At 33.2% G+C, this 72,089-nt stretch overlaps 4 protein-coding genes and 1 pseudogene across 4 annotated transcripts; 4 read left to right on the top strand and 1 right to left on the bottom strand.

Moving 5' to 3' along the window:
* Positions 1 to 32,857: 32,857 nt before the first annotated feature.
* On the top strand, positions 32,858 to 37,444 carry LOC107636164 (exopolygalacturonase). The gene is made up of 5 exons (XM_088485567.1): positions 32,858 to 33,162; positions 34,887 to 35,210; positions 36,018 to 36,307; positions 36,637 to 36,865; positions 37,030 to 37,444. The coding sequence occupies exons 1-5, from the start codon at positions 32,950 to 32,952 to the stop codon at positions 37,252 to 37,254; spliced, it is 1,281 nt and encodes a 426-aa protein (XP_088341693.1). The 5' UTR covers positions 32,858 to 32,949; the 3' UTR covers positions 37,255 to 37,444.
* Positions 37,445 to 62,074: 24,630 nt separating this feature from the next.
* LOC107636163 (protein FAR-RED IMPAIRED RESPONSE 1-like) lies at positions 62,075 to 62,929 on the top strand. Its single transcript, XM_016339689.1, has 3 exons — positions 62,075 to 62,233; positions 62,420 to 62,575; positions 62,651 to 62,929. Exons 1-3 carry the CDS (start codon positions 62,075 to 62,077, stop codon positions 62,927 to 62,929), a joined length of 594 nt encoding a protein of 197 aa, XP_016195175.1.
* A 261-nt stretch (positions 62,930 to 63,190) lies between these two features.
* On the top strand, positions 63,191 to 63,535 carry LOC148566797 (protein FAR1-RELATED SEQUENCE 5-like). The gene has a single exon (XM_088484435.1). It carries the CDS (start codon positions 63,191 to 63,193, stop codon positions 63,533 to 63,535), a length of 345 nt encoding a protein of 114 aa, XP_088340561.1.
* A 156-nt stretch (positions 63,536 to 63,691) lies between these two features.
* Positions 63,692 to 64,275, top strand: LOC148566796 (protein FAR1-RELATED SEQUENCE 2-like; annotated as a pseudogene).
* A 2,690-nt stretch (positions 64,276 to 66,965) lies between these two features.
* Positions 66,966 to 67,800, bottom strand: LOC107637635 (uncharacterized). Its single transcript, XM_088483644.1, has 4 exons — positions 67,615 to 67,800; positions 67,386 to 67,483; positions 67,235 to 67,281; positions 66,966 to 67,090 (listed from the first exon to the last, which is right to left on the bottom strand). The coding sequence occupies exons 1-4, from the start codon at positions 67,798 to 67,800 to the stop codon at positions 66,966 to 66,968; spliced, it is 456 nt and encodes a 151-aa protein (XP_088339770.1).
* Between the last annotated feature and the right edge of the window lie 4,289 nt (positions 67,801 to 72,089).

Raw genomic sequence — 72,089 nt, 5'->3', positions numbered from 1 at the left:
GGCCAGAATTTAACAAAAGTGCTGGCCCCTAGCACTCCTCATTTGAGTAATATCAAGTGAGAATTAAGAAATAAATCAGAACCATAAATTCAAAAGCTTTCTATCTCTTTTTATATAGTATTTTACTTTAAGTAATTATTTTTTATGGATAGTATTTAAATAACAAACAAAATATTAAGAAGATTCGCATTAGTTATGAAAACTAATATCATCCTTATAATACGATCGCATTATTTCAAAACATACAACATGAAATAATAAAATATAGTTTAATTAATGTGCACAATAAAACAAATGTAAAACTTATATAATAGCAGTCAAATATGAAAAGTAATGACAACTTTCTGTTCTAAAGTACTATATTAAATTGTAATTTAAATTTACAATTATTAGTTTTAGTGACTAAATTTATAATTATTAGTTAAAAACTTAGAATAATATACTATTTTTATTATATTAGTTAAAAATAATATATTTTTATATTATTTTTTAGGGTTACTAACATTAAATTTTGATAATTTGAACAAAAAATTTTAATACTTGTATGTCTTAAATTTTTTTTAATAGAACAATAAGAATTTAGATCCTCTAAATTTTGAATTTTTACATTAGAGGATAAAGTGTGATTTTTTACCATTTATTTCATAGGCAGGACCAAGAGAAAATATGAGAGAGAAACTATTCAAGATTGAGAAATTATACTTTACTCTCTAAAGTGAAATTCAAAATTTAGAGGATCCAAATTCGAACAATAAAATTACTTAACACACACATAAAAAAAATTATTATTTTTATACATTTAGATATTCAAAAGACACAAAAATAAATTCTTTTAGTACCACTTTAATAACTCATAAAAGTTAAAAGAACGAAAGGTTATGGATCAAAGTGATAGACAAGATATAAAATTGTGATCATGGTACTTGGTGATAATTAAAGAGAAGGTGGGAGGAGGGAAAAAAAATATATAAAATTGTGATCGTGGTACTTGGTGATAATTAAAGAGAAGGTGGGAGGAGAAAAAGAAAATGAGAAAAGAGAACAAGGTAATATAATAATTACGGTGAGACAATAGCAAACATATGTATAAAAAATAATTGTAAAAGAAAATAATAGTGTGTGTTACAATAAAGAAATATAATAAAAATATAAATTAATAATTTTAAAAAATTAATAAAATTAAATTAATAAATTGAATATAAATTTATACTTATCTATAAAAATAAAAAATATTTTGAATATAATATTTTATCTGTACTTCAAATTAAATACTATTAAAAAAATAAATAAATAAATATATATAATATTTATAAATATTTATCTTAATTTTGTTACATATAATAATAATCATATAATAAATTTTTTAATATTTTATTTAATTTAAATTTATAAATTTTATACGTTCTAAAATTTAAATAATTTATAAAATTTTTATATTTATTTTTAAATATTTTTTATTTTTAATTTTTAAATTATTTTATAAAATTTATAATTTTAAAAATAAAAATATAAAAATTAATAAATGCCTATTGAGCTGCTACTATAACATAATTAACTAATTATAATTGAATTATTGTTCACTATAATCACAACTTAATGACTTAAGGGCGTCGGCTTTCTAATTAAATTCAAATGAAACGAATTCATTGAAATTCTCAACAAATCATTGTATTCAATATAAGTAGTCTATCAAATGAAATATCTAAACAAAATGCTAAAATAAATCTACGTGTTAAGTATTTTTTTTGTTTTTAAGATTTAAGGTCAAAATTAAAATCGTTTCTGACTTTTTTATGTTATTAAAATCATTCTCAATGTTACAAAACGTTGTAAAATCATCCTTTTGACTATAAACAATATTTTTTAAACAATTTTATCTTTAAACAAAAATGGAAAAACTCTTCCTACTTTCACTACTAACCTCCATCATCATCACCATTGTTACACATCTCTTTCTCCTTATTGCCATCACCACTTCCACCATAACTATCATCACTTCCACCATAACCAGCACGTCTTCTTTCTCTTTATTTCTAATTCAGCATTCTAAATCACTATCACCCACTCACTACTCCCAATCTTTTTTTTTATCACCTGAACCATTTTTTTTGTACAACAATTCAACAACAATAACAATCACAATAAATTTACATAAATTTTAGATTAAGGTAATTTTTTAACAATCACCCCAAACCTGGCCCACACATCACATAAAACTTTCATTTCAACATTCTAAAATAATTAAACTTCAATATAGTGAGTTGAAGAAATTCAAGTTCAAAAACAAAAAACACCACACCTCAGCTGTGGAGGACAAAATTGAAAGGCATCAAACATTGGAGAGGAAATTAATTATCAAAAACATAGACTTAGTGTAGGTCTTGTACTAAGAGAACCCAATCCTAACCTTCACCAAATGATTCAAATTCAAATCGAACTTCTCTGGACACAAAGGGGTTCTCCACATGCGTCGATGTAGATTAATTCCAACATCAATTTTTCGAGAATAGGACACCTTCAGCGAAGGGAGCCCCGAGCTCCGTCGACTAAGTGTCGCACGTTCTCCGGGCCCCTTCACCAGCAACGATGACAACGAACGGAGTTTCGAACACCTCGTTACCCCGCACAACCCAAGCGTCCGACTCAGACCTGTTACCATTCTCATGATGAAGCAACTGCTAACGTCTCCTCGCCGTAGAAGGTTGCCCTCTTCTCCACCGTCACCTCCCTCTTCTTCGTTTTCTTTTCTTTTTTCTCTCTCTTTTGTTCTTTTTTTTTTCCGTTTCGGTTTGTCTGTCTTAGGTGCAGTGGGAAGGGGTGGGGTAATAGGTGGGTGGGACTGGGCTAATTAGTAATAATAAGAAAAGGGCATTTGTGTCATTTTAAAAATTATTATGTTCAAAATAACGATTTTATAACGTTTTGTAACGTTGAGGATGATTTTAATAACAAAAAAAGGTCGGAGACAATTTTAATTTTGGGCTCAAACTTTAGGGACGAAAAAAATACTTAACCCTAAATCTAATTAGCAAAATAAGTCTAATTAACAAAATCATTAACTTAGGAAGAAAGAAAAAAAATCAATTAAACAACTTTAGTATTTCCATCAAATCAAAGTAAAGGATAGTCTTTTTTTTATCAGTTCTGCCCTTATGGTGTATACTAGTGGCTATTTTCTTGTATAAATCCCAGAATCTTAAAGTATAATCAATTCACAACACACAACAAAAGTTATGTAAGTTTAATTTAAATTTTAATACAGCTCACCTCCCATTCTATTTGAATATATATAGAGGCATTCACAAAGAATATATATGGTGCAAGTACGATTCAATTAGTTATTGTAATTAATTTTTCCACATGTGTCTTGATCGTTAATTTTTAACTTCTTTTCCAAACCAACTCATCTACTCTCCCCAGAAACCGAACCGATCGAAAGGGGAAGAAAACATTGTCTATATTAATCATTAGTCATCATCTATATATATCTTAGGTAGAATGACTTTGGAATATATTCATCATTCCATTTGATAATTAACTAAACTTCAGAGCCTAATTAATCTTAGGTATATTCAGTGTGCATGCCTAGAGAAAATAATTTTCTTCTATGTGGAGGGCGGGTCCGATCCAATATTCCTACAAATCTGAATGCTTTCCAAACTAAATATTCCATTAGTCTCACTTGTAATGGTATGCATGAAGGCCAACATGTTAGGTAACCAACATTTGGAGGGGAAGAGTGAAATCAAATACTTAGAGAAGTTCATTGATGATCAAGTTCAACCATGGAATGTAATAGCCTTTATGCAGCGATTCCCAATCAAAGAGATCATTGATCCAACCCTCGGGAAAGATTGCACCAGAGTGCTGGGAAGTGTTCATGAATGTTACACAAAGATACTTGAAGCATGAACCTGATGGCCTTATTTTCAACTCCCAAATTATTTTTGGAATAAATTAGAATACAACTACAGATGGTGTAGGTTCTTATTTTTATTACACTGAGAAAAGCTCAGTATTTGATTAATGGCGTGAGTCAATACACTTTGTTGATGTATGGTTACTTATTATTATAGTTGATGTATCAATACATTTTGTTTGTATTTTGAATTATATTGACTTGTTTGTTTATAGTATTTTTCTTTTAGTTTGATAACACGATAAATTTGTTTATTTTTTGAAATATTATAAATATTTAAATACAAATTAGATAAAAATTTGTATTAAATTTATATTTATTTTATATGAAAACAAGTTTATTTTGCAATGAAAAAATCTAAAAAAAAATCTATTTACCTTACTGAAGGATTTATAGACGGCGGGTTTTCTGTCTGTATTCAGAGTTTGGGATGGTTTTCTAAGGTTCCAATTACAGACAAAAAATCTGTCGGAAAATCTGTTGCCAGTTACCGATGGAAGATCTGTCGGAAAATCTGTCTCTAATTACCGACAAAAAATCCGTCAGAAAATCTGTCTCTAGTTACCGACGGAATATCCGTCGAAAAGTTCGACGTTCCAGAGAAATGGAGGGGAGCATTTACCGAGGGAAAATCTGTCGATAACTGATAAAAATCTGTCGGTAAATAATTTTCGACGAGGCTTTTATAGAGGGACAAAATCCATCGGTAATTTCATCGGTAACCAAAAATCCGTCTGTAATAAAAATCAAATCTCGATTTAAATCTGTCTGTATTAAGCAATTTTCTAGTTGTGAAGTTGTTTAATTCTTTCTTTTTGTTTTTTTCTTTGTATTTTTTTATTATTCTTTTTAGAGGGTGAAATAATAAGAATTATGAGAGTGTAAAACAAAAAAAAATTATGAAAACATAAAGAAGAAGGAGGAGGAGGTGTTATTTGAAAAAAAATATATAAAAAAATAATACCAAAATTTTTTAATCGTGATATAGAAATTTTTTAATTTTGATACCGAAACTTTTTAAATGTAACATATAAAATAGAATGCTACAATTTTTTCTTATTCTTTTTTAATTTGGAAGAAAAAGATCGACGACAACGTTAAAGAATAATTGCACAAAAGTATAAAATAGAATGCTACGGTTTTTTTTTATTTTATTCTTTTCTGAAAAAGAAGACAACAATAATGATGTTGAAGAAGGATAATAATGATGATGAAAGAGGAAAAGAAGAAAAAAAAATCTACAAAAAAATATGTACATAAATTTTGACTCGATTAAACTTAGTTGAAAAAAATCTTATCTAGTATTTCTAAATTAAAAAATAACAAAATAGCAAATATGGAAATTATAAAGATAAAAAATAATGAATAAAAAATAAATGTTAGAATTAATTTCATCTAATATTTCAAACTCTACTCTAATAACTATTTATTCCTCTTTTTCTTATATAACGTCTATTATATATCTCTAATTTTAAGGCTAAAATGGGTCATATGTCACTCTTTTATTACAATTGAAATCAAATCTTTTCCTCCAAAATTAAAGAATTCTCCCCTATTCTCTCTTTCTTTCTCTATCTCTCTTATATATCATTATCAATGACTAATTACGAATTTGACAATCAAAATATACAACATAACATTCTCTATTTGTATTTAAATTAAATTAAAATTAAAATCTATTATATCTATTATATATCTCTAATTTTAAGGCCAAAATGTGCCACATGTCACTCTCTAATTGCAATTGAAATCAAATCTTTCCCTCCAAAATTAAGGAACTCTCCCCTCTTCTCTCTTCCTTTCTCTATCTCTCTCATTTGTTCACTCACTCTATCTCTCTTATATATCATTGTCAAGACTAATTACGAATTTGACAATCAAAATATACAACATAACATTCTCTATTTGTATTTAAATTAAATTAAAATTAAAATTAAAATACTAAAATTGAAATATAGTTATATTATATATTATATTTATATATTACTAACTAATTTAATAACTAAAATGTGTCACATAACACCCTCTTATTAAAATTTAAAAAAAAATATTTTCCTCTAAAATTAGTAAACATCCTTCTTATATTTTCTTATCTATCTCTCTCTTTTTTTTTTCTATTTCTCTTTATCCTTCCCACTCTATATATAATTTATAATTCATATTTTATATTAGTAATTTGACAAATCAAAATGTGTTACCAGATATTTTCATTATAATTAAAATAAAAAATTTTCTTAACTTCCAAAATTAACAAATTCCCTCTCTCATTCTTCTTCTTTATCTTTCTCTCTCATTTCTCTCATTCTTTATTTTTCTCTACCTTTATGTTCTATAAAAAAATAAAATTAACAACATAATATAATTTAAATAAAAATATTATTATATACATATTTTTTATTTAATTTTAAACTTTTATTGCTTATCTTTTTAATATATATTTTCACTTTTTTTCTTTTAAATATTTATTACATATAATTTTAAAAAAATACTAATGTTGTGATTAAAAGTTAAAATTAAGATTCAATTGTTTTAAAAAAATAAGTTAATTTTATGACTATCAATATAAATTTTTTTTATGTTAATATCTAATTATATTTTTATATATATAAAAAAATATTATTTTTAAATAGCAAGCATAAAAATTAATTATTTCTATTTGTACAATAAACTTAATATCTAATTAAATATAAAAATATACACGTTAAATTCTTTAAAATTTTAGATAACGAATGTTAAAATTAAGTAAAAAAATTAAACTCTTTCGTTTGAAAATAATAACTAAAAAAACTTATTATTTAATTTTGTTTAAAACTCTGGTCTTCTTAGCCGACGGGAACTTTTATCCCTTACGACTATTTTATAAAAATAGTTTAATGCTATAAATTTTTTGTGTCATAATCTATAATACCAAGATCGACGTAATTTTAAAAGATTTATATTTCCGTAATAATATTACAGATAAAAATACTAGTAATTGATTAATTGTGATTGAATTATTCTTCACTATAATCACAGCTTAATGACTTAAGGGCGTCGGCCTTTCTAATTAAATTCAAATGAAACAAATTCATTGAAATTCTCTAACAAATCATTGTATTCAATATAAGTAGTCTATCAAACGAAATATCTAAACAAAATGCTAAAATAAATCTAATTAGCAAAATAAGTCTAATTAACAATATAATTAACTTAGGAAGAAAGAAAAAAAAATCAATTAAACAACTTTAGTATTTCCATCAAATCAAAGTAAAGGATAGTCTTTTTTATCAGTTCTGCCCTTATGGTATACTAGTGGCTATTTTAATTTCTTGTATAAATCTCAGAATCTTAAAGTATAATCAATTCACAACACACAACAAAAGTTATGTAAGTTTAATTTAAATTTTAATACAGCTCACCTCCCATTCTATTTATATATATATATATATATATATATATATATACAAAGAGTATATGGTGCATGTACGATTCAATTAGCTATTGTTAATTAATTTTTCCACATGTGTCTTGATCGTTAATTTTTAACTTCTTGTCCAGACCAACTCATCTACTCTCCCCAGAAACTAAACCGAAAGGGGAAGAGGAAGAAAACATTGTTTATATTAATTATTAATCATTAGTCATCATCTATATATATATATATATCTTAGGTAGAATGACTTTGGAATATATTCATCATTCCATTTGATAATTAACTAAGCTTCAGAGCCTAATTAATCTTAGGTATATTGAGTGTGCATGCCTAGAGAAAATAATTTTCTTCTATGTGGAGGGCGGGTCCGATCCAATATTCCTACAAATCTGAATGCTTTCCAAACTAAACTAAAGCAATTAATTAGCTAAATGTATGTAATTAATTAAGTACGTATCACATCATTAAATCCAATTGTTTTTTGTTTGAGTTTTCAAAATAGTAAAAATATATTTTTTATAAATTATATAATAAAAAATATTTAAAAAAAGAAATTTGTGTACCAAATTTTTCTATATCCTCGATTTTTATATATCTTAATAGATATAATAGATTAAGTAAACCAAAAGAAAAAAGTGCATATCTTTTGCTTTATGCCTTCGTGAACTTCTCAAAAGTCACATTATACAAATTATATAAGCTAAAGACACTGTATCAAAAATATCAATCTCTTAAACAATACATATATAACTCAATTATATTAGCCATATCATGCATTTAAGAATATTTTATTCTGTCACCATTTATATATATATATATATGATTACACCGAATACGAATATGCATCTATCATGTACCTCAAATCTCATAGATATTAATTATAATGTTAGGTACAAAATCATATTGCTGCGTGTATATATATAAATGAGACTCGAGCAGTTGCTACTTAATTTCAACCAAGAAACCGCAAAACCAAAATATTGATTTGCTTAATTGCTCTAAGCTATTATTTAGTGTGTGACACAAAAATTTCCATGGCACATCATCATCAACAAGATCTTGTTCAAATAGGGTTAGAAGGGTTTGATATCATAGACACATACTATCCCCCAAATAGGGTTAGAAGGTCCTCCCCTAACGGTGGATTCATGGCTACCTCGACAAGGCAGAGGCCGCCGGCGGCGCGTTGGCTGGTTCAGGCCACTCATGAACACCATCACAACAAGGAAGAGCGAGTGATTAATAGCAAAGATGCAGCTTCTAAATATGGTGGAATTATGGTTGTGAATTATCCCAATAATAAGACTAAATCAAAGAGCTTTTGGGGTAAGATCTTCAACCTTTGAAGATAATAAGTGCAAAAGAAGAGCTATTTATTTTGATAATATAAGTTTAGAATAATCTATGAGCTTTTGTGTTTAGAGTTAAAATACCTAATTATTGAGGTCTATATATTAAGATATATATGTATCTAATTAGAATCTACTTAACATCAAAATATATAGGTGATGGAGTGATATCAATAATATAAAGTGTTTATACTGCTAAAATGTATACTTATGTATCTCTCTGCTCATGTGTAACAGTTATCTATACTATATACTGTGTTTTGTGGCTAAATTACGTGCATATGTACTTTAATATTTCCCCGCTTCTGTTTGTGGCTTTATTCACTTGGTAAGTGTGCCCAATATATAAATGGCTCTCCTAACAGAATGCTGAATCAGCAATAACTGAAACAGAAATTAGAGTCTAACTAACTAACGGAATGGTTAATTAACTAGCTAATATAGTGCTCTAATATGGATCAATATTTTATTTGTGTAAGGTTTAGTATATAATTGTATAAAAAATATTTGGTAACAAAAAAAAATCAACCAAAAATAGCAATAACTTGCCTTATTTAGCATTTATTAATTATTATAATAATTAATTAATATTAAATAAAGCAAATTCTGACTATTTTTTTGCTACCATCCCTAATTCTACATAGTGCATGCGTTTCATGCGAAAACTGTTGCTACAGTAGCTTCTATATTATAATGTAGTCCGAGCACCGCACTTTAAAAATAATAACGTTTTGAGATATAATAAAAAAATAATTTAAATAATTTAAAATTATTTTATTTAATATTTATTAATTATTATTAAAATAATTATATAATTTTAGATATAATAAATATATAATTATAAATATTATATTATATAAAATAACTTTAAATATTGTGTTTTTACTTTTTAGTATTATAGCAATAAAAGTTAGTGTGCGCTATATAAATTCTAGCTATTGGTAAAGCAACGATCAAAAGCTTTTCATTTAAATCAAAATACCATTAATTAAAATACTTATTGGACAGACCTTTATAACTAAACTCATGAACATAAAACTACACAATTTTACGTGTGTACGTGTTATCTTGGGCGATTAGAATCAAATAGATCAATTATACATTTAAGTAATATTGTCATTTAAATTTAACTAAATAGATTCAATACTAACAAAAATTATTATCATTAAAAAAGTAATTACACAGGTACATATCATTCTTCCAATCAAGTCATTTATCTTAATAAGGCTTTACATTATCGTCGTTGTCGTTGTCTTCTTTTTCTTCACATTCCTCCTCCTCTTTCGCGTGTTTTTTTTTTCATTGTCATTCTTTTGTTGCTGCTGTTATTGCAATATAAAGTGAGGAGAAAGAGTTTTGAATTGAGCAGGACAACGAATCTAAATACAGCTTAATTCACTCAGAAATGAATCGACATCACATAATTGATTACGACACAATTAACTCAGAAATGAACTAAAATTACATAACAATAATGAACCGAAATTACATAATAATTGCGACATAATTAACTCAGAAAGAAAGAAAGTGGGGAACAATGGTAAAGAATATGCAAAACTCATAAATTGTGTTAAATTTGAGTAAATCAAGAAAAATTTTAAGAAAATAAAATAAGAAGAAGAAAATGAAGAAGAAAAAGATGAAAAAGAAAAAGAAGAAATAGTAGAAGATGAGGAGAAAGATGAGGAAGAGTTTTGAATTGTGTAGGACAATGAGTCCAAATACACCTTAATTCACTTAAAATGAACCGAAATTATATAATAATTGTGACAAAATTAATTCAGAAATGAACCAAAATTACATAATGGATTGCGACACAATTAACTCAGAAATGAACCGAAATTTACCATAATGATTGCGACACATAAACCCAATTCGAAAACAAGCACACAAACAAGACTGAATCATAAATAAAAACACATCCAAAATCAATTTTGGATCAGACAACGTCATTAATATGTTTCTTCTTCTTTTTTGTTTGATATTTTCTTCTCTTTTTCTTGGTTTTTTCCTCTCAAGAGAGTAAATCAATAAAAATTTTGAAAAAATGGAATAAGAAGGTGAAGATGAAGAAGAAAAAGATGAAAAAGAAGAAGAAGAAGAAGTAGAAGATGAGGAGAAAGAGAAGAAAGAGTTTTGAATTGTGAAGAACGAGTCCAAATACACATTAATTTACTCAGAAATTAACTGAAATTATATAATGATTACGACATAATTAACTTAGAAATGAATTGAAATTACATAATGGATTATGATACAATTAACTTAGAAATGAATCGAAATTACATAACAATTGCGACATAATTAACTCAGTTCGAAAACAATCACACAAACAAGACTAAATCATGAACAAAAACACATCAAAAATCAATTTTGGATCAGACAACATCATCAACATGGCAAAAATTTAACAATAACAATAACAACACCGACAATAACGATAACGGTGGTATGTATAAGAAGAAGAAAATGATAACGATAACGATGATGATCATGATGATGGAAGAGGAGAAGAAGAAAAAGGAAGAAGAATGAGAAATTCAAATGAGAAAAGGAGGATGAGTTGGTGGTGTTGTTGGTGATGACGACGAAGAAGAAAGCGAGGAAAAGAAGCGCGTGACTCTAAATTACTTGAATGTGAAGAATAATTCAGAATCAAGAAGCGCTGCGAGGGGAGAAGAAAGCAAGGAAAAGAAGCGCGTGACTCTAAATTACTTGAATGTTGAAATTGCTTAGATATAGAGAATAATTCATGATCAAAACCATATCTAATAATTTTTTACTCTCCTTAATATCTTGATTCTTGACCGGTATACTTTTTAATTTTAGGTGATAAATACATGCATGTTTACACATTATTAATTATTATTATTATTATTATTATTATTATTATTCTAACGAAAATTATAGGAAACTAACATTTTTAGTTAAAAAAACGAATCATTAATATTAACTCAAATACAAAGTGGCCACGGATGTAATATAATAGAATTATGGAATAGTAGATCGCAAAATAATGGTCATCAAATATTTTATGACTTGGGCGACGTACATACTGAGGCCCAAAGGCTAAAGCCCAAGGAAATATTTAGGTTTTTCATATCAAACTTTAAAACATTTCCACAATCCTAGTCCGAAAAAAATTTTTTTCCACAATCCACAAAAATAATAACCAAATCAAAACGGGTTTCGACTAAATAGTAAAATGAACTCGTCCATCGAATAACTAATTCACTTATAAACCACAAAAAAAAAAAAAAAACAATTCACTTATATTAATACCCCAAAAAATGATATATATTAGTAGAAACTTTGATGTAAACCATCACCCGGCAACAAAAAAAAAAAAAAAAATTGATGTAATGACCTCCTAAGATTGGAGTGTCTCTCTGTAGTTTTGTTAATACTTAATAGTACAATACCTTTTTTTTGAGAGCCACTGTATACTCAATGCATATGAAGTCATTTAGATTTGTCACCAAATTCTAAATAATGTTTAAGTTAGTCCTCACGACCAAAAAAAGTTGGTCCTTAACTCATCTTCGATCTTTATAATTGTTAGCCCATGTTAATTTGGTTTCTATTAAGTTACACTAAATTTTAAATATCAAATTTTAAACTGCTACATTTTAAATTTTAAATTCTAAATTTTAATAATATAAAAGTAAAATATTGATTAACATTAATAAAAAAAATACTAGTCATCCAATATTTTTTAATGTTAAAGTAGTATTAATTTGATTTCATAGAAATTTGATATATCTAATAATTATCTGTTTAAAAAAATATATAAAAGGCCAATCACACTCATGACCCAATAAGAGGGAGGATTGAACTCATTCCATTAGATATTATTGAGCTTTTTTGACAATCCATAAATAATAAGGAAAAATTGTTTGGACTTCAATCAAATTTTAAGTGCACAAATTATTGCTTTTCGATCAAGTTTCAAGTATAGATTGAAATTAACTTTAAAAACAATTACAGTTATGCACTCTCTCATTAAACTTAAAATTGTCCAAGGTGTCTATGGGACTATGTCTTTAACAAAAAACTAACAAAGAAAATTTCAACAAAGTGATCTTGGTACTCTCTCGTTGAAATTATAATTGTCCAAGGTGTCTACGGGATAGGTCTTCAACAAAAAGACTAATAAAAAAAATTTCAACAAGGGATCTTAGTAAGTTATTAGATATAAAAATTATAATTTCTTAATTATTAAATTTTCTATAAATAAGAGTTTTAAAGTTAGTATAAAAAAATTAAAATTATTTGACAAAGCATTCTAAACCTCCTAACATATAAATAAATTTATAGAAAAAAACTAAATATTTCTTTTCCGCTTTCTTTCAATTTTATTTACGTCTTTTACCTTTTCTTTTATTATGACCCTTTAGTTTCAAAATTTTATGAAGTTTATTATTTATTTATATTTTAATTTCTTCTTCTTCTTCTTTTTTTTAGTTATTTTTATTTTTCTATTGATATATTCTTTCACTTAACAATTCATAACGTTGATGATAGTCATCAAAATAAACAGATATACTTAAAAGGTGAAGATGAAACAGATATTTTAGCCAAAACCATAAGTTTACTCAAGAACATAATCTTAATAAATGAGTTTGTGTAAATATTTTTTCTTTTTGATAATTTTGTGGCTCAAGACATTCTAGTAATAAATTATAGAAAATGAAATCACCCATTTATCATATATATTTCTCCTATTAACACACAGTACCACTTGATGATGAGGAATATATAGCTGTAAAGAAATAAATAAAGTAAATAGGGACAGATTCCCCAATGGAAAGTAACTGAATCTCATATATATATATATATATATATATATATATATATATATATTCTTCATCTTTATCATCTGATTCCTTTCAACACTTTGGAAATAAAAAGAGAATAACCCAAAAGAAAAAAAAGAAAAATACAATGATGAAACTAGTTAGAGACTAAGGAGAAAGAACCTGAATAAATACAAACCGGTCAACAGTTTTTTGGTGAGTAAGGATAAGTAGTCAACAGTTAGTTTTTTAAATTGTTCACAGAAAATATCCTATTCTTAATTATGAGGAATGAAGAGATAGATATATATGATATGATATTATGATTGATGGATAGGCATAAAATTAAAGTTAGAGATAAAAAGATTATTCTACCACATGAAAGTGCAAAGCTATTAAAAATTTTGGTGACTCACGCATTCTACATGGCATGAATGTTATTGTGAAGTTGTGAACCTCCAATGAACTTTCTGGCCGGTCATGGCACTGAATTTGTAACTTTATTTTATTTTTGCATATCCTTTCAAATGTATATTTTGTTCCTAATTAATTAAAGTGGTTTAATTCCATTTTATGCTGACACTAGTTTCAAGTTTCAACAATATACTGCCATACTTAGTTGGAATAAAGGTCATTTTCTGAAATTTGGGTTGGGTTTTAAATGGCCTACAAAATTCCAATTATTTCGATTCGGATTCTAATTTTGATTTTATGATTTATTATTAATCTCTAGGTTCATCTCATTAATCTTCAGAAGTAATGTGTCAAATTGGCATATTAAATTATCATAGTGAACTAACTAAACATTAGACTCATATATTTAATTTAATAGTTTAAATTAGTTACTATCACAATTAGTTAGTTACAGTCACAGTTAGTAATTTTTAGAAGTAGTTAAAGCTATTCTCTTGTATATAAGTAGGCCAAGTATCTGGTGGCCAAGATATTGATGTCTAAAAATGGCTATTCTTTGACTATCCAATACCATGTTGACATGTGGAATAGTAGTTTGAAATAATTAGTGTTGTGTTTAAGAGAGGAAAGTGTCCTAACCCTTAATGATGTAAAGTATGATAAAAAAAAAAAAAAAAAATTCTTTTTACCGTATGTCTATTTATGGACATTGATAATACATGAGGAGTGTGAGTATAATTTGACAGTATAGGTGTCATCGGAAAGATGGTGTTGCCGTGGCCCATCGGAGATGACGAAGGGAGGCTGGGAACTATGGAACCTCACCAAACAGGGATGATACTACTAGTAATGCACAAATGAATCATTCACAACTGATTCTTTCTCCAACATTGATATCTCCAACTGAGGGAGCCACTGCCAATAGGTAGCAGCAGCGATGCCGCCAACGTTCCAACAGCGCAGCTATGGACCAAAGAGAGGCGTGCAGCAGCATTTTCCTCTCATTGAGCTCCATTACGCAAATCGCCATTGAGGTTGAAGAAGGAGGCTGTTCTGCCATAGGTCCTCCAATCATTGCCGCTGCTAGGAGAGGTTCTGCTCCTACCAACGAAAGCCGCCGCCACCTCACTCCAATTCTAAGAATCGAAGAGCAATGTACCCTGTGACCAAATCTCCATCTCCTTGTCTTCAAGCTAACGACCAGCCGAGAATACCGTGAAATCACCGCCGAGAGGACTGCAACGCCGTTCGATTTCTGATTGATGTCTCTTGCCTAACTCAGACCATCATCTTATCTATGTCTCTCTGTGCTTGCCTTGCCCAATAGATCAATTTGCACAGTAGCTGTATCGCAGGCACAATTCTTCAGGTGATGCAACAGCTATGGCATGGGTTCAGCACAAATGGATTGTTTGTGAATCGGGTTGTATTCAGTTCTCTTCTCTTGGTGTGGGTCGGGTCACCCAGCTAATGTCATGCACAAAAAATAAAACACTCACATAAACAATTATCATTCTTGATTATTATATTTACCATCTCTTCACCTTAGTCAAAAGATTCTTCACATGCAAGTCAACAATTATCATTCTTGATTATTATATTTACCATCTCTTCACCTTAGTCAAAAGCTTCTTCACATACAAGTCAATCCATTATGTGTCTCCTTTTTATTGGTCCAAAACTTATAGCTATTATAGGCACACTAAAAACAAAGCCACCAGAGACAGCACCATATAAGTATGTACTCTTTTTATACTTTTAACATTCATTCTCAATTGAATCCTTCTTTTTCCATCTCCAAAATCTCTAAACTAATTATAAACAACACTATTTTGTAAGGAAATAAATGACATTGCAATGAAAAGTGTGTTCTCGATTTTGGCATTGCATGTATATATGAGGTTTTTTTTTATTAGATAGTAATGGCACTTAGGGCTTACGGTTATTTTTTCAGTGCTTTATGAGTAGATGATAATGTGGGTTGATCAATCAAATGGATGTGTTGTTAACATTGCTTATTTGTGGTTGTATATGTTGTTGAGATTTCTCCTTTCTTCTCAAATTTACATGTTTAGGTAGCATTTGTCCGGTTATATATATCAGCATATCGACTTGTCATGAATGATAAATTAACAGAAATAACACTAAAGACTAATGTGAATCATAAATTAAAATTTAATAGTACAGATAGATCAGATTAATTGAAATTTTAAAGTCTATCTTAAAATGTGTGGACAATAGAGCTCATTCACCAGCATTAGAAGAGATAGAGTGATGCACTACATTACTCACTGATGTACATATACAGAGGCAGTTATGTTGCTACTGCTATTTAAGTACTAAATAACTTAACTAGATTTAGATGTTAATCTGAGTTTGTTAGCTATAGTTAGAAGTTAGTTATATTTAGTTGTGTATATAAACACCATTGTACAACTAAATTGAGTGTGTGATTCATCATGAATTCCATTCTCTCATTTCTAATTCTGCGTGTTCTAAGTACTCTCTCTCAACTCTTCTTACTTACCTTCACAAACTCTGCACTCAGAGCATGAGTTTTCACATGGTGCAGTGAGCGCGGAAAGTGTAAAGATCGAGAATTTCAGAACTTCTCAACAGTGCAAGAATCATGAGAGTTGGCTCTCTAGTGCGAAGGGTCATCAATGGCAACCATGGCACAGGAAGAAGCAATGGATCCAAGTTCAAACCAGAATTTTACAGCTAGTGATTTTCAAAATTTTGCTCAAATGATGAAACAATTTTCCACGTTCCAAGCACAGATGAACAAATTGAACATGAATCTGATTCAAGATCCTTCGAGCCATTTCTTCTTACATGCAAGCGAGAATCTAGGTATATCTCTGGCGCCATCTCTTCTCACTACCTATAACTACCATGCTTGGGCATGATCTGTTTGGCTTTCACTCGAGTCCAAGAATAAAATCAAATTTATTGATGGAACCCCAGCTAGACCTAATGAGACTGATCCAACCTTTGATGCTTGGAAAAGAAACAACACGATTGTCCTGTCTTGGTTGCATACTTCAATTAGTCCTGAGATATTACAAAGTGTGTTGTGGTGCAACGATGCATGTGAATTGTGGAAAGACCTTAGGCATAGGTTCTATGAAGGGGATTTATTCAGAATTGGAAAATTAGAGGAAGAAATGTTTAAATTGCGGCAAGAGAAGCTCACAATTACAGTTTATTTCACCAAACTCAAAGTGATTTGGGAGGAATTAGATGAGTTTAGATCCTATTCCAGTATGTTCTTGTGGAGAGACTTGTTCTTGTGGTCTTGCTATGATGAGGAGGTACAGACTTGAATCCTATAGTGTTAAGCTACTCTGAAGACTTAATGATCAATATGCCACTGTGCGATCTCAAGTAATGTTGATGAAGCATTTCCCTAACATCAATACAATCTATTCCTTGCTTCTCCAGCAAGAACGACAGATTCATCATGGTGACCCTGACCCGAGAATGCTGATCAATGCAGTGATAAATGACTACAAAGAAAGGGATGGCGGAACAAGCTCAAATTATCAAGGGAGAGGGCACTCAGGCCGTGGCAGAGGCAGAGGAGTCTCAAAACTCTATTTTTATTGTGGCTAGCACGGACACACGGTGGATACTTGCTATGCCAAACATGGATATCCCCCAAATATGCAATGCAAGACAGTCAATGCTTTTAGTGTGAACAGCTCAATTACTGAAGAAAATGTAGAACTCAGCAACACTACCACTCCTAAGGGTGAAAATGGAATCAGTATTGATGGTTTATTTTCAGACAAACAAAAGGAGGCTTTAATTGTTCTTTTTCAACATGACCAACAACCTGCTCATAGTGGAAACTTGGCATCACCTGTACTTGCTCCATATGCATGTATATTCCAAATACTCTCAACTACGAATTATAAATTGAAAAACCATGATTGGATCCTAGACTCATGTGCTACTATGCATGTGTCTTCTTCACTGACACTCTTTCAATAATATAATCACATTAATCCAGTAACAATTAAGATGCCAAATGGTTCAAAGACTGTTGCAACCATCTGTGGAACAGTCTTCTTTTTAGCTAATTTGTATTTGACAAATGTTCTTTATGTTCCGACCTTCTCTTTCAATCTTATTTCTGTTTCACGTGCCACTAAATCCTTACTTTGTGTTTTTTTCTTTGATAAAAATTCATATAAGATCCAGGAACTCCTTTTCTCAAGAATGATTGGAGCTGCTAAACAGTTAGGAGGTTTATACATCATGAATAAAGAGACTATTTTCACACATGACATCAACCATAACATTCACACTACACATGAATCTCAGCACAACATAAACAGCATCACACATTCCATTGGAGACAGTAGCATTTGACATCAAAGATTAGGACACTTAGCTTTAGATAGGCTTAGTTCTATGAAAAAGAAATATCCCTTTCTGATTTGTCCTAGTGCTGGTGTGCCTTGTGACTCTTGTCACTTTGCCAAACAAAAGAAAATTTCATTTGGCACTAGCATCACTCAATCAGAGAGAAATTTTTTCCTCATTCATGTAGACATTTAGGGCCGCATTAACATTCCTTCAATTGTCGGTCACAAGTATTTTTTTACTATAGTTGAGGACAAAACAAGATTTATTTGGTTGTACTTCATGCAAAATAAATTTGAGACATCCTCTTGTTTGAAACAATTTGTTCAATTCATAAAAACGCAATTCAATTACAATGCATAAGGCCAGACAATGGCGAGAAATTTCTCTTAGGTGATTTCTTTCAAAAAGAAGGCATTATTCACCATACCTCTTGTGTTGAGACACCTCAACAAAATAGTGTGGTGGAACATAACCACCAAGAAATTTTAAATATGATAAGAGCATTGCTTTTTCACACGAATTTACCTAAAATTTTTTGGCATTATGCAGCTGCATATGCTGTACACATTATGAACCGGGTACCAAGCTCCGTTCTTAATGATTGCAGTTCATATGAAAAACTCTTCAATAAACTGCCTGATCAATCATTTTAAAATTATTGGGTGCTTAGCGTATGCCTCCACTTTAGTTTCCCATCGAAAGAAACTAGATAAACGAGCTCAAAAATGTATTTTTTTAGGTTTTAGAACTGGTACCAAGGGCTATGTACTTATGGATGCTCAAACCAGAGAGGTTTTAATCTCAAGATATATCCAATTCTATGAGCATTGATTTCCCTTTCATAACATTGAACCTTCACCATCATCCAATAAAAGGGTTGATTTTACTATAAACAACACTCCTTCTTTGTATTTCATGAATGATGTTGATGATTCCACTCACCTTTCCTCTAATGCCATAATGCCTACTTCCTCACATTCTCATACTTATTCATGTTTGCCCTCTAATTCAACTCATGCATCCTTAGGCAGCACTAATACCACAGTCTCACCTGCATCTCATAATTCTAGTGTCCCATGTACTTCTCCTATAGTACCATATGCACCTAGTACAGTACATACACCAGCACCGCATGCATTAAGAAGATCCACTAGGGATAAACACAAACCAGCTTATCTCCACGACTATCATTGTTTTCAAACTTCTTCTAACTCTGCTCCTACACCCTCACCTAAATACCCCTTTTCAATTATCTGGACTATGCATCTTTATCACTTGAGCACAAAGCATTTTCTATAGCACTCACTAACACCATAGAACCTACTGTAAATCATGTTGCTTGTATGCGAAGTTTGTATTCGTAGGTTTTGATGAATGACAAACCAACAAACGACATGAAAGACAAACCAACAAACAACTTGAATGAACAAGCATGTTGAAAGATCAACCAACATTCAACGTTGAGGAATGAAGAGTTGAAAGCAACACAACAACAACAAGAAACTCAAGTCCACAACATTTGAAGACAAGTATAGTGTCTTAGGACTTAGGTAAATTCTTGTTAAGAACCAATTGCTAAATCTCTCAACACACACTCACAAAATGTTTTGATGCACATCTTGCAATTCGATGCTAGCCAAATGGTTTAAAAACCTGTTTTCAAAGGTACAAAAGCATAGGAATTGACTCCAACAAGTTTGAGATCAATCCTAAGCATTTTGAAGTGATTTTAAGCCATTCTTTAAGGTTTGCATCGATGCACACTCATCTTGCATCGATGCAAAACATGCAACGACTTGTTGCATCGATGCAAAGATGTTTGCATCGATGCAACCTAGCTGAAAATTCAAATTTCAGCTTCAAAGACACATTTGCATCGATGCAAAGTGTTATGCATCGATGCAAATGATTCAAAAACATAAAAAACGGCTAGTTTTAACAAAACGGCTCCATCCCATTAACTCCCCAACGTTTCTAAGGTTTGGGAAGTCTATAAATAGATGGATTAAAGCCTTATTTCAAATATGTGAGTATTTGCAAACTATCTTGTTCATATTCTTTCATTCTACACATTTTTAAGGTGTTATAATACACAATTTGAGAGAGCAATATCAATTGGTTCAATAGTACTAAACTTGTAATCATACACTCTTCTAGAGAGTACTCATTTCATCTCAACAATTCTTTGAGAATTGTTTTCTTGTAACACTTTGTAAATTGGAGTGTGATCTCCAAGGTTGAGTCAAGAGTTATAAACACTATAGTCGGTGAGGATACCAAAGAAGTATACTAAGTACTCAAGGCAAATCTTAGAGAAGGAGTCTCTAAGTGGAGTGGGTTAGTATACGAGTGGTGATCATATACCGTGAGGTGTTAGAAACTAAGGACTCGGATTGTAAAAGGTTTTGCGCGAGCACCTTGAAGCTTGGCAATAGTGGAACTTCTCAATAGCGATTGAGAAAGAAAGTGGACGTAGGACAAGGATTGTGCCGAACCACTCTAAATAGCGTTTGCATCTCTCCAAACTCATCTCTTCTATATTATTGTCTTTTACCTTTGAGCAAATAAATTGTGATTGAAAAGTAGCTTCGTAAGTACTTAAGAAATAGCTTAAGTCCGATTGGTGAAAAGCTTGATCAATTTATTTGAGTTGGTGTCTATTGGAAAGTAAAAGCTCCTTATAAATGCTTAGCAATTGAGTTAAGCTCTTGGAAAAATACTAGTACAATAACACTTTTGTATATTGTCTTTAACTTTCGCAAAAAGATTCATTGTTGTTGCAATACTCAATTCACCCCCCCTCTTGAGTAATTGTGCATAGGTTCTACAAGTGGCATCAGAGCTTAACCCTTTGAAAGACTTAACCGTTTAAGGGAAAAGATCATGGCAAGCACAAGCTTTAACAACAACAACACTAGTGAAGGTAACTCAACCGCTAGACCTCCTCTTTTTAGCGGAACAAATTACTCTTATTGGAAAAATAAGATGAGAATTTGGATCCGTTCTCAAGATGTGAGAATTTGGAAAGTGATTGAGAATGGAAATCACATTCCAACAAAGACAACAAGCGCTAAAGAAGGAGAAGTCTCCGTCTTAAAGCAAGTACCGAAAGGAGAAAGTGAATATAATGACGATGATTGGAAGAAAGTGGCAATGAATGATAAAGCCATCAACTTCATTCATTGTGCACTTAACGAGCATGATTATATGAAGATCTCTACATGTGAAACCGCTAAAGAGATTTGGGATAAACTCCAAATCACTTACGAAGGAACCGACCACGTTAAAGAATCAAAGGTATTTATGTTGGTTCATGAATGGGAAAATTTTAAAATGAAAGATGAAGAGAGCATTGAAGAAGCTCTTGAAAGACTCTCCAAGATCTTCAACAACCTAAGCATGCTTGGCACAAAATACAATGATAAACAAATTGTGACCAAGGTGCTTACAAGCCTTACACCAAAATGGAACTCCAAAGTGAACGCCATTGTGGAAGGAAGGCTCTATGATCAACTTACATTTGATCAACTACGAGGTAATCTTCTCACCTATGAGATGACTATGCTAAATAGACAAAAAGGTGAAGAAAGCAAGAAGAAAAGTCTCGCCCTTAAAACAACATCACTACAAGAAGAGAGTGATGATAATGAAGAAGAAGGAGATGAAGAATTTGCACTCTTATTAAAAAGATTCAATAAGTTTGCAATGAAGAAAAACTTCAAGAGCAAAACAAAGGTACCAAAATGCTATGAGTGTGGAGAAGTTGGACACATTAAACCCAATTGTCCAAAACTTCAAAAGGAGGACAAAAACAAGAAATTTAAGAAGAAGGAGAAAGCATACATATCATGGGAGAACGAGGATGAATCCGACTCCGATGACGACGAGGTTGCAAATCTTTGCTTAATGGCAAGCGAAGAAAAGGTTAGTAATGACAACTCCACTTCTTTTAATTTACAAGATGAATATGATGCCTTACTTGAGGTGTACACAAAACTTACCCAAGATTATTCTCTCCTAAAGAAAAAGAATATGGATCTTTTAAAACAAAATGAGATGTTGAAAAATGAGAATATCAATCTTGGAAAAGATAAGTGTAGCACAAGTAGTGATCCATACAAATCTTGTAAAATGCATGAAAATGAAATTACAAATCTTAAGAACACTTTAGCTAAGTTCAATGAATCTTCAAAGAACTTAGATAAAATGTTGAAAAATCAAAAGCATGTTCATAATAAGGAAGGTTTAGGTTTTGAAAAAGGAAAATTTAAAAATACTAAAACTCCTATTAGGCAACCGCAAGCCCAAAAGGCAAGCATGCCTAAAAGGAATGAAGCCTTTAAACATCCTCCTCAACATGCTTCATTTAGAAATTATAATCACAATGCATATAGATCAAAAGATGTTGCACATTTAGGAAACAATCTAGGCAACCATTTAGAAACATGCATAGGATGCATAATCCAAATGTCATATGTCATTATTGCAATAAAGTAGGTCATATAGCACCCGTATGCTTTACTAGAATTAAACATATAAACTTTCGTAGTCAAGATACGAGAAGGGCACCTTATGGGCATTATGCTCATACTAACCATCAAGGACCCAAATTCACTTGGGTACCTAAATCCCAATTTTAATTGTTTTGTAGGTACGTGTTGGAGCTAAGGATACAAATTGGTATGTTGATAGTGGATGCTCCAAACACATGACCGGCGATGAATCAAAGTTCACCGCAATAGAGCCTACAAACGGAGGAAATGTGATCTATGGAGACAACAACACCGGCAAAGTAATCGGCGTTGGAAAAGTTGGTAAAAATTCTTCTACCTCCATAGATAATGTTATACTTGTCAAAGGTCTCAAACATAATCTCATTAGTGTTAGCCAACTTTGTGACAAAGAAAACTTAGTTACCTTTGACTCAAAATGTTGTTTAATAAAAAGGCAAGACACTAATGAAATTGTGCTAATTGGACACCGTGTTGACAATGTATACATGATTAATATAGATGAAGTTTCCTCAAATGATGTGAAATGCCTTGTTAGTAAAAATGATGAAACTTGGTTATGGCATCGTAGAGTAGCTCATGCTAACATGGACCATCTTAGCAAGTTGGTCTCTAAAGAGTTAGTAATTGGCTTACCAAAGCTACGTTTTGAAAAAGACATCCTTTGCGACGCATGTCAAAAGGGAAAACAAGTAAAGGCCTCTTTTAAATCTAAAAACATTGTTTCAACAACAAGGCCATTACAACTTTTGCACATGGATTTATTTGGTCCTTCCAGGACTATGAGCTTTGGTGGCAATTACTATGCTTTAGTTATTGTTGATGATTACTCTCGATTTACATGGACCTTGTTTCTAGCAAACAAGAGTGATGCATTTCGAGCATTCAAAAGATTAGCCAAAGTTATTCAAAATGAAAAGAATTTGCATATATCATCTATTAGAAGTGATCATGGTGGAGAATTTGAAAACAATCTTTTTGAAACTTTTTGTGAAGAAAATGGCATTGAGCATAATTTTTCCTCTCCTAGAACACCACAACAAAATGGTGTGGTTGAAAGGAAAAATCGTCATTTAGAAGAAATGGCGAGAACTATGCTCAATGAGGCTAATATTCCTAAGTACTTTTGGGCGGATGCGGTTAGTACCGCGTGTTATGTTATGAATAGGATTATCATTCGACCTATTCTTAAGAAAACACCGTACGAATTGTACAAAGGAAGAAAGCCAAATATTTCCCACCTTCACGTCTTTGGCTGTAAATGCTTTATTCTAAATAATGGAAAAGATAACTTAGGCAAATTTGATGCTAAGGCTGATGAAGGAATCTTCTTAGGTTACTCTTTAACTAGCAAAGCTTTTAGAGTATATAATAAACACATCATGACTATGGAAGAAAGTATTCATGATGAAACTAACCGTTGTTGTGCTAGAAAAGATTTTGATGAAAATGTAGAAAACTTTGATTCACTAAATTTGAATGGTGAAGACAAAGAAAAATATTTAAATGAAGCCTCTACAAGCTCAACAAAGGATAGTGTTCAAGTTGAAGAAATTGAACCATCACAAGTCACTTTTTATTGCTTTATGTTTATTTGATTATATGAACTGTTAAACTAACTCCTAGTAAGCTAAGGATTTCTATTATGGTTTAAATACTTTGATACTTCCTTCATAATTTTGTTTAATGATTAATGCTTGTATGCTTATTTGGTGAATAACTCAAAATAGGCTTGGTACCCCTATTTTAAGTTAATGTGCATGCTTTAATATATTTCACTTCTTTAGGGGGAATTATGCATGCTTGTTATATATATAAAAAGAGGAAATCAAATTCTTTTTGAAAGGGGGAATATCTCATCCTTGAAATTAATAGAGAAATTGAACTTAAAAAAAAAAATTCATTGTTTTATGCATGCTTCTATGACACATTTCAAACTCCTTTCTTTTTGATAATGTCAAAAGGGGGAAGAGAAGTTTGAGGATATTTGAAATTTTGAACTCTTGAAAAAGAAGAAGTTTGAGGATTTGAAAAGAAGAAATAAGTTTGCGAAACAATGATTTCAAAAAGACTTCCGCTAAGCAAAAACTTTGATATCTAAATCGTTTTCTTTGATAAACGCCCTTTAAGGGAACAAATGCACATATTTAGGGGGAACTCCTGCAAAATTTTTTTTGTGAAGTCTTCTCCAAAGCTTTCTATAAAACAAAGTGCATTATTGTTGCTTTCAAAATCATTTATAAATGCATATCCTCAAAATTGGTTTGTCATTATCAAAAAGGGGGAAATTGTAAATCATGTTGCTTGTATGCGAAGTTTGTATTCGTAGGTTTTGATGAATGACAAACCAACAAACGACATGAAAGACAAACCAACAAACAACTTGAATGAACAAGCATGTTGAAAGATCAACCAACATTCAACGTTGAGGAATGAAGAGTTGAAAGCAACACAACAACAACAAGAAACTCAAGTCCACAACATTTGAAGACAAGTATAGTGTCTTAGGACTTAGGTAAATTCTTGTTAAGAACCAATTGCTAAATCTCTCAACACACACTCACAAAATGTTTTGATGCACATCTTGCAATTCGATGCTAGCCAAATGGTTTAAAAACCTGTTTTCAAAGGTACAAAAGCATAGGAATTGACTCCAACAAGTTTGAGATCAATCCTAAGCATTTTGAAGTGATTTTAAGCCATTCTTTAAGGTTTGCATCGATGCACACTCATCTTGCATCGATGCAAAACATGCAACGACTTGTTGCATCGATGCAAAGATGTTTGCATCGATGCAACCTAGCTGAAAATTCAAATTTCAGCTTCAAAGACACATTTGCATCGATGCAAAGTGTTATGCATCGATGCAAATGATTCAAAAACATAAAAAACGGCTAGTTTTAACAAAACGGCTCCATCCCATTAACTCCCCAACGTTTCTAAGGTTTGGGAAGTCTATAAATAGATGGATTAAAGCCTTATTTCAAATATGTGAGTATTTGCAAACTATCTTGTTCATATTCTTTCATTCTACACATTTTTAAGGTGTTATAATACACAATTTGAGAGAGCAATATCAATTGGTTCAATAGTACTAAACTTGTAATCATACACTCTTCTAGAGAGTACTCATTTCATCTCAACAATTCTTTGAGAATTGTTTTCTTGTAACACTTTGTAAATTGGAGTGTGATCTCCAAGGTTGAGTCAAGAGTTATAAACACTATAGTCGGTGAGGATACCAAAGAAGTATACTAAGTACTCAAGGCAAATCTTAGAGAAGGAGTCTCTAAGTGGAGTGGGTTAGTATACGAGTGGTGATCATATACCGTGAGGTGTTAGAAACTAAGGACTCGGATTGTAAAAGGTTTTGCGCGAGCACCTTGAAGCTTGGCAATAGTGGAACTTCTCAATAGCGATTGAGAAAGAAAGTGGACGTAGGACAAGGATTGTGCCGAACCACTCTAAATAGCGTTTGCATCTCTCCAAACTCATCTCTTCTATATTATTGTCTTTTACCTTTGAGCAAATAAATTGTGATTGAAAAGTAGCTTCGTAAGTACTTAAGAAATAGCTTAAGTCCGATTGGTGAAAAGCTTGATCAATTTATTTGAGTTGGTGTCTATTGGAAAGTAAAAGCTCCTTATAAATGCTTAGCAATTGAGTTAAGCTCTTGGAAAAATACTAGTACAATAACACTTTTGTATATTGTCTTTAACTTTCGCAAAAAGATTCATTGTTGTTGCAATACTCAATTCACCCCCCCTCTTGAGTAATTGTGCATAGGTTCTACACCTACAAGATATGAGCAAGCTGTTCTTGATGACTGTTGAAAACAAGCTATTAAAGCTAAACTTGATACTTTAAATGAAAATAAGACATGAATTCTGACCAAACTGCCCAAGGAAAAGAAGGCCATTGGGTGCAAATGGGTGCTCAAAGTGAAGCTCAAGCAAGATCATTCCATCGAAAGGTATAAGGCTCGTTTGGTGGCCAAGGGTTTTACCCAAATTCTTGGTTTTGCCCAAGTGACTATATTTCGTTTGTTACTTGCCATTGCTGCCTTCAAAGATTGGTACGTGCACCAATTGGATGTGAACATGACATTTCTCCATGGCGATTTGTCAGAAGAAGTCTTCATGAAGCCTCCACCAGGCCTGGCTGCACCTCCGGAGATGGTGTGTAGACTCCAAAAATCCCTCTATGGGTTAAAATAAGTGAGTCGTTAATGGAACACCAAACTTTGCTTTGTTATGTCAGAATCAGGTTATTTGCAATCCAAGGCTGATCCGTGTTTGTTCACAAGGCTGTCCCCCCGAGGCTTCACTTGTATTCTCATTTATGTTGATGACTTAGTGGTACCTGGAGACTGTTTGGTAGATATTTAATATATAAAGAAACTCTTTGATGATTGGTTCAAAATTAAGGACTTGGATAATCTCAAATTCTTCTTGGGTATGGAGATAGCTAGAAGCACTCAAGGTTTTGCTCTTTATCAACGCAAGTATACTATGGAGCTCTTGAAGGAGTTTCATCTCGAGTATGCCAAACCCGCATCAACTTCGATTGATTACACAGTGAAACTTTCAAGAACTACTGGTACGAAGGAGGAGGACTTTACTGCCTATCGTAGAATAATTAGAAGACTCATTTACCTCACCAACACTAGGCCAGATATTACCTTTGTGGTAAGCAAACTCAGTCAATATCTTGATTGTGCTACTGATTCTCATTTCAAGGCGGCCTTGCATATCCTTCATTATCTCAAGCAATCACCCGCCAATGCTGTTCTCTTCCCTCCTTCTCCAAATCTTTCTCTCACAGCATTTACAGATTCATATTGAGGCAGCTGCTCAGACTCAAGGCGTTCTGTTTCTGGTTTTTGTTTCTTCTTTGAAAAGTTCCTAATTTCTTGGAAGAGTAAAAAACAGACCACTGTTGCTAGATCCTCTACCGAGGCTAAGTATCGCACCCTAGCCTTGGCCACATGTGAAGGTCTTTGGCTCTCTTATGTGCTCGCTGACTTTAGACTTCCATTGTCTAAGCCCATTCGTATGTTTTGTGACAATGAATCGGCTTTGCATATTGCTACAAATTCCGTCTTCCATGAATGTACCAAACATATAGAAATTGACTGTCATATTGTGCATGACCAGGCTTAATGTGGGATGATCAAACTTCTTCCCGTTACTTCAGCTAATCAATTAGCCGACGTCTTTACCAAAGCGCTGACTCCTGGACCCTTTAGCACCTTTCACTCCAAGATAAGAATGTTGAATTTCCATGCTCCTAGCTTGCAGGGGATGTAGACAATAGAGCTCATTCACAAGCAATAGAAGAGATAGAATGATGCACTACATAACTCACATTGATGTACATATATAGAGGCAGTTATGCTGCAGCTACTATTTAAGTACTGAATAATTTAATTAGAGTTAGATGTTAATCTGAGTTTGTTAGCTATAATTAGAAATTAGTTATATTTTTAGTTGTGTATATAAACACCATTGTACAGCTGAATTGGATGTGATTCATCATTAATTCCATTCTTTTATTTCTGATTCCGCATGTTCTAAGTACTCTCTCTCAACTCTTCTCACTCACCTTCACAAACTCTACACTCAGTATGAGTTTTCACAAAATGTGATGCAAATTTTGTGCATTATAAAGTAGAGTAATAAAATTTTCTACTTTACTAACAGTCTTACATTTTTAAGTCTTAAAAGCATTTTTCCTTATTATAAGATCTCAATGTTCATATAATTATAGTATATAAAAAGGTGAATTCTAATATACCTATAAATATAGTGGCTATGATGGTTATGCAAATATTTTTAAAATTAAAATCATATTTTAATTTTTGTATTTTATAACACAAATTTAGTGACACTTTAAAAAGACTTGCTAAATAATAAAAAAAAGTGTTACTCTAATCTTAGCAATACCTTTCAAAATACTGAAACCACACTAGCATAAACATATTAAAATAACCCATCGAAAAACTATACTATCAAATTCATGTGTATTAGTTTTGGTACATGTAACAATACATAAATGAATAAATAAATGAGCCAAACTTATTATGCTTTTAAAACATAGGATTTATAACACAAGTAATTAAGTATATACATATGCGCCATAATAGTAACTAAGATATAAAGGCTTGAAGAAGATTTCAATATATCACGAGTATGAACTTTGAACATGGAACTTTGAAAAAGTCATGAAGAAGATGAAACCTTCAAAGAATATCCTATGTTTACTATTATTATGCCATCCATATATATTCTACCCTAAATCATCATGTTTAACTTAGCTTGAAGCCTATCTACTTCAGAATTCCGTCACAAATTCATGTGTGTGTTCTCATCAAATTTATTTGGAAAGGCACATAACACACACCACCAATAACGTGAACACATAGATATACACACACTTTTATTCTAAATTACCTTATTGCATTCGATACTATACCAAAAAAAATATCCCCTGGCCTTATCCTGAGAAATTGTGGAGCCCAATTTGTTCTCCTTTTTCTAAAAGAAAGAATTAATTAAAGAGAACAATTCCTTTGTAGGAAGATCGATCAAATCATCAAAGATTACAACCTTGTAAATCAAGCTTGGTCCACCACAACACTTGCGTGTTTTTGTGAATTATATATGATCAGATGAACCTAAGATAATAAGGTCTTCTTCCATCAACACATTTGATTATATTCCCATAACCATTGAACTCAAACATTAAGTAATTGTCTTCCATCTTTATAGAATGTAATTAGTATTAGATCCTCGAATTGATGATGAATTGAGATTATTGCTATATGAATTGAGATTTCACAAGTATACAGGGGACACAAGTGATTCAATTTCCCAATTGATACACTAAAATCGCGGTCACAAAAATGTTATGTGCATGTAAAATATATCAGTCACAAATTAGTCAACATTAATTATTATTTATATATAAATATATGTATTATTTAACTATTTTTCAGTATATTAAGTATTAACAAATAGTAATAAATATTTGAATATTATAAAAAATGTTTGATAACTAAAGAAAATTAACAAACAATAGCCATAATTTATCTTATTTAGTATTATTAATTATCATAATAATTAATAATACTAAATAAGATAAATTCTAGTTTTTTTTTTGTTTCTCTGATATTACCGGAATATTACTAAGTAAAACTAATAATACAAGAATATAATTTTTAAGGCAATCTGGTGTCTTTAAAAGCTACAAGATGATAAAAGTGTAACAGACTCCAAAATTTGAATGGCGATTGCAAATGTGGGTAGATATTGCAAACTATAACTATTTGAGATATGACATTTTACATGCAGCAAAACATAACAAACACACTGCAAGAGAAAACGTGAAGACAAATTGATGAAGAACATAACCAACATCCACAAATAATAGTAATAAGGAAAATGCTAGGGATTATTAGTACTACTTTTACTAAAAAAAATTAATTAATCTTAATCATAATAATTAAAATTTCAACCGATTTAATTATCAAAAAAATTGATATTACAATTTTAAATTGGTAAATTGATTCTAATAAATTTTTGATGGGTTAGACAATTTATATTTTACATATTAATTTATTCTTCTAATTTTATATAAGATCTCAATGTTTTCTATTTTAACATTAACTTAAATATAAAATAAATATAGAAAATGTTAATCATATGTAATAATACTCGGCATATATCCAACACAGCAGTCCATCACAAATCATCTCTGTTGTTGGAGTAGCCACGTCAGCTCTATTTGCCGACCTTATTCAGTGCTCTAACAATTATTTTTAAAAGATTCGGTCCCACACAAAGCAGAAAATTAATAATGAGATCAGGTCATACCTTATGTGGACCTATATATATCCCTTTTGCATTCAATTTTTCTACCAAGTAAACAAAAAACATCACACACAAAAGAAAAAGAAAAAGGCAATATTATTCCTCAATTATTTTGAGAAATAATACTAATGGCACCCCATGCAGAACTTGCAAAGATTGGTTATGAAATAGAGAAACTCTTTGGAAGGCAGAAGAGTTTTGGAAGCAGCAACAACAACAACCCTAATACTTCTCCATCAGCAACTCATCAAAATCTATGCCAATACAAATTCTACCCAGCATACGGAAGCAAAGTTGTGCACATGCATGTTGAAGACATCACGTGCAATGAAGCTGCTTCAAGATTTATTGCTGATAATAGAACAGAACTTCACAGGAAAGGTTTGGTTGGCCAGTAACACATTAAATATGTTTTAACAACATACAAGTTTTTCGGCCGATTTGCTGTAGAAGTAGTCTTTTTTGTTTTCTCTTTTGTTTTTTAAAATTTAGCCTAAAGTTTTAGAAGCCTAGTAGTTCATGAATCATGTAGCTAGCTTATATATGTATGTGACTAGAAATGTTCATGTGCTATATATGTATATGAATCGGTTGTAGCTCAAAACACAAGAAAAAGTGTGTTCTGCTTTCTTCAAGGGGTTCAAGGTTCATCATGTTATTAGGCTTCTCTTATTTAGTTCCCTTCAAGATATATATGTACAGAGCAAACATGTTACTATCTATCAACCAGTTTTGCTCTCATTATCATATTACTAGCTATATGTCTCTTTTATGTCGCTTTTTTTCTTCTTTGGCATAGGAAAAACAGTTTTGGAAATCATTGATTAACTGTGCTATGAACTAGTTAATTTTGTTTGTCAGAACATGTTAGGGCTTGAGGTAAGCTACGAATTCTTATATATTTTTTGAACATATCATTCTAACACATGTTATAGAAATATATGAAATTTATAATCTCTAGAAATTTTGTAAAGAGGAATGGTACAGAGGATCATTGGAATTTATTATTTTTGGTCATCAGTTAACTATTAATGTTTAAAAGTATAAGATAAAGTATGTTGTTGAATTATTAGATTAAAAAAATTATGCTAAAGAAATTGATGATCAAAAAATAATAAATTTTGATGACTTCTTAGTATATTGTTCTTCTGTAAAAACATAAAGAAAAAGCTTAAATGAGTGTTATTTGTGTTTCTAGGGCACTTTGTGCTTGTTTTCTATATATGTAATTAATTGATTTACCCAGGCAATCATATATATAGAGGAAAAAAGTGTAGCTGCTAGAAATTACAAAATAGATAAACAAATTTTATATAGTAGATCAAATTCCAGAATTTAATTATTTTTTAATTAAAATATAAAATAATTTTGTTAAGTAGATAATGACTTTTGTAAATAATGTGAACAATTGGATATTGAATTGATCCAATAAAATAAAAAAATACTTCATCCTCAAATTACCTTCTAAACCTTAACATTAGGATAACCATCTGCACACCTAATAAATTAAACATTCAGCCATTGTTAACTGTGAATGAGTAAATCGAATAAAAAAAATAACCATACAATTAAAAATAATCAACATAATCATCTACATATCTATTAAATTGAACATCCCACATATCCATTATTCACATTATTTAATATTCCCATTGTCTCTCTATACTTTTCTAACGTAAAACTCATGTTATAAATTCAATAATGATTTTTTTTTTTTCAGATTAATGGGTTGTGAATTTGAATATATAAAGATAAAGAATATGAGAATCAAAGAGACGGATAAAATATGGAAATATTCTTTGTTAGTTTGAGTGGCCGCTGAAAGCATATTTTAAGGGATTGTGGTGGCAGCATAAGCATATATATATATTTTCCCACGCAAACAGTGAATGAATGGACTAAAGTTATATTTTATTTTAGTGTGGGGTTCTATAAGAATCTAATATGTATAGTTAGAGAAAATATATAGCCAACTTTGGAACGGAAATCCAGAATTCAATCTAGGAGCTCAATGCCCATGCATGAAGCACAAAATTTTTATTTAGATTAACCAATTTAAGAAGAAAATCTAACATTCCCCGTTGATATAGATGCTACAAAATAGAAATAAAATAGTAACCATATATTCTCTGTGAAATACTGAGGCAAAAGAAAAAGGGATAAATTTTTTTTCACATTTTCTTCTCCTATAGCCTCCCTTGGAGGCCTCTATCTGGAAAATCTAAAAAAAAAAAATAAAAAATAAAAAAAATCATTTTTAAAAACATTTTTAGAATTAGTTGTGATTAGTGAATTGAGGCACAATGGTGATTGCAAAGAGAGTTGGTGTTGATGTTATTTTGTGGTTGGTAGTGGCTTGTTTTGTGGTAGAAGGTAATGAAAGAGCAAGGCCAATTGCTGGGCCTGATATCTATGAGGGTCGCAATGTAGCTAAGGATGTTCTTGCTCCTGGTGAGATTATTAATAATGTCATGAGCTTTGGTGCCAAACCTGATGGAAAGTTTGATTGCACTCAGGTATATATATATGTTTTTTTTTTTTTGTTATAATATTTGACCTTTTTGCTGAAAATTTCTTCAATATAATGAAAATAAGCATATATTTTAAGCATGTGCTAATATATGATAAAAGTGTAACGTTTAGGAATTTGTGTTAAATAGCACGCAGCATTATTTCGAACGTCTTGTTAAACGCAACAAGAATATCGCATAATTCGCATTTTACAACAAACAAAATTTTATAGAACATGAAAGGAAATATGTAGTGTTCCAAACTTCCAATTCATAAAAGTTAATACAAAATAAAGAGTAAAACACACTATTCACACCGAATCTAAAGTTAGGACTAGCAGTATCACTAAAAAAGTAAAAAATATAGATATTAGAATAAAAATTCATGAGGCTAACTATTTTTTATCAACACACTACTGTATTTTTAATTAGGTTTATACTCATATTTATCCACTTTTGGCATGGAAAAATATTAGCGTAATTTTAATATACTGAAATTTTACGCAATTAAATTTATGAATTTAAATAACTTTTTAAATATTTAATTTTAACGTACTAAAATTTAAAACGATTATTCAATTAAATTTATGTTTTAAATAATTTTTTAGATAACAAAATTGAAAATTAGTTGTATTTAATGATATGATAATACATGATTACATATTTTCGTAAAACTATTTTGTATTATTATATTTTTTTATAGTATTATTTTTTAACCTAAAAGATTAAGGATTAATCCATTATAAATTTAAAAGTAGATAAAATTTGAATTTATATACTTGATTAAATGAACGAATGAATTGATTACTAGTCCAACCTAATTTAAATAACACATAAATTAATATATTTTACACATACAAAAATCTTTAAAAAACCATTTTCCAAACCATATCATAATTTTCATGTGTATGTGCTATTATTTGCCCTATATATACATGTATGGCTGCATGCCTTAAAGGTTCTATCCTAAAAATTTCAATATAATTTCTGACGCATTTGACAAAATAATTTTGGAATAATACATGCTATAGGAACAGGTGGCATCCTATTTTAGAGGTACCAATTCCACTTTTTTGCATTGAAACTCCACTAAATATCCAGCAAGTGTCATATATTCCACTAATAGCATTAGTACGTAATGTGACGTAAAGAAATTAGAATAAATTAGTTTATTAATAGTTATTAATTTAACTATTAATCTATTTTTTACAAATTAAATATGAATAATAATACTAAATTGATATTTGCTAAGATAGTAAATATATTTTACTAAAATAAAAAAATCATGAATTTAATTCTTAAAACAAAAAATATTATAAATTATATATAATAAATGATATTTTATGAAAAAATTATATAATATTTTGATAATATTATATATATGATCAAATTATTTTAATAATTAAATTCAATCAAATTATTTTAATAATTTATTGGTATAATAAAAATCAATTAAAAATAAAAAATATATATAAAAATTAATTAAATATAATTACAAAAATAATTTATTTATTTTTAACAATTGTATTTTATATTTTTATTACATATAAAATAAAAAAAAGCATATATAGTTATCTTAATTTATTAATTGATAATTATTAAATAATTTGATTAAATTATTATTTTATGATTTTTATCTATCAATTTTACGGAAAAAAAAAAACAATACAACTAAATGAAAAATAAATCCATAATGCACATTTGATAAAGATTGCATTGTAATAATGAAGGCGTTCATGGACGCATGGAGAGCAACATGCAAGTCGAAAGTGCAAGCAAGGGTTCTGGTCCCTCTAGGAAGGTTCGTGGTTTCGGCAATGTACTTCGCCGGGCCGTGCACCACTCCGGGGCCCGTCACGGTCCAAGTTGAAGGCACCGTCGTTGCAACAACCGACATCAGCGAGTATGTTGACGGCGAATGGCTCATGTTCCAAGACCTCTCCGGTATCAAACTCATTGGTGGTGGCACCTTTGATGGACAAGGAAAAGATTCATGGTCCCAAACTGAGAATTGTGAAACCGACTCCGATAGCGCCTGTGTTAGAGCTCCTAGTGTAAGTTCATCAATCCACTTATGTTAATCCATACTACTTTTTCTTTAAATATATATAAAAAAAAATTAAAAATATTATTTGTATACTAAAATTAGCCACTAAAATCAGTCACCAATGCATTTGTGCATAAATACACGTGTGATTTAATTTATTTTCAATGTGTATTTATATTTCAATATATATTTTATACTGGTAACAGATTTTAGTAGTTAATTTTAATGTATACGTAGCATAATTCTAAAAAAATAACTAATCCTTGATATCTCTGTATATGATATACCAACATATGATTTAATTTAAAATAATAATATAAAATTGTTTAATTTAATTTAATATCTATAATTATATATACATATATAATATTTATAATTATATATTTATAATATTTAAAATTACTTATTTATTTTAGCAACAATTAAAAAATTGTGAAAACTGATGTGCAGTCGATTTCACGTGAAGTTGATAGTTGAGAGGCGTTAGATGAAAATTTAGTCAAATCAGTCAAACCATTTAACGGCACTCAACTATTAACTTTACATGAAGTTAACTGCACCTGAGTTTCCACCTTAAAAAATATAAAGTAAAAAACAAATACATTAAAAAAAAGAAAAAAAAAACAAGCTATAGCTCCTTATGGTTCCTAAACAATCTTCATTTAATTAAAGTGCGACATTCACATGAAAAATATATTTATATATATTTTAACGGTTGACTAACACTAAATTTAAAAGGACAAATATTTCATATATTTTTAGCATTAGGCAATAATTAATGTTTGAGGTTTTATGGATGTGTTTGGCGATGCAGAGCATTTTCTTCAGCAGGGTGAACAATGGAATCATACAGAACATAAAAACCTTGAACCCCAAAGGCTTTCACATATTTGTCACAAACTGTGCCAACATTAGACTTAGGTTGCTTAAGCTCACAGCACCAGGTACCAGCCCCAATACCGATGGAATCCACATTAGCCACTCCATCAATGTCAAAATATCAAAATCCAACATTGAAACTGGTGATGATTGTGTCTCTATGATTCAAGGGGTCAACAATGTTACCATTAAGAGACTAAAGTGTGGCCCCGGACATGGTATTAGGTAATAACATAACTATACTTATTATTCATTCTGTTTATTGACTCAAAAGTGTAATGATCCTGTTTTTCACAAAAGTTTAAGCTTCTAAAAGTCTAAAGTTTAATTTTTATTATTTCTTAAAAAAAATAACATAATACAAATAAAAAGAGAAAAAAAATTATGCAAAAATTTATGTAAATCTAAAAAAATTGTGTAAAGAAACATTTTAGAGATATAATCATTCATTCATGTATTTCTTTCTATGTGCTTAAACTTTTGAAAAAAGTGATTTCATAACAAAAAATTATATAAATTTTGTATTGGTTGAATAACAATATAAAATATGACAGTATTGGTAGTCTTGGAAAATATCAAGATGAGCTAGAAGTGAGAGGAATTAGGGTGGAGAATTGCACATTGGTTGGCACAACCAATGGCCTAAGAATAAAGTCATGGCCAGAGAAGTATTCAGGTTTAGCAACAGATATAAGCTATAGTGATATTACCATGGAAAATGTTAAAAACCCTATCATCATTGATCAAGAATATCAATGTTCTCCAGGCATCTGCCAAAAGAAGGTTCGCTACTTGTTTCTTTATTATTATTATTATTATTATTATTATTATTATTATTATTATTATTATTATTATTATTATTATTATTATTATTATTATTATTTCCTTTCTCTCTTTTATGATTAATTGATCCAAGTAATTAGCTCATATTATACATTTCCATGCAGCCATCACTTGTAAAGATAGCAAATGTTGGTTTTATAAATGTAAAAGGAACAACAATTTCACCAATTGCAGTGGATTTAAGGTGTAGTAAGCAATTCCCATGCGAAAATATTCAACTTCACAACATAGACCTCAAGCTTCTTGGACCTATCCTTCCTTCTGGCGCAAGATGTGCCAATGTTAAACCTGTCTATGGAGGCATTCAAATGCCACCAGCATGTCCATAGAACAAAATTATGAACCAATTAGACTCAACTTCTTCGTTAATTGTATATAAATTAAATTAAATTGTACAGAAAGGCAGAAATTAAATTAAGTGAACTAAGTTCTTTCTAGTTTTGAAAGGCTTAGTATATGACATATGCATCTTAATTAGAAGTATATCTTAAAGTTATGTCAGTACGTATATATGTAATTCTAAACACGTAATTAAATAGAAATTGTAGTTAATATCGTTTTAAATTATGTCCCATTATTGTTGTTTTGGGTTTGATATATACAGGTTAATGTCAATTGTATTCCAATAATGCATTTTTTTGGTACCTAAGATTCATTTCAGGTTATTATTTAGTCTTTGAAATTGTTTTTCAGGGTTACTATGTTATTTCTACATCTATAGTTGAATTAAGTCTATTAGTGCCAAATGGCAGTGACTAAATAATATTTAGTCTTTAATCATGACTGATGTAGTTTGTTCTTCATGATTCTTGCCTCACTAATCGAGATTGTTTGGGGTTATTTGTATGTATTGTCTTCTATGTCACTAAATGTTAATCCTTACTAATCAAGAGTGCTATTCATGATAATTCTTGGTTCTTGGCATCTTGAAGTATAAATCAATGGCACCATATGCAATTGAGTATGCTTTAGTAGCCCTTCCATGGATCATGCGTGCATGATCCAATCCTTGGCCAATTAAGTTTAATCCTCACTTAAAAGACTAAATAATTAAAAGAGATATAAAAAATATTAAATACAATTCATGAGTGGGTAATAACTGAAAAACTATTTTTAGATTTTTTTTTTTTTTACCATCATCATTTTGAAATTTCAATATTTTTTTTAGGGTTTACCAAAAATCGAACTCTTAACCTTTTAGACATAAAGTTCTAATACCATATTATGAAACCACTCATCCCAAAAGCTTAAGTTGATGGAAAAAGATAACATTAATGATTATATCTCTAACAGTAGTAAATAATAATAATAATATTTATTTGTTTTTATTATATTATTTAATTTCATTTCATTATATTAAATTATTTTAAAATTTACTTTATTATCATATTATATATATTTTGCTCGACGGTAAAAAAAATTTAGATTTGTCACTGCCCACTCTTTTCTCCTCATGAGTTATATATAACTACTTAGAATACGAATTCGATGCACTTTTCAAATAAAACATGGAATTGTCTATAATCGAAAAAGTATAATTGGATCTTAAAACATCAAATAATAAGATTTTATTCTAGTAAATGAGAATGTTGCTGTACAAATGATGATTTATTTTTAAAAATGGCCCTAAACTATTTTTAATATCAATTGTTATTAGGTGTGAATGTTTTCTTTTAAAAAAAATTGCAATTGTTTAATATAGTTCGATAAATATAGGTTGACAAATTTTTATTAATAAGAGAAAATAAATTTTTAAATAAATAAATTAAATCAATTATTTGTTTATATTTTTTTAAAATATTTAGATTTTTTTAAAATATTTATATTTTTTCTTTTATTAATAAACATATCTTTTAAAATTTAAAATATTTTAAAATTATATATCAATAAATTATTTATTTATTTATTACAATAATTTGAATCGGAGTGGATTAAAAAATAAATTTAAATTGATGTAATATAAATTCTATTATTTTGAACAAAATTAAATTAAATTAAAAATAAAAATCAAACAGATATTATCCAAATTATAATAAATTATATTAATTTTATTTTATAAATCGATTTAGATCATACTATATATATAGTTTGATGTCATCGTCAATGTAAACGAGATATTAATACACATATTTCATTGTCACTACTAAAAAGATACATTGAATTAGGGGTGTACATGGGTTGGGCCACATTGGGTTTGGCTTAATCCAGACCCGACTCGAAATATAGATCAGACCTAATTTTTAGACTCTAACCCGATCATAGACCCGATGAAACCTACGCACATTCGGGTCGGGTGAAAATCGGATAAAAACCGGGTGAAAATCGGGTCTTTAGCATGTAAAAATCACCTAATCTCCAACCATTATTTCACAATTCACATAGTAAAATTCACTTAAAAAAATATAACAAGAACCAATCCTTCTCTAAAATTAAAGCATAACTATAATTAATACTAATATTGTCTAATAATACCAAATATTTAAATCAATACAAATAACACAATATTATGCATGTCTTATGCATTTTAAACATAAAACATTAACTTATAGTCTTATAATGACTAATAACATAAAATATTAAGGTTTACAATATTTAAATTCCACATAAGAATAGTCATCATCCATCACTAATAACACAAAATATTAATTGTGTATGATGATCGGGCCACCGGGCCGAGTTCGGGTGACCCGTGCTATGGCTCGAATCCGACCCGAGATAATGACTGGGTCTATTTTTGAGATCCTTACCCGGCCCTATACCCGATGAAATCACACTAAATTAGCCCCTAAAGTGTTCGGGGCTGGGCCGAGTCTTCGGACCGGACCGGACCATGTACACCCCTACATTAATCTAATTTTTGAAGGTAACTCATTTGCAACAAGATAAATGTAATATTTTTTTATGGTGCTGCTACTATATGACCAAGTTATTTTAGTAACCACGTTAACCTAATAGAGAAGAAAGAAATGACATATAAAAAAAATACTTAATTACAAAAATAACTTGCTCATCTAATGTTTTTTATATTTTATTACTTATTCAATTGGTAATGGTAATAATATAAATAATAAAAAATATAAATATTTTTTTAAAAATATATATCCATAAATAAATAATAATTTATTTATTTAAAAATATCTAAAATAAAAAAAGTTTGAATCCAATGAAAATAAAAAATGAAAAGAACACATGACAAATTTGCAGGTGTTCTATGCTAAATTTTATATTTGCAATTTCACCCTAAATTTATCTAAATTCTTCTAAGCAAGGTTATGAAAAATCGGACCGGACTGATCAATTCGACCAAGTTAATTGGAAAGCGATCATTTGGGTGGTTCGATTGATCTTAAAAACCGTCCTATAAAAAATCGATTAAAAATTCGACCGAATTGACAGTTAACCTGTGAACCAGATGAACCAATCAGGTTTTCTGAAGGTCCGGTTCGTTGCCCCCACCCCTCAAAATGGCATCGTTTTCCTGAAAAAAAAATACCTGAAGCAGAACATGAATATCTCCTGTAATACCCTACCACACAGAACTTTACGCTATAGTCATAAATTAGAGGTGGTGAGGTATTACGACCTCTAAATGAAAAAGTACATACATATCGTCGAAGAAAATATAGTTTAACTATGAGCCTTGAAGAAAAGAATAAGCAAAAACAAAATAGAAATCACCTCATACTCGAAACAATAAAGGTAGAAAGCATAGATAATAGAAAACAGAAGACACAATATATATATATATATATATATATATATATATATATATATATATATATATATATATATATATATATATATATATTCTCGACCTGTGAAGCAGAGGCTGGCTAGAGTACATATATAACCCAAAAGACAACCGAAACATAAATTTTGTTTCTCTAAAAATCAACTTCTAAAGGTAGAAAGCATAGATAATAGAAAACAGAAGACACAATATATATAATCTAAAAGTTTTTATTAGGTTTAATAAAAACAATGATTTCCAAGACTCCCTTATCGGAACAGTTGAAACAAGTCTTGGACATGGTCCAGTTTATTTCAACTGTTTTCCAAACAAAACGGTCAGCCTGTTAGATACCAACATCCTTGATTCTCTCTTCCTAAACATCCGAATTCATGGTCTTAACATGACGGAAGGATCCATTCCAGCCGCTTTAATCTATAGGATTCAATACAAGGTCATGAACACTTGTAATTCTAGGGTCCTTCTTAAATCCCAAGATCGTGAAACTACTTTGTTTGTCACCGACATGACAAAGGCCAACGTCATGATTCCAAGGCTCATAAGGTGGGATGAAATTGATCTCCCCCAGTCATGGTCTATTGATAGAGCTATCCCTACACAACCTAGACAAGCACCTCTCCTAAGAGAAATAAAACAGGATGAATCTGGGAAAGTAGAAATTTTTTTCGACAGAAGAAACTCTTTTTCCTCCAGATCTGAAGCAGGGACATCTAATGATTTTGCTTCAGCAAGAAGGTCTTTTTCTGTAACTTCTCAATCACAGTTTTCAAAATTTTCAAAACCCGTACATTCTGAAATCAATATTTCAGGATTACAAAATAATTCAAACATTTCTCAACCAGTTTATCAAACCGATGATAAGCATTCAGATGATGATATTGAGATAGAATCTTCCATTCAATCTCCAACATACTCATCTATGCATGGTGCTCAATATTCTTCTGTGAATAATGCCCAATGAGTAGCACAGAATTTATTATAGATAGGGAAGCATTACGTAAAAACCTTGAATCTGAGGAATATGACCTCCATAGAGAATGGTATTTACGTACGCACACAGCTACTCAAATTGCATCATTCAAAGAAAAATATTACAGTTTTCTAAAAGAGGTTGAGATGCATATTCCTTTCTTTGAATGGTTTCATGCTTATTCCATCAAAAACAATCTGGTTTATCCTTTCAAAAACAAAGAAAACTTGCTTTCAGCAAATGTTATTTCAACTTGGAAAGTTAAAGATGGGAATTTAGTTAGATCTGAGTTTCCTCCAAAAGGACCTTTTGTTATTTCAAATACAGAAGGACATAACCCTGTTATGGCTTCTCCTTTTAAAACAAAAAATATTGATGAAGCTGTCGCCCCAAAAGATATTAAAAACCTTATTGAACAATCAAATTACACCAATAGGTTTTTACAATGTCTGGGTGACAACCTTTCATCTTCGGGATCTACTTTTTCTTTCAAAAATGCTTCTGACGCCACTACTTCTAAAAGTATTGAAAAACCCATTTTTAAACCTTTTAAAATGAGTAGTAAAGCGAAGCAAAGTCTTAAAACTTCCATTTTAAAACAACAATCCGGTGATTCAGAAGTTATTCAAAAAATTGACCAACTTTTAAACCGTTTCTCTACCGTCCCTGAAACTCCAAACTCTAGTGAGTCTACTTCTCGTGTTCAAACACGCTCATCCAAAGCCGTTAATGCCCTTTGTCATGAGTCTAACGACTCCTCCTCCGAAGAAAGTGATGGTTCCCACAAATCATCCCTCAAAATCAGCCCTATTTTGACAAACTCCCTAACCAAGTGGAAGGGTTTAACCAAACCCTCTGCGTATGGTTACAATCGTGTTTCCGCTCCCGACCTAGCTCTCGAAGAAAGAGAACTAGGTTTTGTCAGCTTCAATGCCAATAATGTCTATGAATGGAACATAGATGGTAAAACTGAATATAACATCATGAGTATGCTTCAGCATATGACTATGGTAGGCACAGCCTATCAAGCTGCCCATGAAACTTCTGAAGAAGCAATAGCCAATGTTATTGTTTCTGGTTTCAGTGGCCAACTCAAAGGATGGTGGGATAACTACCTTTCGGATAGCCAAAAACACTCAATCTTCTCTGCCATAAAAGTCAATGATCAGAACGAACCGATCATTGGTGATGACGGGGAATCCATCCCCGATGCTGTTAATACCCTAATCTTTACCATAGCAAGCCATTTCATTGGTGATCCATCTCTCTGGAAAGATCGTTCGGCTGAACTACTTTCCAATCTCAGATGCAAAACTTTGTCTGATTTCCGGTGGTATAAAGACACCTTTCTTACCAGGGTTTACACCAGAGAAGATAGTCAACAACCTTTTTGGAAAGAAAAGTTCCTTGCTGGACTCCCAAAATCTCTTGGAGATAAAGTAAGGGACAAAATACGTAGCTTAACCCCGGATGGGATAATACCCTATGACGAGTTAAGTTATGGTCAATTAGTTTCTTTTATCCAGAAGGTTGCTCTAAAGATTTGTCAAGATGACAAAATCCAAAGGCAACTTGCTCGGGAAAAAACCCAAAATCGTATTGATCTGGGAACTTTCTGTGAACAATTCGGTCTCCCTGCTTGTCATCCAAGAAAATCCAAAAGACCATCCAATCGAAAAGTTTTTATTAAACCTAATCCTGAAAAGAATTTCAGAAGGTCTAGAAAAGGTTTTCAAAACCCTAAAAATGAAAAGAATTTCCAAAAGAATTTCCAAAATTACCCACAAAAGAACCCCATTATTTGCTATACATGTAAAAAACCTGGACATATTAGCAAATACTGCCGGTTAAAAAGAAAGATTAATAATCTAAACCTTGATCCTCTGATTGAGGAACAGATTAATAATCTGATGTTAGAAAGTTCAGAAAATGATTCTGACCGAGAATCTTCGGATGATATCAATAACATCGAAATCGATGACATTGAATCATCCTCAGATTCAGATGTCAAGCAAATTGGTGTTTTATCCAAAGATCAAGATCTCCTATTTGATGCTATTGAGGCTATTGACAATCCTGAACAAAAGAAAGACTTTCTTTTGAAACTAAAAAAATCTTTACAAAAGGAGAAAAAACCCAAAAATCTGGTCCTTAGCAATAAATATGATGTTAAACCTATTTTCAAAAAATTAGAAAAACAAGTTATTCGTCCCATAACTATTCAGGACCTCCAGTCTGAGGTCAACAATCTCAAAAGAGAAATCCAGGAAATCAGGAGACATCAAGACAATCATCAACTTATTCTCTCCCAATTAATGCAAGTGGGAGAATCTGGTGACGAACTTGATCAAACAGAGTGTACTAAGGAACAAGAAAATAAAATCTCTGACGACAACGAGGGAAAAGAAATTCTGAGAATAATCAATGTATTCTCTTTTATGAAACATCGTGTTCATATCCAAATTGTCGTTAAAGATTTTGTTTTTGACACCATTGCACTCTTTGACTCAGGTGCAGATTCAAACTGTATTAAGGAAGGTCTGATCCCCACAAAATATTTTGAAAAGTCTACTGAACGCCTTAGCTCAATAACGGGCGAAAGGCTAAGTATCAATTTCAAACTAACAGGTGTTTTTGTTGAAAAAGGAAATCTCAGAATTCCCACCGAATTTATTATTGCAAAAGATATAAAAAATGATGTAGTCTTGGGGACACCTTTCATAATCCTTTTGTTTCCTTACCTAACAGATTTTCCAGGTCTTACCTCTTTTGTGGGAGGACAGGTAACCTTTTTTGAGTTCCTAGATTCACCAAAACAAAAATCTTTAAACCTAATTGAATCCAAGACAAAACAGATTTGTTTTTTTGAAAGAAGAAATCTCTTTTAAAACCCTTGAATCTCAACTCTCTCAACCAAAGATTCAAGACAAAATCAAAACCCATTTTAACCAAATTGAGAAGTCTATTTGTTCAGATTTGCCTCATGCTTTCTGGAATAGGAAAGAACACGTCGTTGATCTTCCTTATGAAAAGAATTTCAAAGAATAAAAAATCCCTACAAAAGCCCGCCCAATTCAAATGAATGAGCAGCTTTTGCAGCATTGTCAAAAGGAAATAAAAGATCTTTTGGATAAAGGATTAATTCGTCCTAGCAAGAGTCCTTGGTCTTGCTCTGCTTTTTATGTTAATAAGCAAGCTGAAATAGAACGAGGAACTCCTAGGCTTGTCATCAATTACAAACCACTGAATGAAGCCTTACAATGGATTCGTTATCCTATCCCAAACAAAAAAGATTTGCTTAGTAGGTTAAATTCTGCAAACATTTTCTCAAAATTTGATATGAAATCCAGTTTTTGGCAGATTCAAATCACCAAATCAGACCGATACAAAACAGCATTTACAGTTCCATTTGGACAGTATGAATGGAATGTAATGCCTTTTGGTCTGAAAAATGCCCCATCTGAATTTCAAAAAATTATGAATGATATTTTCAATCCATATTCAGATTTTGCAATCGTTTACATTGATGATGTTCTAATTTTTTCCCAAACTTTACATGAACATTTCAAGCATGTTAAAACTTTCATGTACATCATCCAAAAAAATGGTCTTGCTGTCTCTAAGTCAAAAATTGTTCTCTTTCAAACAAAAATCCGTTTTCTTGGTCATATAATCTTCCAAGGCACTATAACTCCAATTGAAAGATCAATTTTGTTTGCAGAAAAGTTTCCAGATTATATCCTTGATAAACCTCAGCTCCAGAGGTTCCTAGGTTGTCTCAATTATATTTCGGATTTCATCCCAAATCTTAACAACCTCATTAAGCCTCTCCATGATAGGCTTAAGAAAAATCCTCCACCTTGGACAGAAAAACATTCTGATATTATCAGGTTCCTTAAAACCAAAGTCCGCAATCTTCCTTGTCTTTACTTACCGGTTCCTCATGCATTCAAAATAGTGGAAACAGATGCATCAGATTTAGGATATGGCGGTATCCTAAAACAAAAACTGCATGATAAAGAATGTATCATTGCATTTACATCCAAACATTGGAATAGTACTCAACAAAAATATTCCACTATCAAAAAAGAAATTTTAGCCATTGTTTTATGCATCACAAAATTTCAATCTGACTTACTCAATCAAAAATTTTTAGTCCGAGTTGATTGTAAATCAGCCAAAGATGTTTTACAAAATGATGTTAAAAATCTTGCATCAAAACAAGTTTTTGCCAAGTGGCAAGCTATTTTAAGCGTCTTTGATTTTGATATTGAGCATATCAAGGGCAAATCAAACTCTCTCCCTGACTTTCTCACACATGAATATTTGCAGGGAGATAAACAGAAAGAAGATGCCTAAAAAGGCAGCCTTGGCCTCAGCAAGAGGCAGAGGCATTCGCCTAGCCCTACCAGGGCCAATCAGAAGATCTGGGTCTAGTACCCCAACAGAGTCATCTACCCAACAACCTACTCAACAATCTGGGTCATCTATCCAACAACTCACCCAAACCCAACAAGCTGGGCCATCTACCCAACAACCCACCCAAAAATCTTTTGAACCACAAAACAATCAAGCCAAACAATCCAAAGCAGACTATGCCATCCCAATCGAAACCCTCCTAGCCTTACAGGACCAGGGTCTCACTAAACTCAACAAAAAATCTTGGGCTGACCTTTGCAGTGAGTCCGATGAAGAAATTGACCTATCTCAATTGATATCTCAGGTAGCCAATCGTAGAACAGTCATCCAAATAGGAAAACAAAAGTCTGTCGTCTCGACACCCCAAACATCCTCAACTACTACCAAAACTCAAAAAACCCAAACCAATTACATATCTACAAACAAAACCGCAAATATTATCCACATAGAGCCTGAATTCTGGGACAGTTCTCCAAACAAAGTCATCCCAAAGATTTTCCCTACTGGATTCCACTTCAGACCCTTAGCACCTAATAAAACTCGCCATTTCTACGAATTCATCCTAATAGATACTGACTCAGTATCTATTAAACATTACAAGGATAAAACCAATCCCGAATTTATAACCCATTCAACCATTCAAATTCTCAAAATTTTATCCCCAAAGCAATTTGGAAACAACCTAAACAAAATTCAAAAATTTTTTCAAAATTATTACCCAATAGGTTTTAATTATTGGGACTACATGGAAGCCTGGACTAAAGTATTTTGGTTTTAAAATACTCAGTTCAGACATTCATGGTTAATTTATTTTAAAAGAAAAATCAATTATGTTTTTCCAAATTGGTTCTACCAATGGTGGGACTTCTTTGGACCAATCCAAGAAATTTTACCATCACCAACAGATGAAGGGTATAAACTTTTTCAATCAAACTTTAACAATCAGGAAACATGTGTTCCTGTAATGTTAAAATTTTTCTCAACATTTTCATTGGCATGGGTATTCTCATGGCAATACAAGTATGCAAAACCAAACCACCCCAAATCATTTCCAATCCTTCAAAGGCATGGTTATGTCAAATGGTGGTCTCAATTTGATGCTTCAATGGCCTACCCAGAGAAGGTCAGAGAATGGTTCAAATCCAATCCTGAAAGTCAAAAGATTTCAGATCCAGAAACTGCCCTGTTCCTCAATCAAAAAGCCCAAATTGCTGCAGCCCTTGCAGGAGCTCAATCGAAAGAAACTCTAGCAAAACATCTTCAGCAAATCATGCAGATGATTGAAGAAGACAAAAAACACAAGGATGATCCCACTTCCTCAGCAGAATCCTCAAGCAATTATAACCAGAATGAAGACGACTGCTTTGGAATCGATCTAGGAGAGGATTAGTCTTTAATCTTCAAAATCCATGTAATAAAAAAATCCATTGTTAACCTGTACTGTAGAAATAGTACCAGTAATGTGCACCTGTACTGTAGAAACAGTAGAATATCCAATTATAAAAGGAAGCCTTGCATTCATTGAGAGGCACCCTTCAGTTTTACATATCATAGAGAGAAGTTAGAGAGAGAGGCTCTGAGAGAGAGTTCCCTTGTAAGCTCTCCAGCTCTTCTTCTTCCCTCTTCTTTTATTTTCAATCATTCAATAAAAGAAGAGGGAAGAAGAAGAGCTGGAGAGCTTACAAGGGAACTCTCTCTCAGAGCCTCTCTCTCTAACTTCTCTCTATGATATGTAAAACTGAAGGGTGCCTCTCAATGAATGCAAGGCTTCCTTTTATAATTGGATATTCTACTGTTTCTACAGTACAGGTGCACATTACCGGTACTATTTCTACAGTACAGGTTAACAATGGATTTTTTGATTACATGGATTTTGAAGATTAAAGACTAATCCTCTCCTAGATCGATTCCAAAGCAGTCGTCTTCATTCTGGTTATAACTGCTTGAGGATTCTGCTGAGGAAGTGGGATCATCCTTGTGTTTTTTGTCTTCTTCAATCATCTGCATGATTTGCTGAAGATGTTTTGCTAGAGTTTCTTTCGATTGAGCTCCTGCAAGGGCTGCAGCAATTTGGGCTTTTTGATTGAGGAACAGGGCAGTTTCTGGATCTGAAATCTTTTGACTTTCAGGATTGGATTTGAACCATTCTCTGACCTTCTCTGGGTAGGCCATTGAAGCATCAAATTGAGACCACCATTTGACATAACCATGCCTTTGAAGGATTGGAAATGATTTGGGGTGGTTTGGTTTTGCATACTTGTATTGCCATGAGAATACCCATGCCAATGAAAATGTTGAGAAAAATTTTAACATTACAGGAACACATGTTTCCTGATTGTTAAAGTTTGATTGAAAAAGTTTATACCCTTCATCTGTTGGTGAGGGTAAAATTTCTTGGATTGGTCCAAAGAAGTCCCACCATTGGTAGAACCAATTTGGAAAAACATAATTGATTTTTCTTTTAAAATAAATTAACCATGAATGTCTGAACTGAGTATTTTAAAACCAAAATACTTTAGTCCAGGCTTCCATGTAGTCCCAATAATTAAAACCTATTGGGTAATAATTTTGAAAAAATTTTTGAATTTTGTTTAGGTTGTTTCCAAATTGCTTTGGGGATAAAATTTTGAGAATTTGAATGGTTGAATGGGTTATAAATTCGGGATTGGTTTTATCCTTGTAATGTTTAATAGATACTGAGTCAGTATCTATTAGGATGAATTCGTAGAAATGGCGAGTTTTATTAGGTGCTAAGGGTCTGAAGTGGAATCCAGTAGGGAAAATCTTTGGGATGACTTTGTTTGGAGAACTGTCCCAGAATTCAGGCTCTATGTGGATAATATTTGCGGTTTTGTTTGTAGATATGTAATTGGTTTGGGTTTTTTGAGTTTTGGTAGTAGTTGAGGATGTTTGGGGTGTCGAGACGACAAACTTTTGTTTTCCTATTTGGATGACTGTTCTACGATTGGCTACCTGAGATATCAATTGAGATAGGTCAATTTCTTCATCGGACTCACTGCAAAGGTCAGCCCAAGATTTTTTGTTGAGTTTAGTGAGACCCTGGTCCTGTAAGGCTAGGAGGGTTTCGATTGGGATGGCATAGTCTGCTTTGGATTGTTTGGCTTGATTGTTTTGTGGTTCAAAAGATTTTTGGGTGGGTTGTTGGGTAGATGGCCCAGCTTGTTGGGTTTGGGTGAGTTGTTGGATAGATGACCCAGATTGTTGAGTAGGTTGTTGGGTAGATGACTCTGTTGGGGTACTAGACCCAGATCTTCTGATTGGCCCTGGTAGGGCTAGGCGAATGCCTCTGCCTCTTGCTGAGGCCAAGGCTGCCTTTTTAGGCATCTTCTTTCTGTTTATCTCCCTGCAAATATTCACGTGTGAGAAAGTCAGGGAGAGAGTTTGAGTTGCCCTTGATATGCTCAATATCAAAATCAAAGACGCTTAAAATAGCTTGCCACCTGGCAAAAACTTGTTTTGATGCAAGATTTTTAACATCATTTTGTAAAACATCTTTGGCTGATTTACAATCAACTCGGACTAAAAATTTTTGATTGAGTAAGTCAGATTGAAATTTTGTGATGCATAAAACAATGGCTAAAATTTCTTTTTTGATAGTGGAATATTTTTGTTGAGTACTATTCCAATGTTTGGATGTAAATGCAATGATACATTCTTTATCATGCAGTTTTTGTTTTAGAATACCGCCATATCCTAAATCTGATGCATCTGTTTCCACTATTTTGAATGCATGAGGAACCGGTAAGTAAAGACAAGGAAGATTGCGGACTTTGGTTTTAAGGAACCTGATAATATCAGAATGTTTTTCTGTCCAAGTTGGAGGATTTTTCTTAAGCCTATCATGGAGAGGCTTAATGAGGTTGTTAAGATTTGGGATGAAATCCGAAACATAATTGAGACAACCTAGGAACCTCTGGAGCTGAGGTTTATCAAGGATATAATCTGGAAACTTTTTTGCAAACAAAATTGATCTTTCAATTGGAGTTATAGTGCCTTGGAAGATTATATGACCAAGAAAACGGATTTTTGTTTGAAAGAGAACAATTTTTGACTTAGAGACAGCAAGACCATTTTTTTGGATGATGTACATGAAAGTTTTAACATGCTTGAAATGTTCATGTAAAGTTTGGGAAAAAATTAGAACATCATCAATGTAAACGATTGCAAAATCTGAATATGGATTGAAAATATCATTCATAATTTTTTGAAATTCAGATGGGGCATTTTTCAGACCAAAAGGCATTACATTCCATTCATACTGTCCAAATGGAACTGTAAATGCTGTTTTGTATCGGTCTGATTCGGTGATTTGAATCTGCCAAAAACCGGATTTCATATCAAATTTTGAGAAAATGTTTGCAGAATTTAACCTACTAAGCAAATCTTTTTTGTTTGGGATAGGATAACGAATCCATTGTAAGGCTTCATTCAGTGGTTTGTAATTGATGACAAGCCTAGGAGTTCCTCGTTCTATTTCAGCTTGCTTATTAACATAAAAAGCAGAGCAAGACCAAGGACTCTTGCTAGGACGAATTAATCCTTTATCCAAAAGATCTTTTATTTCCTTTTGACAATGCTGCAAAAGCTGCTCATTCATTTGAATTGGGCGGGCTTTTGTAGGGATTTTTGATTCTTTGAAATTCTTTTCATAAGGAAGATCAACGACGTGTTCTTTCCTATTCCAGAAAGCATGAGGCAAATCTGAACAAATAGACTTCTCAATTTGGTTAAAAAGGGTTTTGATTTTGTCTTGAATCTTTGGTTGAGAGAGTTGAGATTCAAGGGTTTTAAAAGAGATTTCTTCTTTCAAAAAACAAATCTGTTTTGTCTTGGATTCAATTAGGTTTAAAGATTTTTGTTTTGGTGAATCTAGGAACTCAAAAAAGGTTACCTGTCCTCCCACAAAAGAGGTAAGACCTGGAAAATCTGCTAGGTAAGGAAACAAAAGGATTATGAAAGGTGTCCCCAAGACTACATCATTTTTGATATCTTTTGCAATAATAAATTCGGTGGGAATTCTGAGATTTCCTTTTTCAACAAAAATACCTGTTAGTTTGAAATTGATACTTGGCCTTTCGCCCGTTATTGAGCTAAGGCGTTCAGTAGACTTTTCAAAATATTTTGTGGGGATCAGACCTTCCTTAATACAGTTTGAATCTGCACCTGAGTCAAAGAGTGCAATGGTGTCAAAAACAAAATCTTTAACGACAATTCGGATATGAACACGATGTTTCATAAAAGAGAATACATTGATTATTCTCAGAATTTCTTTTCCCTCGTTGTCGTCAGAGATTTTATTTTCTTGTTCCTTAGTACACTCTGTTTGATCAAGTTCGTCACCAGATTCTCCCACTTGCATTAATTGGGAGAGAATAAGTTGATGATTGTCTTGATGTCTCCTGATTTCCTGGATTTCTCTTTTGAGATTGTTGACCTCAGACTGGAGGTCCTGAATAGTTATGGGACGAATAACTTGTTTTTCTAATTTTTTGAAAATAGGTTTAACATCATATTTATTGCTAAGGACCAGATTTTTGGGTTTTTTCTCCTTTTGTAAAGATTTTTTTAGTTTCAAAAGAAAGTCTTTCTTTTGTTCAGGATTGTCAATAGCCTCAATAGCATCAAATAGGAGATCTTGATCTTTGGATAAAACACCAATTTGCTTGACATCTGAATCTGAGGATGATTCAATGTCATCGATTTCGATGTTATTGATATCATCCGAAGATTCTCGGTCAGAATCATTTTCTGAACTTTCTAACATCAGATTATTAATCTGTTCCTCAATCAGAGGATCAAGGTTTAGATTATTAATCTTTCTTTTTAACCGGCAGTATTTGCTAATATGTCCAGGTTCTTTACATGTATAGCAAATAATGGGGTTCTTTTGTGGGTAATTTTGGAAATTCTTTTGGAAATTCTTTTCATTTTTAGGGTTTTGAAAACCTTTTCTAGACCTTCTGAAATTCTTTTCAGGATTAGGTTTAATAAAAACTTTTCGATTGGATGGTCTTTTGGATTTTCTTGGATGACAAGCAGGGAGACCGAATTGTTCACAGAAAGTTCCCAGATCAATACGATTTTGGATTTTTTCCCGAGCAAGTTGCCTTTGGATTTTGTCATCTTGACAAATCTTTAGAGCAACCTTCTGGATAAAAGAAACTAATTGACCATAACTTAACTCGTCATAGGGTATTATCCCATCCGGGGTTAAGCTACGTATTTTGTCCCTTACTTTATCTCCAAGAGATTTTGGGAGTCCAGCAAGGAACTTTTCTTTCCAAAAAGGTTGTTGACTATCTTCTCTGGTGTAAACCCTGGTAAGAAAGGTGTCTTTATACCACCGGAAATCAGACAAAGTTTTGCATCTGAGATTGGAAAGTAGTTCAGCCGAACGATCTTTCCAGAGAGATGGATCACCAATGAAATGGCTTGCTATGGTAAAGATTAGGGTATTAACAGCATCGGGGATGGATTCCCCGTCATCACCAATGATCGGTTCGTTCTGATCATTGACTTTTATGGCAGAGAAGATTGAGTGTTTTTGGCTATCCGAAAGGTAGTTATCCCACCATCCTTTGAGTTGGCCACTGAAACCAGAAACAATAACATTGGCTATTGCTTCTTCAGAAGTTTCATGGGCAGCTTGATAGGCTGTGCCTACCATAGTCATATGCGGAAGCATACTCATGATGTTATATTCAGTTTTACCATCTATGTTCCATTCATAGACATTATTGGCATTGAAGCTGACAAAACCTAGTTCTCTTTCTTCGAGAGCTAGGTCGGGAGCGGAAACACGATTGTAACCATACGCAGAGGGTTTGGTTAAACCCTTCCACTTGGTTAGGGAGTTTGTCAAAATAGGGCTGATTTTGAGGGATGATTTGTGGGAACCATCACTTTCTTCGGAGGAGGAGTCGTTAGACTCATGACAAAGGGCATTAACGGCTTTGGATGAGCGTGTTTGAACACGAGAAGTAGACTCACCAGAGTTTGGAGTTTCAGGGACGGTAGAGAAACTGTTTAAAAGTTGGTCAATTTTTTGAATAACTTCTGAATCACCGGATTGTTGTTTTAAAATGGAAGTTTTAAGACTTTGCTTCGCTTTACTACTCATTTTAAAAGGTTTAAAAATGGGTTTTTCAATACTTTTAGAAGTAGTGGCGTCAGAAGCATTTTTGAAAGAAAAAGTAGATCCCGAAGATGAAAGGTTGTCACCCAGACATTGTAAAAACCTATTGGTGTAATTAGATTGTTCAATAAGGGTTTTAATATCTTTTGGGGCGACAGCTTCATCAATATTTTTTGTTTTAAAAGGAGAAGCCATAACAGGGTTATGTCCTTCTGTATTTGAAATAACAAAAGGTCCTTTTGGAGGAAACTCAGATCTAACTAAATTCCCATCTTTAACTTTCCAAGTTGAAATAACATTTGCTGAAAGCAAGTTTTCTTTGTTTTTGAAAGGATAAACCAGATTGTTTTTGATGGAATAAGCATGAAACCATTCAAAGAAAGGAATATGCATCTCAACCTCTTTTAGAAAATTGTAATATTTTTCTTTGAATGATGCAATTTGAGTAGCTGTGTGCGTACGTAAATACCATTCTCTATGGAGGTCATATTCCTCAGATTCAAGATTTTTACGTAATGCTTCCCTATCTATAATAAATTCTGTGCTACTCATTGGGCATTATTCACAGAAGAATATTGAGCACCATGCATAGATGAGTATGTTGGAGATTGAATGGAAGATTCTATCTCAATATCATCATCTGAATGCTTATCATCGGTTTGATAAACTGGTTGAGAAATGTTTGAATTATTTTGTAATCCTGAAATATTGATTTCAGAATGTACGGGTTTTGAAAATTTTGAAAACTGTGATTGAGAAGTTACAGAAAAAGACCTTCTTGCTGAAGAAAAATCATTAGATGTCCCTGCTTCAGATCTGGAGGAAAAAGAGTTTCTTCTGTCGAAGAAAATTTCTACTTTCCCAGATTCATCCTGTTTTATTTCTCTTAGGAGAGGTGCTTGTCTAGGTTGTGTAGGGATAGCTCTATCAATAGACCATGACTGGGGGAGATCAATTTCATCCCACCTTATGAGCCTTGGAATCATGACGTTGGCCTTTGTCATGTCGGTGACAAACAAAGTAGTTTCACGATCTTGGGATTTAAGAAGGACCCTAGAATTACAAGTGTTCATGACCTTGTATTGAATCCTATAGATTAAAGCGGCTGGAATGGATCCTTCCTTCATGTTAAGACCATGAATTCGGATGTTTAGGAAGAGAGAGTCAAGGATGTTGGTATCTAACAGGCTGACCGTTTTGTTTGGAAAACAGTTGAAATAAACTGGACCATGTCCAAGACTTGTTTCAACTGTTCCGATAAGGGAGTCTTGGAAATCATTGTGTCTAATATCTCTAAGACACATAAGGATGGAAGCATTCAAGCCTTCTCTGATGAGAGGTTTGACTGCAACCTGGACACATCCTATGTGAAGATATCTGTAGTGACGTGCATGTTCTCTGACAGATTGTTTGGTTAGGAGATGGAATTCCTCACCGGAATCTGGTCCTAAAGGAATATTATTTTCAGCAGTTTTGATGATATAGTCTGATTTTTTTTTGTTGTCATCAGGGACATAAAGCTCATCTTGGGGGATTTTGGGTATCTCCCAATTGTCGATGGCTTGATTGATATCTTCGAAGAAAACTTCCTCTTCGAAGATATTGTGTTTGGGAGAAAGTTCATCAGGTCTAGCCACTTTCTCGGTAAGGGGATTGGAGGAAGAATGGATTGGAGAGGTGGTGGAGGAAGATGGAGAAAAAGAAAGGCGTCTAGAAAGAGAGCGGAAGAGTTTAGACATATTTTCATAAAATCTGATATCATTGCCCTCCTTTGGTTAAGAAGGAATATAAATATTATCATTAAGCTATCTCTGAGGTTCATGGATCTGGAAATAGGACTTTCAGGGCTTTTTGATTGAGGAACAGGGCAGTTTCTGGATCTGAAATCTGTTGACTTTCAGGATTGGATTTGAACCATTCTCTGACCTTCTCTGGGTAGGCCATTGAAGCATCAAATTGAGACCACCATTCGACATAACCATGCCTTTGAAGGATTGGAAATGACTTGGGGTGGTTTGGTTTTGCATACTTGTATTGCCATGAGAATACCCATGCCAATGAAAATGTTGAGAAAAATTTTAACATTACAGGAACACATGTTTCCTGATTGTTAAAGTTTGATTGAAAAAGTTTATACCCTTCATCTGTTGGTGAGGGTAAAATTTCTTGGATTGGTCCAAAGAAGTCCCACCATTGGTAGAACCAATTTGGAAAAACATAATTGATTTTTCTTTTAAAATAAATTAACCATGAATGTCTGAACTGAGTATTTTGAAACCAAAATACTTTAGTCCAGGCTTCCATGTAGTCCCAATAATTAAAACCTATTGGGTCATAATTTTGAGAAAATTTTTGAATTTTGTTTAGGTTGTTTCCAAATTGCTTTGGGGATAAAATTTTGAGAATTTGAATGGTTGAATGGGTTATAAATTCGGGATTGGTTTTATCCTTGTAATGTTTAATAGATACTGAGTCAGTATCTATTAGGATGAATTCGTAGAAATGGCGAGTTTTATTAGGTGCTAAGGGTCTGAAGTGGAATCCAGTAGGGAAAATCTTTGGGATGACTTTGTTTGGAGAACTGTCCCAGAATTCAGGCTCTATGTGGATAATATTTGCGGTTTTGTTTGTAGATATGTAATTGGTTTGGGTTTTTTGAGTTTTGGTAGTAGTTGAGGATGTTTGGGGTGTCGAGACGACAGACTTTTGTTTTCCTATTTGGATGACTGTTCTACGATTGGCTACCTGAGATATCAATTGAGATAGGTCAATTTCTTCATCGGACTCACTGCAAAGGTCGGCCCAAGATTTTTTGTTGAGTTTAGTGAGACCCTGGTCCTGTAAGGCTAGGAGGGTTTCGATTGGGATGGCATAGTCTGCTTTGGATTGTTTGGCTTGATTGTTTTGTGGTTCAAAAGATTTTTGGGTGGGTTGTTGGGTAGATGGCCCAGCTTGTTGGGTTTGGGTGAGTTGTTGGATAGATGACCCAGGTTGTTGAGTAGGTTGTTGGGTAGATGACTCTGTTGGGGTACTAGACCCAGATCTTCTGATTGTCTTATATTTATAATGTCATCTTTTTAGGCATCAATATATATATATATATATTATATATTCTCGACCTGTGAAGCAGAGGCTGGCTAGAGTACATATATAACCCAAAAGACAACCGAAACATAAATTTTGTTTCTCTAAAAATCAACTTCTAAGCGGGATACACAAGATAACATACAAAAGTGGAGAACACATATAACTAGGTACAAAATATATAACTCCCAAGATGAAATCTTTGCTTCCCAGAGAGAATCTAGCACGCTCAGCGAAGTACGTCACGTCCTGTATCTAAAAACAGAAAATTCCCAAAACGAGTAAGAACCAAAAAGTTTCCAGCAGGGTAATAGTTCCAAATAGAAATAATGTAAAACTACACGAACTCACTAGGCAATTCTAAACTCCAACAAACCAGATCTAAGCCTAGGGTCATATTAATCCAAAACTGGGTAAACACACTACATACTTCATTATATCCATGATCCAAATCTCAATTTTTCTCCCACACTCATCTCAGCTAGTCTCTTTACAATTCAATACCACAGAATTTCGGTATTGATTTTAGTAAATATATTCAACAGAAGCACACAGAATTTTAGTAGTAATTTCAGTAAATATATTCAGCAGAATCAAACACAATCAAGACTAGTTATAACATATACAACAATTAGCAATTAAACATAGATATACACATAGGTAATCCAAGTACAAGATGCACACTCAATCAATTTCATATAAATACATATGCTGCATGCTTGTCCTATTAGCCATGAGCTCACGTGTTGGTTAAACTGCCAGAACCCGACATATTCGGTAGCTAACCTGGACACTATCTTTCTTCTGTGAATCTCTAGGAGGCATATAATCGAGAGATTAGTGCCCTACCACCTTCTCCCGGAGGCGGGCATAGGGCAGCATAAATCGTAGGATGAATTCCCTATCACCTTCCCTAGGTAAGGCCGTGCCCTACATATTGGGGATTAGTGCCCTACCACCTTGCAGATAGAGAGAACCACGAACAAGCGGGACAGATCTACCGCCGTCCTTGTTCTAGCGTATCTCAGCTCAGTGCACAAGCGGGATTCACCACCGTCCTTGCCATGTCCTTGCCAAGGGTAAACAATAGTCAATATGAAAGCGGGTTATACCATTGACCTTGCTAGAACAGTGAATCAGATCATAGTCATCCTTATTATTCATGTCTTGAGTCAATATAGTATTTAGTAAGTTCATTAATTACAAGCTTTCATCAACTCATCATTAATCTTGACATTTCAATCCACAATCTTATTCAAATTTATCAATTTCATCCATCAATTATGCTCACACTCATTCCCAAGCCTAAATACTAGTTAGCGGACTTTAAATAGGGGTCACAGAGGTGAAAAAGCATATTGGATAGGCAAAAATAGTTAAAATCAATATTTTCTGAAAAATAGGACAATCGTGCGTATGCATGCCTCGTGCGTATGCACGAGTCCTCTTTGGTGCATATGCGTAGAAACACGCACAAAAAAATATTCAGTTCTGTAATACAAGTTGTGCGTACACATGGGTCGTGCGTACGCATGACTTGGCTTTTTTTTTTATGCGTACGCATGGTATGCGCACGAAACTCTTTCAATTCTGTAATACCCCTTATGCATACGAAACTCTTCAAACATGCATAACTTTTTCATTAAAAATTATTTTTCGTCTATTCTTTGAACGTCATAAACTAAACAAACTCAATTTTTATTTAAAATAATTTTCACAAAATTTAAGGGTCTGAGAACCAAGTTATAGCCAGTCGAAGTTTATTAAAAATTTGTTTTTACCAAACTTACACAATTGCTCAATTTCATCAATTTTTAATCCAACTCAATTCCAAACCATACAAAAACCTTTACTAAGCATACTCAACGTGCATTTATCAATTCTCTATCCCTTTCTAACCATTTCAATACCTAACTAACTAATCAAACCTTTAGCATACACACTCATACAACTATCATTCCATTCACATCAACAACACATAACACTCATATGTCCAAGTTTACAATCAACCAAAAATCAATCATCTCATACCACTTACATCCACTTACTAAATAGGGGATTCCTCACCCTATCACAACCTCCGGCTCAATTTTACATCAATTATATTTATAATCAATCATACAACAACAATTAAATCATGCATACTCATACATATACCCACTCAACTAATCACAACAACAACCAATTTTATTCAATCCTATCCTAGGGGCAATTAACTTAATCATTCATATAATTTTACATAATACCTACCCGAAACCAAAACCCGTACCTCTAGATGGCAGTTCCTCCAAAACTTAGCTTTCCTTTGGGCAACTCCAACATCCACCAAAACCTCACCACTTCGATCTGCAACTCAATTCCATACCAAATCGATGCTAAAATCAATTCCAAACAAGCCAAGCTAATCCATATAATCTAATCACAACAATAACTCAATATTCACACTAGAGTTTTTATTCAAAATTAGGGATAACAAAGAGATTGAGTTTTCTTACCTTGTACCACTCAATCTTGGGTAAAAATCCTACTTGGGATTATGTTTGAACTTTCCCTAAAGCATTAAAATCACAATTCTCTCAACAACTTATCCCAAAAATGAGAATTGGAAGAGAATAGAAAATTGGGCAAGAAGTTCTTACCACAATACTTAGATAGATTTAAAGAGAAATCCGAGACGAACGCGTGGCTGTAAATGGCTCGTCAATCGAAACTACGGTTAGAAAGTTATGAGCAATTAAAGGATATGGTGAATAGTGCACAAGTTAGGGCACTTCCTTCCTCTCTTATTCATTGGTTTCTCTTTCTCAATAGAGGCGAATGTTGTGTGCTGAAATGGCTAAGGGTGAGGGAGTGTTTTAGTGTAGGCTTGGGCTTTGGTCCAACATGGGCCCATTTGGTGATTTTTGGTCTGTTTTGCCCTATCCTGGGCCAAAACCTTTAGAATAAGTATTTTATTTTGTATCCTAATTATTTTTATTTCTTCAAATTATAAATTCTTATTTCTTAACATTCTTTACTCATAATTAATTTATTAATTATAATTTAACCGTGTTTTATACTTCCGTCTTTTTTTCTCTCTCTCAAAATCAAAAGCCCCTTCCTCAAGAACCCTAACCCTAACAAAGCCTCAGAGAAAATCACCAAAGCAAAGCAGCCACCATCAGCACCCATCACTATCGGTGCTGGCGGTGGCAACAGTGGTTGCCTTCCTCGCCTCTTGAAGGTTTGCTCTTCTCGTCGCGTCGCCAGAAGGTCGGTTAAGAGTTGCTGTCGTAGTCTCTATCCTCGTCATCGAGCCCGGACCTGTCCTTGTCGTCGTCGATCCCCTGTCACGTCGTTGTCTCTATCCACGTCGCTTCTCTCTCTCTCTCTGCGAAGTATGAACGTCCCTCTTCTGCCATCGTGAAATTACATAGGTTAGTTATATTATTCTGATATTCTGATTATGTTATTCTGATATTCTCTCTTCTTCATGTTCTACTTGAGTTCTTCCATAATTCAATTTAATTTTTTTTGAATTGTTAATTATAATGCTTTTGATTTTTAAATTGCTGTATTTTTCTATTTTGGATTTTGAATTTTGGTTGCTGTACAAAATAGATTTTGATTGATATAATTGTCAAAAATAGTGATAAGTTCAATTTCATTAATTTTGGTGAATGTATATTTTTTGCTGGTTGAGATTTTATTTTGCTGTATATAGTTTGTATTGTTGTTGGCAGTATTTTGTAGATGGAACAACCACAAAGTGATATATATTGTTATGGTGATTTTACTGAAACTAAGAAAGGTGAAAAACTATGAAAACTAAAGGTGTGTAACAATGCTAGATAATTAGTATGGGAATGCCATGTACTCCAGTGTACTTTACTAGAGTACTGGAATGCCATGTACTTTTAGGTTATCAGTTATATATTTGTCTTGTAGTGAAGCGTTAAAAGACTATATTAACCTCTGAAATTGATTTAAAATTACCCAATTGGTCAACTAAAAATTCTTCAAAGCTTGCTTCTTGAATTTAAATCTTTGCAGATTACATAGCAAGATGCCAAGAAACTTTATTGGCTTATAATGTTGCCTGAGTTGGAAGAATGAGATCCTTAACCATGTTCATGAGAACTCAATGTCCTCGCCTCTCCCCTGCTGTCCGCCATTGATACAGCGGAATGGACGAGAGTTGTTCTGATCTACTGCTACAGCTGTTCGGGGTTCTTGGCCTTCTTGACCTTCTCCTTACTATCTAAGTCGTTGTTCTACACTTGGGATTTTTTTTCTACAGTTGCAAGAAAGGTGAAAAGCGCGATTCAGCAGTCAGTAATGTGCGGGTTGCATAAGTTTGCGCCATTGAAGGGCTTATCGAAAGGTATGTTCCTTATTTTTGGCATTAATTTTTGTAGGAGGTGAATTTTTTAGGGCTAGATATAAGGCATTCGAGCTGACCCAGGGAGATTAAATGTGTTGAAAGTGTTTTGTTGGATTATTGACATGGTGTGTACCCGAAAAAATTGGATATGATCCTTTTAGATACATTAATTGATTCATGTTAAAGGATTATACTGGTGTGCAGTGGAGGATGGACTTTGGCATTTAGTTAGAGTCATGTTCTGTAGAGAAGCAATGGTATAAGTTTTTTAGTTATTCAGCAAATAAATGTTATTTTCTTAACTTTTTACAATTGTTTTATTTTTATAAACTTAATTAAAGAGTTAGTTTATTTATTTATTCAGCACATAACTCTTTTTTAATTGCTAGGTTAAAGAGATTAAGAATAGCTGCAAGTAATTTTAGTGGCATCAAGTTATTTACTATTCATCCGGTCACCACTTTAAAAGGAAAAGTGTTAGTTTTTACCTCTCCAAATTTCAATTCCAATTGGTTGGTTAATGTGCTTTACCGGTCGTCTGGTCTATTTGTTATTGGAAAATAAAATTGTCTTGTTTTACATTTGTTATGGAATTGGCTACATGTCTATTTCTGAAGCCTTCATGCCAGTTTAGTTGTTTAAACTTACAACAAATTTTGGTTTCACAATCACTATCAGTGAAGTTGAAGCACTTTATGAGCTATTTAAGTGCATAAGCAATTTGGTTGTTCATAAAGGACTAATAAGCAATGAACGATATAGCAAATTCATTTTTCTCCTAGTCTCAAACGTAGTTGTGTTTATGACATTTATTTTGTGATCTTCATTTTGTTAAGATATATTAGGTGTGCTTTTTTATTTGTTGATATGAATGATCAAGGTGAGGTAGTTGTTTGTATAGGGTGGGTTTTTCCGATGATGATGTAGTGAGTGTAAAGTATTCCTGGAAGCATTAAAATTGGATTAGAAGGTCTGTGTTTCCTATGTTAACATGTTACAATAAGTTGCTCTGTTAACAGGGTTGCATCAATTGGCCAGATTGTGACAGTGAGACTGGATATTATTGTTGCCTATGCAATTGTTGAAGTTCTTAGGAACCACAAGTGAGAGGATCCTCTAGAAGAAGCAGCAGCTGCCTATTAGGAAATAGATGAATAACATAAATCATGAGGCGATATCGACATCAACCAATCGTGAATCGGCGATGCCAGACCCAGAGAACGGGCTTTTGAATGAGGTATATAATAGGGTAGAACTTGCAGATTCGGATTATATTAGTTTTTTGTCATTCTGAAGATGAATAGTATAAGTTAATGTAAAATTCGGTGATCGTAGTATTGTTAATTGTTGTGCAGGAGATACTTTTTGACATGAGCATCTTAGGGGACGAAGCATGATTTCTGAATATGAAGCAGACAGATATAGAGCCTCAATCTGCTCAGGTACCAAGTCATGTCAGCGTTGAAGATGTGCTGAAGATGGAGTTCTTTACCCCTGGGGAAGCAAGAGAATTCTACACGAGTTATAGTAGGCTAAAAGGTTTTGCAATAAGGAAGAGTAAGAGGGTAAAAAATGCCAAAGGAGAGATTGTTAGTTATACTTTTGTTTGCAACAGACAAGGGTTTAGGCACAAGAAGTGGTTAGATAAGCTGGATAGAAAAAGATAGCACAAGCCTATAACGCGATGCGAGCGTGTAGCAGAGATGAGGATAAAGAAGAATCATACTAATGGAAAATGGTTTGTTTCACAGTTTGTGGATGATCATAACCACACCCTACTCTCTAAAAGGTTTATTGGATATCTGCCTTCACATAGGAATATGTCTGATGTAGAAATTGCTCAAATGAATAGCATGAGGCAAGTTGGGATAAGCATTCCAAAGATATACCAGTCATTTGCAATGCAGGTTGGGGGCTTTAACTTAGTAAGATTTACTAAGCAAGATATGCACAACGAGGTTTGAAAGCAACGTGTATTGCAGAACGGAGATGTAAATGCCGCACTGCGTTTTTTCAAACGCGCTGCCAAAAACGATGAGAAGTTATTTTGGAGGTATGAAGTAGCGGCTGGTTCTCGTATGTGTGACATTATATGGAGTGATGGTTGGAGCCAGGAAGATTATGAGGCGTTCGGTGGTGTCCTCGCCTTTGATGCGACGTATGGGAGGAACAAGTATAACCTTCCTGTCATTGTTTTGTCCGGGGTTAATCACCATAATCAGACATGCGTGTTTGCAGCAGCAATGGTTTCATGTGAGTAATAGGATTTGTACAAATGGGTGCTGAGATGGTTTATGGAATGCATACGGGGAAAGGCCCCGAAGGTAGTTATAGCTGATGGGGATCCTACTATGAGGCTAGCTATTATGCATGTTTTTCCAAATGCTCATCACAGACTTTACGCGTGGCACGTACTAAGGAATGCCACTGCTCATGTCTCACAACCACGTTTCACCCAATTATTCAAACAGTGCATGCTCGCTGACAAAGAGGTTGATGAATTTGAAATGTAGTGGGAGGCAATGGTTGATGAATGTGGTGTTCGAGAGGTTGAATGGGTGATGGACCTCTATAAAAAGAAGTTGTCATGGGCCACCGCATACATACGAGGCAGATTTTTTGCAGGTTTAAGGACAACCTCTCGGTGCAAGTCGTTGCATGCTAAGTTGGGTGGGTTTGTGGAGAGTAGATATGGAATATTGGACTTTGTTACAAATTTTCAAAGATGTGTTGATTTCCTTAAAGACAAGGAGGAGGAGCTTGACTTTCGTTCCTTTTATGGTACCCCGGTGCTTCAAACACAATTCCCAGAGATTGAGAGGTCAGCAGTAACCCTGTATACCCGTGAACTTTTTTATAGATTTTGAGAGTCCCTAGAGCGGGCCGTTAGATTTTACATTGTCGACTGCCAGGATTGTGAAAATGGATGTTGCTATGTGATACAGAAGTATCACCGACCGGAGTCAACCTGGCAAGTCTTGCACCAGCCGCACAATGGAACCTTTCAATGTAATTGCCGCAGGATGGAGTCATATGGGATCCCTTGTGTTCACATAATTGTAGTTCTGGTTGGTATTGATATCAGTTCTTTGCCAGAGACTCTGGTCCTCAAGAGGTGGTGCAAAAATGCCAAGAACAATTTGACTTCCGTTTGACAAGTTACTGAAACAGGTGATACTGCATCCCAGTACCGTAGCAAACTTGGTGCATTTGTGGACCAATGTAAGCGTTTTACCAAGGTGGCTTGTCTAAGGGACGAGGACTACAAGGCCTTTAGTGAAAAAATGGCACAGGATGCTGTCATGTTGGAGGTAGAGAATGGGTTGCGTGTGGCCCCAGATGTGAATCCACATCTTAACGGTGAGGGGGTGGTGGGATAAATGATCCGGTCCGCGTCCGGACAACAGGCACTGGCAGAGGAAACGTTTATCAGGTAACAAAGGGACCAAAGAAGAGAAAATACATCTCCTGCGGAAAACTGGGTCATCGCCGAACTCGCTGCCCCAATGCGCCTGCCCTGCGACAGGGATGTCGTGGATCGCTACCGTTCCCGAGGGTTGCCAGGCTCAACCTCAGGTTAGAACCATATGCTGTGTGTCGGTTATAATTCATGTGATTTTTAGGGTGGTCATGATATTTTTCAAACGTTGAATGATCAATGATAACCTAATTAGGACATGCCATATGTGAGTAGATCCCGAAACAAATAGCTGATAAAATGAAGTTGAACTTGATAAAATTGTTGAATTTAGGTAGATCTTCACAATTGTTCATTAAACAAATAGCATCATTATTTTATGAGGATGCAACATGTTAAACAGGGTAGAAGCATCATCAAAGTATAAATAGAACATGAGCCATTCACAAAGTAGGAGAAGCATAAATGTATAAATCTATGAATGTCAATATAGGCAATTCAAGCTCTTAGGGGGTAGAGGCATATGTTTTCTGTGAAATCAATTAATCATATTGGGAGGATTCATTAATATTAGGAGTGGTTTCTTTTGTCAGATCTGAATCCACAAAGAATTCAAATCCATTAGAATTTAAGTTGGAAACATTTTATTTACAACCCAACTTGCCTCTTTTTACTTTGTGCAGGCGACACCGTCACAGACAACTCGACAAAAGCACTCAACTTTTTTTGCCGCTGAACTTGCTACAGGTTATGTAAGTGCCAATATTGTCCCGTAACTATTTACTGACTTATGCTGCGCGTTTTGTTTAGATTTCCATCAGTAGGTTTGCTATTTGTGGGAAAGCACCCTAATCTTTACAAAATAAATGTAAATTGCAGCAAAAATTGCAGATGGGCGCAGGCACGAGGAAGAGGAAACTGAGGGTTGAACTTCCAAACACATTCCCGCAATTCATGTCATAAGAGGATAGCATAGATAGAAACACTTGTAACGGCTTTAATTATTCCTCTAAGTGTAGTAGATTATTTTTAAAGTTTACCTAGTGAGTGACAAGCCACCAACCATGTTGTGTAGTTGAAACTAGCGTAAGAACACTTTGTTTGACTATGTTGGGTTGTTATGAAATATCCTCTTCTAGTAACAACTTCGTTTTGTTACATTGGCTTCTTAGCGTCCTATAACCTGTGGACGAATTTACAGAATTTTTTTTAAAGCACCGTGTGTAATAATTAATATGTTGTCTTGTTAGGTGATGCATAGTTTGCTCCTGTAGGGCATCACATAACCAAGAAAGAAACGATGGAGTAGTGACAATATATCTTGACCAGTATATTGAGTATCAAATATATCCTAGGCAGTGCACAATCTCTTTGGTGCAAAACCGGATTAAAACACTCACCACACATGAAAATTTAAAAAAAAAAATCGTTATGAGAAATGAAAAGATGATCATGCAAGCTGACTAATACGGATTCATACAAAGGGAAACCATTTGCAACCAGACTTCCACCCGGATAATACAAGCTGAGTAGTTAGACATTAAAGTTTGGAATTAGCAATATACAACAGCAACAACTAACTTCAAAATATATGGACCTTGTTAACAGTTCCCACTTACATTCTTCAACAAGTCATCATGCAAGTTAACTATAACAGGTGCGTACATAGTCAAACCATTTGCAACCCAGGTGGGTGCATATACAATGTCGACCACCGAGATAATACAAGTAGAGTAAAAATACTAAAGTCTGGAATTAGCAATATTTAACAGCAACAAGTAATTTCAAAATATTTGGGCCTTGTAAATGGTTCCCAACTTCATTCATATATAAGCATGTAAATAGAGTAGTAATTAGGGAAGGAACGGGAGACTACGCCACACCGTCTCTGCCTTGAGGTCCACAAGAGCCTTAAGATCACTGTAGTCAGATGCGACAATTCTGGTTGCTGTTTTCATCCTCAATATGGCCTTATCACCCTGCGAAATATATATATATAAATAGTTTAGTGGTAATATCACCAAGGCCAACTTAATTTCCATAAACCTATAACGATGACGGTGTTCTTACCAGGTTTCCTAGGATAGCTGGGGAGAATCAGCCATTGTGAGACATCCACCAGATGCACTATATTCCATATTCATCTCTATCCAATGAAAATTATCACAGTAGTAAATGAGTGAGATAAAAGACATACAGTCTGCCACAATATTTAAAGTTATGTTCCCAACAGTTTGGTTTGTGGGGTGTGGTTTTGGATTGTATCAAGTATGAAAAAGTGTGTACAAACTAATTATGTGAGAGAAAAATTGCGGAGACATCATAAAATGACTTACGCGCCTAGCCTGCTAGGAAAGCTCATGGGGTATTCAATGCGTCCCCAGGTGTTTGGATCTGGCGAAACGTGTTTAATGTTGGGCAGATTCGGCTCAAGTTTGAAAATGTTCCCGAGGACAGCCATCTGCAGTTCCCATCACCATGGCAAGCATATAAAATTCAGAAGAAAGAGTTGCACGATAATTAAATGTACTGTGTACAAAATGCCTTGTGGGTTACGTACTATAAGGCGCATGTTGCGCTCACGCCTGGGAACAGACTCTATGCTTGTGCAAACATCAAGAGCATAAACAGAAGGTCTCTTTACATCCAACAATAGCATGTACCAAGTCTCAGGTGGCTCGCAAATGGGTACAAAGACCTGTTCAGGCGAGCAACAAAATACAACATCAGTTAAAATATATCCATATTTTCTGTGAATGCCGGATCTCTAATGAGTTAATGATAAACTTGGAGAAATTATGGAGAGACGATAACTTGAATATTTCTTACATGCTCAAGTTCTTAAGTTGGTGGCATCCAGCATCTCGCATAGCTCTCTATTACATGTTCCATCGGAGTTTGGAACAAGATCTCGGCGGCAAATGTTGACAGGAAGAACCAGCAACGGGGTACAAGGTTTGCCTTGGCTTGAAGAGAGGAAAGCATTGCAACAGTGTTGACGACCCTACATATTTCAAGTGTCTTAGCTTTGAATTGTGAAATCTTTCAATCAAATACTGTTGTTATTTAGGGGAGAGTATTAAGTCAAGTTCAAATGGCATTACATCAAAGTGGGGCATGCATTCGGGCTTAAGGGATAAGAACTTACCGCGAGGCAGGGTTAGCTCGTAATGCTTAAATAAGTTCTTCGTTTCCCTGGAAAGACAACAAACATGAATAGGGAGTTAGTTTGAATCCTGGAGATATATGATCAAACCCGAAACAACTGTTGAGTGTGTTCCAGATTTGCAGATTGTAACCTCATTTCTTCATTTTTGGCAAATATATACATCCCAAGAAGGCACTCGTCCCTAGTTAGACTCATATCGGCAGTGGGCCTGAACCACATGGCAAAATTCTGCGTTGGAAACATTTGAAGTGATTAGCATTGAAACTACACAGTGTATCTGTATAATAAAGAGTTTGAACCCAACAGTGAAATGCAATCATCCACAGGGTTAATCACATGGGTAATGTAACGTGACTTGCCTTAGGGATGTGGTAAACCGGGTTCTCCATGTTCGGCGCCGGAATGCGTCCCCGACCCCCCCTTCCAGCACGCCGAAACAGAGGTCGTCTCTGCGGCACCGAGTTGGATTGGGTCTTGGGAGGAGAGCCCATGGACGCATCGTCAAGCACGATTGCAGCCACCTCTGCGCTCGACAACCGCGGCATCTTCGAATGCCTTGGACCTAGCTCAGAAGAGGCATAGAGATCATAGAGCTGAGTTGTACTCTTGAAATCCCCTCCAACCTTTGTTCTCTGAAAAAAAAGATTAGTCAGTGTTCTGTTAGCAACCAGCGCCAAATGCAGATGCCGAACAGGCGAAATTTTTCATTGGGTTATGTACTTCAAGGCATCGTTGACGGATGAACACCGACTCGAGAGGTTCCGATTGGAAAGGCTTCCTGGGTTGGGGTATTGCAAAGGGGCTGATTTAGGCCGAATAACATTTGGCCCACGGTGCCAAAAAAAAAATAATGGTTGACACAAATTAATGAAAAATTTTGTTTTTTGCATTCAGCTATTTACTAAAGGCCCAACAGATACTTATCACTCTTATTTGCATTTGTAAGCGTGTTTTTAAATTCACATGTTATCCGCATTTATTTTTTCGAGACATGGTAACAACATTTAATAGTTATTAGCAGACTAAGAAAAAAATAAATAGTAAATAGTAATGGTAAATATCTACTAACATAAGAAAATAATGATAATCTCATAACATCGTTAATAATAATTATTTTGTCTAACTAAAGATTAACATTAAGTGGATATTGATTCATAATTATATATATATATATATCAATAATTGTCTTACTCATGAGATTTAACTAGTTAAGTTTCGAACGTTCTACCGATGTGATTTATTTTATGGTAATTTACGTCTATTTGTTTTTTTGGGTTATAATTTATGTCTATTTATATATACAAACAAAAAAATTGGCCATAGTTTTTCCTTTCCCAAAGAAAAGCCCAGATATATTTAGAGGCATCACATTAAAAATATGGTACATGGGTATTTCCCAAGTGAGCCAATGCACGTCTAGCTTAAGGGTTTTGATTTAATCAGAGCCATCAAGGGAATGGTCATCAAAATTAGGCCAAGTCAAAATTCAAATCATGGACATAAAAGGAAAGGGGGTATGGGGAATATATGTTACAGTGCGGACTATTAAATTAGAAAGGCGGCCTTGCTTTGATAAATAATAGGTTTGCCTTGCATCTTTTAAATCACTAAAGTCCCATAATACCAACTGCACTATGAAAAAATTCATAAAAAATTTGAAGTTGATGTGCGTTGGGTTTTTTTTTTTTTTTTGGTTTGCCTTCTTTGGGGTAGTCAAGCATGTGTGGCAGTTACAATGGGGTAACTTGCCTTTAAAGGATTTTTCATTGGATTTGAGGTTTACACCCCTCGCGCACAATACCATCGTAGTGCTCATGGGCACAGGTTTGATACGTCACCACACAAAGCTGCGTATACCTGGGCAAGGGATCATGTTTCAGTCGCCGGTGAACTTGTTATCTGTGATCAACGCCATAACCTCAAAAAATTTTTTATCTAGGAATACAGATAAATATATTTATGCTTAGCTAAACATTATTCAAAAAGTTCACCTATACAGTAGCATTGCATGGTGTTAGTGGATCATCCTTGGACTCGTTCAACGTTTTCGGAACCCCACGCGACCAATTAAGGCTTGTTGGTGCTTCGGTCGGGATTAGTGTTGCATCGGTGGAGATAACGGGTGTTGAAGAAAGATAGTCAAACAGCATGAGGTCATCCTCTGAACCCGAAGAATCCGGGACAACAACGTCCAAGCTCAAGTTTGTGATGGGGTCACCTAAGATTCCCTTACCTTTTTGTGAACTGGTTAGCTGATGGGTGAACATCTGACCAGGTGCTCCAATGTTGCTATTGTTCAAAACAACCGCATCAGCGGTGGCAACACATCGAGGAGTGTTTGGCGGCTGCGCTATTTTCTTGTCCATGGCTTCATCCTGGACTTGAACCTTAGGAGTAGGTATCATCTGAAACGTCTCCTCCTTCTTACATAAAATGGGTAGCATCATCTTGATATACACAATGAAAGCCTCCGTTCGGGTGGCCCGAACATCAAGCATTGCAACCGACTGCTCAATGGCCATCAAACGTGCTTCAATGCTCTGAAACGGTAACAGCTCAAAAGTTCATGTCTTCATTTTATTAATTTAGATCAAAATAAAATCGTTTCTTTTCGGGCAACAAAAGTTTCGGATCAACAACCGACCTCGATCGGAGCTTGTGGGGGGGGGGGGGGACTTATACACAGAAGGCGGAATGAACTCTTCAACTAGAATGCCAGACTGCGACGCCACATTAAGGAGGGGCTACAGAAACAAAGGCCACGCATGAGCACTGGTTATGATTGCTCATGGTCACAACACTGTTGGTAGTGATAGACATAGTTCAAAATACAAACTTACCACGTCCATGGTTAGGTCAAGCTTCAAGGCGTTCGTGTCATGGTCATCATTTTTCCGGTTGGCTTCGTCCATGTTGTCAGGAGGTTGAAGCCTGAATCCATACATATGCAACGATCAGTTCCATCACCGAATTAGGCAAGTAAATTAAAAATATGAAACTCGCATCGGTGGATGTTTTCGCCACCCTTTTTTTTAGGCAAGGTTATCAATGTTACAGAGGTTACTTCTCTGATGTTAGGCAGGGCTGCTCTGGATCGTTCCCGGTAGAGTCCGATGCTTCCATTTGTGTTGCTGGACGTTCTACTACAGAGGACGATGTACAATAAAAATAGAAAGATATTTGGAAAGGAAGCCTTTCCGGCAGAATAGGGATCCTTTTTTCACTTAATTTCATTGCTTTTATAGTGACATATGGCTCATCTAATGTGACTGATACTTTGGGTAATCATGATGATTTGCTGCCTTGGTAATCCACTGCAGGAGCATTAAATGCTTCTGGCTTAATGTGCCAAGGGTTTGAAACTAAATTTTGACAATGTTTGAGCAGATCCTTGCATTGCCAGACTATATGACCAAACATCTGTATGACATGCCTCTTTATAGACCCTAATGGCCGTGAAACACCATTAGATCATGTACGTTAAAGCTAAGTATTTTACCATGGATAACAAGAAATAGTGGCAACAATAGCAAGAAGAAATATTTTAGATTAGATAATAACAAAAAAATTTTGTTTCAAGTTATCTTAGATAATATCATAAAAATTCTATCTCATGTTATCTGTAGTACTAATGTGAGCACTATTTTTGGCCTACAAATAGATGGAATACATAACTAAATTTAAACATATATAGACTCCAAATAAATTAGTGCAAAACTTTTGTGGCTTAGTAAGCTAGGGGGTCATCTAAAGTGAGAGTGTTTACATGGGGTCATCTAAATTGAGTGTCTACAGTTGATCATTGTTGAAGGCTCAAAATTTTTTTACACCTATAGCTTTATTTTGACAAAGTTTACTAATCGAGCTCTTCTTTAGCATATTCAAATAGACTTCTTTGGACGACTATGTACGATTCATCATACTTATAAAGTTCTCTTATATTCACGGAACATAAACTTTAAATTTTGTCTTTAAACACTTCCAACAGGTAATGAAAATAATCTGTGATATGTTTTAAATATAATGTTAAATTTAGTTTTAATTTATGTATATGGATGTTTCTAGCATAGGAATAAAATTTTTAAATTTTACCAAAAGAATTTTTTGTAAGAATAGACAATTTGGATGAGTTAAATTTAAAATTTTAAAATCACATTTTTATGGATACAATTTTTTAAAAAATAATTAAATTTTTTAAATAAACTAGTTGAATATTGTACTGTTAATATATTTTGTATTTAATTTGGCCCCTCTCCAATAAAATTTCTTGATCCGCCACGGGCTTCAATAGCAATTATCTTTACTTACTTAACAAATAGAATTTCTACTGACAATTTTTTTAAGCATAATAGGTCAATAACAATCACCTCTATTAATTTTAAAAATAGAAAATTCAGAACTCTGTTACGCTACAGAATAATAATCATGAAAATAATCATCTACATAAAAATTAGAATAGCCATCTGTATATGTACTAAAATTACCATCTTAAATTGACCATTAAAATAGAAGAACGAAAAAAAGAATAAACAGAAGAAACAACTATTGTGGTGAAAGATAGTTGTGCAAACTAGCCATGACGAAAGCGGCATTGTTGTGATGCATGGTGCTCAAATCATTGAAGAAGCTAACCATGCTTAGATCCGAAGAAGAAGAAGAGAATGGTGGTTTTCATTAGTGAGAAGAGGTTTGAAGGAATGGGAGAAAGCAAAGCCAGTTTGCATGTGAGGCGCGAAAACAGCGGCAACATCGTTAGGCTGAGCATCGGAGGCCGAGGCGCATCGGACTGACCGGCAGAGGTGATGACGAGGGAGGTTCATTTTGTAGTGCTTGA

The sequence above is a fragment of the Arachis ipaensis genome, chromosome B4 (assembly GCF_059453495.1).
Source record: "Arachis ipaensis isolate K30076 ecotype BB chromosome B4, ASM5945349v1, whole genome shotgun sequence".
Lineage (NCBI taxonomy): Eukaryota > Viridiplantae > Streptophyta > Magnoliopsida > Fabales > Fabaceae > Arachis > Arachis ipaensis.
Note: the sequence above shows the minus strand (reverse complement) of the source record. Positions and strands in the feature narration are given on the sequence as shown.

What these genes read in the sequence shown, in the direction of transcription:
- LOC107636164 (XM_088485567.1), top strand. Translation starts at nt 32,950, where the DNA reads ATGGTGATTGCAAAGAGAGTTGGTGTTGATGTTATTTTGTGGTTGGTA. An exon ending in GAAAGTTTGATTGCACTCAG is followed by an intron (nt 33,163 to 34,886) that starts GTATATATATAT and finishes GTAATAATGAAG; the next exon opens with GCGTTCATGGACGCATGGAG. An exon ending in CAGGCATCTGCCAAAAGAAG is followed by an intron (nt 36,866 to 37,029) that starts GTTCGCTACTTG and finishes ATTTCCATGCAG; the next exon opens with CCATCACTTGTAAAGATAGC.
- LOC107636163 (XM_016339689.1), top strand. Translation starts at nt 62,075, where the DNA reads ATGAAGCAGACAGATATAGAGCCTCAATCTGCTCAGGTACCAAGTCAT. An exon ending in CAATAAGGAAGAGTAAGAGG is followed by an intron (nt 62,234 to 62,419) that starts GTAAAAAATGCC and finishes TTTGTTTCACAG; the next exon opens with TTTGTGGATGATCATAACCA. An exon ending in ACCAGTCATTTGCAATGCAG is followed by an intron (nt 62,576 to 62,650) that starts GTTGGGGGCTTT and finishes CGTGTATTGCAG; the next exon opens with AACGGAGATGTAAATGCCGC.
- LOC148566797 (XM_088484435.1), top strand. Translation starts at nt 63,191, where the DNA reads ATGGTTGATGAATGTGGTGTTCGAGAGGTTGAATGGGTGATGGACCTC.
- LOC107637635 (XM_088483644.1), bottom strand. Translation starts at nt 67,800, where the DNA reads ATGCCGCGGTTGTCGAGCGCAGAGGTGGCTGCAATCGTGCTTGACGAT. An exon ending in CGGTTTACCACATCCCTAAG is followed by an intron (nt 67,484 to 67,614) that starts GCAAGTCACGTT and finishes TTTCCAACGCAG; the next exon opens with AATTTTGCCATGTGGTTCAG. An exon ending in GCCAAAAATGAAGAAATGAG is followed by an intron (nt 67,282 to 67,385) that starts GTTACAATCTGC and finishes TTGTCTTTCCAG; the next exon opens with GGAAACGAAGAACTTATTTA.